The following is a 72,089-nucleotide window of genomic DNA, read 5'->3' on the forward strand; positions in this document are numbered from 1 at the left end:
TGCAGTGACATACTTAAGAATTTTGCAAAATAGGCGACTCTTGAAACGCAAATCTCACCACTGGGTATATAATTTCCAGGTTCGCATTTCGCGGCCAAAGTGGCTTCGTATGGCCATGTGATTTAAAAATAAAATGAAAATAGAATATTCTTCGATACTCCATTTGTAGCTGGCTAAGTTAGTCAGTCAACGTTTTGGAATTCAAAAAATTCGAAATACGAGCATGCGCCACAGGCGAATATGTGAGCTCTTCCCATTACGGCGCTATTCCCAAAGTAACAACTTTAGTCATTCAAATACTTACATATGTACTAATGTACATATATACCTTTGTGCTTTTGAACAAAAGTGGCAAATATGTTTTTGTTGGAGTCATCACGCTTGAGAAGCTTTGATTTCATCACCAACCAGGCGGTAGACGTAAACACCAAAAAAACATAATACACACCCCTCTTAACCGCTTGATGACGAAGTCTTCCGATATTTTTACGACGTAGCAAGTATGACGCATACAACAATCAATGACGATATATGGAACGAGTTCGTGTGCATGTCCGCTCGAGCTGTTAGCCTCTCATTAAATTTCAAAAATCGACTGACCAAACAAACAAAAACTACAAAAAATTTAAGAGTATGTAACTAGTAAATAATGCTTGCTGGATCAGGCATAAGCTTACGGTTTTAGAACTTAGCAACAGCAAATAAACTACCAGTATTGAATGGATGGAAGGCGTACCGAAGCTTCGGTTAAGGCAGGGGCAAGATGTGTACATCGTTTTTTGTGTACAATATGTTATAAACTATAGCACCCAAGTCGAAGCGTGTCCAATAGGCCGGGTCGATTTGTGGGGAGGCAAAAAAATCGCCCATTGCTCTATGAAAATCATATTCTATGGATCAAAATAAGAAACTTTGCCGAAGGAACCATACCTCTAAAATGAATTCTGATGTCCCCCCCTTTGGGTCGTAGGGGCAAATTTTGAAAAATCCCACTTTGAATGTCTATGTTTTTTTCTTTTTGGGGTTTATTTTTCTCTTTATAAATTTATTTAGTCAGAACATATGTAAATGATAAAATGAATTTAACTTAGTAATAGAAAAGAAATTAAAAAAAATTATTAGAAATTAGCGTTTTTACAACCCCCTTTTAAAACCATGGCATCACTGTGATGCATTTGCATGTCGTAAACATAGTTGTGTTGGTTTTTTATTCAACCGTTTTAAAAAATGAAGGTATCACTGTGACACAATTGCAGATCGTAAAATTGCTTGTGTTGTTTTTTAAGCCACCACAAGACACATCAGGTAGAATTGAAATTGCCCCTACCCAAAAGGGAGGACATCAGAATTCGTTTTAGAGGTATGGTTCCTTCGGCAAAGTTTCTTATTTTGATCCCCACAATGCGATTTTCATAGAGCAATGAGCGATTTTTAAATCGACCCGCCCTAGTGTCCAATCTTCAAGCTTATTCTACTAAGAGCACGGAAATCGATTCCGAGACTGCTCGTTGTTAGCTATGATGAGATATCGCATTAGAGCTAGACACAATTGAGCAGAAATTAACTAAAATATAAACAGCCTTAACGGTGGTGGGGGTGTTCACCGTTCTCCAAAGAGCACAGAATTGCTCTGATCGCCGGTTTAAAAAGCCCCTACTAAAGCGGACGACATAGTAGTAGCAGAAGAAAGTACTAAATAAGTCTAAGAAGTCGGGTAAGTAGTTACTAATAGGTTAGGCAAGGAAACCACGCCTGAAAACAGTGCCTACTCCTTTACTTCTGCCATGCGAAGTGGTGGTTCCTGTTTTGCGTATCATACCTTTTGTCTCCCAATTACTGCCGGGAAATGGCTTAAAGATTTTTTTAAACTTATTATTAAGAATTCATGAGCTTAACACCGGCTTATAATAATTGAATATTCAATTATTATGTTTTTCTAAGAGAAACTGAAAAGAAAGAAAGAAAGATTTACTGACATATTGCGATGGTACCATTTCGAAAACCGCCACGAATTCATCATCAGGCAATTTCGTAATGTTATCAAAGGTTTCACCGAGATCCGAACAGCGTATCACACGATGAAGGCAACTGCATATAAATTGAACACACCATTAAAACAAACAAACATAGATTTTTTTTTTAAGATTTTTTTGTGGTTATCACAGTTGTTTACTCCGGTAGCGACTGGAGATTAACAAAGGTAAAGCCCAGGAAGAGCTCTTTGTGGAAAACGGCGCCTTTCTTAACTGCTTGCTTTAATACATTCCTAAATTCATGCCTGCTCTCTATAATCTCTTACAAGTCCACCTCTCCGTGTTCCTACATAAAATATTCTGACAAAATAGTATCCATAGTAAACATAGCAATAAGGACGCTGGGACCATTTCGGTTGATCCATATCTAATTCTTTAATTTTCCTCATGAAATCGGTCAATGGCCATTTAATCAGCAAATTTTCACACTCCTTATTGCTGTGTTGAGGTTACCATACCGTTCGAAACTTCCATACCGTTTTAGATTAAATCCAAATCTGACCTAAAAACATCCATCCTAACATGCATTTTTGTAATTAGGTGCCTTAGTAACAAGCGATAAGTAACTCGATAGCCGATCGTCGGATATCTCTCACCAGCTATACCTTACGTCATGCAGTACTGAGACGAGCTTGAAGGTTGGAAAGTGTTATGGATATGGGTAGTGCTTTGCCGAATTTAATCCGATACGCTACGCTCCTACCGCTTTCCAGCTAGCCCGACTGCCACGCGAACCGTTTCTTTTACCCCTCTTATTTATAACAGCATATACGCCCATAGCCTTGTCTACTCCACGATTAGCAGAAATTCATAAAACGTAGACGGCACAAAAAAAAAAAATAACTACACAAGTCTAAAGCTAAAAAAACTTAACATTATCACCACCATTAAGGCGTGTGTTTGTAAGTAGAAAACTCGTGCGAACATATCAAATATTTTATTTACTTCCTAGTTTGTGCTTATTTTTTACCACCCTTTTTGTAGTTTTGTTATTTATTCACGACCAGCAAAAGTCCATGAGGCGGTGGATCACAGCAAAGTGAGCGTAATCGCACACAGGCTGAGCCGTTAAAGAGCGCCAATGGAGTATTATACGGTAGGGCGAGCGTTCCACCACCAACAATTGCCCATACACACACAAACATGTCAGGCGCTCACTATATGGATCTCACTCTGAAATTGTGCTTTTGATTTCTTCTTCGATCGTTGGAGCATGCAATCCCGCTCTTTTTTGCGCATTCTTTATAGCCCATGGAGTCATTTAAATTTAACGTCGTTTTTGCGAATTTAAAATTGTGAAAATCTTCGTTACAAATATACAAATTTAAATGCTCTCCACCTAAAGTAAATCAAGAAATTGTTGCTGAGGCAACGTTAAATCTTTGTTGTACGTACATTTGTGTGTGATGTTGTTGCTTGATCATTACGTCGCATGACTGTGAGTACGTACGTGTGTGTGTGTATATGTGCTGCTGATGTTATTCGAATTGTTTTTGCTGTTGTTGATTACGCGCCTTTTGTTGCTGAGGCTGTGGACGTTGGATTTAAAATTAAATTTTTGCGCGATGTACATATACATACACAAGCGGCAGTTATTTTTTAAATCGACTCATGTACATATTTTTTACCTAGATACATATGTATGTGCGTATATGGATATATTTGTTTATATAAACTAAAAGGTATACAAATGTTCATTGTTTCAGTAATGTTATAAAATTAATTTTATTACAGTAAATAATTTAATAATTATTGGTGTATTAAGGGAATTATGTAACCATGTTTCTAAAGGGCAGCTCGTCTTATTGACTTTGAATGATTCATTCAAATTTAGATCAAATTTTCTGAAGTTTATCAGAAATTTTCGATGAAGATCTCCTCCCAAGCTACCGCATTACTATCATGCATCCAGAAATCTAAGTCCTTTCGTCTGCAGTCCCGGACAGCGGCAAGGAAAGTTCTGCCATATTCTAAGCATGAAATTTTGTTGATGCGTTAGCACAATGGCCCGTGATTATGCCCATCCAAACATAGTAATAGGGACCTTAGAACAAAGTAATCACTCCGACTGATCCATAGCAAGTTCGTTACCACAGCAGTGTATACTTCGATTTCCGTCGTGAGATCACCCAATGGTGATCGTACAGAGCTATCCGCTCATTTATGTTCATTTTGGAGGAAAGTCCTTGTCTTCTCCTTCACAATTCCGGTATCTCTCGATGTTGTCGAACCTATGTAGGTATCTAATGTCATTAAGACTGGTACTCAATAAACATCGTTCTGTTGGTCGCTGGAGTAACACTATTCTGGAGCGCCGTACCTGCTCTTGTTGTAGCGAAAAAAGATATGCCCCCAAGGTTTTGTGGAGTTTTAGCGTTGCTGCTGATCCTTTACGTGATATTGATTCGGTACGTTCTGGAAAATAGCACCATGTACGAGTCTGAGCATCCCGGGAACCATTTGACATGACCACCTTGAACAACCAATTCTATTTTTCATTTTTCAGCCCAGCGCGTTTGCTGTTATTTACATACCACTGTCGATGCCCTCCAACCGTTCCTTCTTCGAAGCACAATCTATTTTCTGTACCTGAAAGGGAATAACTGCTGTTAGCTTAACGCGAAAAGTTATTTTCGCCTGACATAAATTAAAATAAATTTGTTGTGTGATATGTAACATTCAAGATTAACTCCTAAATGGCTACTTTGAATTTCCTAAAGGCTCCTTGAAAATATTTGAATCTTGTATAAATTGTGTGTTCAAAAAGCCAAAAACAAATATTTACTAAAATTAGAGAAGACGTTATAAAATTCGTCCAACTAAACATACCAGCAGTGGCGCAGCATACCATCGCATTCTCAATTATCATCCAAACAAAAATCACTTTACGAACAGCTGGCTTTTGGTTCGAGGGTTGGCTGTTACAGGATAATGATAGCATCTGTATAATAAATTAATAGTAGATATGTACATAGGTACAGGACATGTGTGAGGTGGTTTAACAACTACCTGTGCAACTAATGTACAGCTTGCAACCCTTAAATGTCTACTATTATAATTTATGTAAGACCATTTACAAAATATTATAAATTCAAAGATCTGTGTGATGGTATCCATGCTGATCCATATGCTGGTCCACACTCAAAGTAGAAATAGGTGGTTGTGGTAGCGATTTGCCTATCGAGGATGTTGATGAAATTTATTTGTCAATATTCGTTAAGAACTTAGTTATGTACAGAAGGTAGAGGAAGCTAAAGTGCCAAATGTTGCTGCATCATGCATCACTCTATCGCCAGCAACATTGAATCTAATCACAAATGCATCCAACCCCAACAGCACACCATTGCACTTGGATATGATTATGTAGGTTAGGGTTGATCAAAATTGTAATGAATAGAGGAAACTTACTGACACATTGTCATTCAAAAAAAAAATTGAGGCAAATGGCTCTAAATAAGTTAACGCCTGCTTCAATGAAAAGTGCACTTTATCTTAATCGTAGTTGAGTTTTTTCTGTTCGAGCCAACTCTAAAGTTAGAGTGGCGAAAAGCTGTCACTAAAGCTATTGCTAACGAAAATCGTTCCAATACCCCGTCGGAAAATCAATGCAACAAAACGAATCTATAAATTTATGTTAAGAGTAGGAATTTTGCACTTCAGCTTTGATGTGGAAAATGTTAATAAAACTCGGTATTAAATCGCCACATTAGAGGTAAATTTCGAATTGTTTGCGAGCAGCGATACAAGGATGCTTGAAAGGCCAGCTATGTATTTGCCGAATTCCCAAAAAATCATATATTTGTGAAAATTTTAAAAACCGCAAAATATGTTCGAAAATTGAGTTGCTCAACTTGAATATTAAAAAAAAAGTATTGATTGTAACATATTTACGTCACCAAAGTTGATGTCATTTGTATATTTTCTAAGGATTTTTTTTTTCATAGAAATTCTAAGGAATTTTCGCTCATATAAATTGAACATAAACGGATGACACTTTGTTGGTACTTTTCGAGAATTATTTTGACACACTCGTGTTCTGCATTTGTCAAAAAAATTTAAGAGAGTATTTGAATATTCTTTAGAATTAATTGTTAATTTTTATCGAAAAAAATCTAGCTATACAAATTGTGATAGTGTTAAATGTAAAACAATTGTGATATCTGTTACTTTTTAGTTTTAATTATCATTTTTTATATTCAGCGTGCTTTGCACACAGAGTATATTAACTTTGATTGGATAATGGTTGGTTGTACAGGTATAAAAGAATCGAGATAGAAATAGACTTCCATATATCAAAATCATCAGTGTCGAAAAAAAATTTGATTGAGCCATGTCCGTCCGTCGGTCCGTCCGTCCGTATGTCCGTTAACACGATAACTTGAGTAAATATTGCGATATCTTCACCAAATTTGGTACACGGACTTATCTGGATGCAGAATAAATTGGCAGTGAAGATGAGCGAAATCGAACGATAACCACGCCCACTTTTTATATATATAACGTTTTGGAAAACACAAAAAACCAGATTATTTAGTAAATAATATACCTAGAATGTTGAAATTTGACGTGTGGACTGATATTGAGACTCTTGATAAAAATTTGAAAAAAAGTTTTTAAATGGGCGTGACACCGCCACTTGTGATAAAATCACTTTTACAAATATTTTTAATCATAAATCAAAAATCGTTAAATCTATCGTAACAAAATTCGGCAGAGAGGTTGCCTTTACTATAAAGAATGCTTTGAAGAAAAATTTACGAAATCGGTTAAGGACCACGCCCACTTGTATATTCAAGATTTTTAAATTGGTCGTGGACGAATAAAATAAGCTATATCTTTGCAAAAAAGAGCTTTATATCAATGGTATTTCATTTCCCCAATAGGTAAAACTTAAAACTAAAAAAAATGGGCGTGGCACCGCCCCTTTTATGACTAAGCAATTTTCTATGTTTCGGGAGCCATAACTCGAAGAAAAATAAACGGATCATAACAAAATTGGGTACACAGATTTTCCCTATAGCAGGAAATATTTCTGGAAAAAATGGACGAGATCGGTCAAAAACCCCGCCAACTTTTATATAAAAGATTTTCAAAAGGGTCGTAGACGAAAATAATAGGCTATATCTTAGCGAAAAAGAGTTGTGTATCAATAGAATTTTACTTTTTAAATTGAATAATAACATTAAATTGGAAAACACTAAATTTTTGAAAATGGGTGTGGCACTCGGTTAAAGACCGCGGCAACTTAGATATAAAACAAGTTTAAAATGTTCGTAGACTAGAATAATAAACTATTACTTAGCAAAAAATAAGTTTGAATCAATGATATTTCACTTATCAAGTTTTATTGTAAGAGGAAATGGGAAACCTTTCTTTTAAACGGGCGGTGCCACGTGTTATGTAGAGAAGTTATTTATGTATCTGAAATGAAATGTGCAATTGAAGCTCACGCTGAGTATATAATGTTCGGTTACACCCGAACTTAGACACCTTTATGTTTAAATTAATAACATACATACACATACATATCTAGTATAGATGAAAATGAAAGCAAAATGTTTAAAATGTCAAAAAGTTGACCCGATTCGAACCCGTGACCCTCCGTTGACTAGTCCAACATCATAAACACTCAGCTACTGCAACCATTGCTAAATGAGTGCAAAATGCTTTATTTGGCACATACACCTGGTCGCGCACTGCATTATTATCACTCTCTAGTTAATGATCGCCACTAAAATGACGTACATACTTAGAAATGAAGCATACTCTATTTTTAGTGCCACACTATGTGCAGCACGCTATAACGCAGGACTATTACGAACCACATAAGCTCTAAAGTTAGTTACAGCTTTTTTGACAGATCGCTCATCGAAAATTTTGTCAAAAAGCTGTAACTTACTTTAAAACCTATTTTAATTTGACTATGACTATATGGCACTATGTTCTTAAAATACCAGATTCGTATGTAAGACCACAAAATGTAACACCCTAATGTCCTTAAATTACTCATGAACATGTTCTTAACGTAAGTTTAAAATATTGGACATTTTGAATACGCAAATACCAGAAATTCATTTGAACATCGTATATTTCCATTTACAGAATAATTTCATCACTTTATGTTAATTAATATGACGATGCGCCTTTTCTTTATCATTTTTAAATTTGTTGACTTGAATCTATTTAGCTCATACCTTATCAGTTCTCGTTCTATGGGAGAGTGAGAGAGAAGTATGTACATATATACTATATATGTATGTGTGCAAAAGTTTGCAAATCGTGATTGCGGACAAGTGATGCCAATATGTTCGTGCAAAATATGAGATTTGGCATTTTTCTAGATAACAGAATAGTAAAAAATGTAGTAGATAAAAAAATTAAAATGATATTAAATATTTACTAAGAGTTTAGCTGAACTATTGAAGCATGAATCAACTTGTTTTTCTTGCAGTTAATGTATGTAAGAATTGCATGTTATGGATCAATTACAATGGAAAATAATAATAAAAGGAATTTGTTTGCTTTTTACGTTGATTTACAAGTGAAAATTTCTGCTGTGTACTTTCGTTCCAGAAAAGATTTTCTCTGAAGAGCTAGCTACGAGCTAACTCTAAGTTTGTTAGCAATAAACCAACGTGAACTATTAACTGTTTATTTTCTTTGAAAAAAACTAACTACTTTTGGGTGGCAATATCCGAAATATAGCCAGACATGATTTCATAACTATTTGCCAATAACTAATGTCAAATAATTTTAGTCAAAATATATGTTATCCTTTTTATTCTGGATGGAATCAGATCTGGACAAAGAGGAGGATAAAATATCTATTTTCATATATACTATTTTTTATTAAAATTTTTAAGTAAAAATAAATAAATTTCGCTGCGGAACGACAAAGACAGTAAAACATTTATTTACATTTTTCGCAAATTTTTATTAAAATTTTAATTTACAAAAAATAATATAATATTTATAATATATTTTAACATTTGTTCACTAATTATTCTTTGGCTTACTAATACTTTGATGTGTTTTTTTTATATTTACTCAGTTTAAAAAAAATTTATATTTTGGGCACATGTTTGGAATGGCTAATATTATAATTGAGTAATGGAGCACGTAAACTTTTGTAAAATACTTATTCCAAAATAGATTTCGCGTTTCACGGTGTCTCACACTTTATTCGCGAGATATATATATGGACATAGTTAACTGAAATCATGGTGAAACTATTTCGTACATACGTAAGCGGCTGTCTCTTTCTCTCAAACGTTCTTTGGTAGGGCTGAATTGTTTTACAGCTGTTACTGCCGCTCTCCGAAAAGGATTTCTCTTTCTTTTGCTCAGTTTTTAAAATTTCATCATATTTTGAAAATATTTTAGAATTTCATTACAATTCGTTCACTTGAACATGCATCATCATGTGTTTATAAGAGTGCTTTTCACACAGCTTTTAATATTAATATTACTATGGAATACTTTTCATACATATGTGATAAGCTAAAAACTTAAAAAAAAAATTTTTGATAAAATTTCTTATGAAATGTGCAACAAATAGCATAAAAAATAAATGAAATTGGAAAGGAAGACGACATAATATTTTCTAATTGATAGATATATTAACGTATTTCTAAGGTCAAATATGACAAACTTGGCAGTTAAAAATACTCTAAAAATATATCTTCAAAACAGCAACACTGATTATATAGCAAAATAATAGAAATGACTATACCGATTTGCCTCAGTTACAATGTTGTCAAAGGAATTTCTACAAGCTCATAACACATACCTGCACAATTCATCGACAACACCAAATAAAGCAATGGTGTGTTTATCCCTGTTGCTGTGTGCTACAAAAATTGTAGTAGGCATAGCGTCAACTGTACTCACACACAGGATTTAAATGAAGAGAAAAAATTCAATTTGAGAGTTGCATGTAAGAAAAGTAATAAAGAGAGTATGCACTTAATTTTGTGCAGAAGTACTTTGAAATACATGGTTGGACTATGAAGGCAAAACGTATTTTAAGAGTTTTGGTATTAAAGAAATAGCTTATGAGCCGATTTTCATGTTAATAAAATTTATACTATTTTATATATATATATTATATATTTATATATATATATTTTTTTTTTTTTTTTTAAAAGATTATTTTTCTACAATAAAATTTTGATCTGCTGCACTGAATTTAAATTTTGGCAAAAAGTAAAGAAGTGACTACATACTTTGACTCATATTAAATTCTTAAAGGGAATTTCATTCAGTAGCTATATCAGATACTTTGATCGGTTTGATACCGTTTCAAACAGCTGGATTTGGTTAATTTTCGCTTTAAGTCAAAAAGTAGCAGAATAGTCGTCACAAATAAAGTACAATTCCTTCAAACAGCAGCTCTGAACATTGAGAACAATTAGGCAAGTTCTCAATTGCGAGAAAGTGAGATATGAGAAAGGAAATTAGAAATAGTGAAATTCAAATTGAGAGCAATGATAGAGATAAAAAGAGTTCATAAATAGCTGAAAAGCAAAAACGACTACAAACAAACGCAAAAAAGGGAAGAAGAATAGAAACTTAAGGTAAGGGCAGAATGCATACTATGTTGAGCAACTTATAGTAGAAAGATTTATCGTAAGGCAGGTTTAGAAAAATCTGTATTGCCTGCCCCTGGAATTGGTAGATGCTAGCTTTGAAAATTAATAATAAATTTTGTTTTAAAAATATGTAATAAGTTGTAACGGAAGTAAAAGATGAGGAAGATTCAACATTATAATAAAAGGTGTAAAATTTTAAGCAGAAGCATATGCTTTGATTTTATTAATACGATCCACTAGTTCCCACGAAAAATCTGCTTGAAGTGGTAAAAGTATTTTAATTTACGGAATGCAATTTTTCCGCTTAATGTATTGGCTTGCCAGGAATATTTTTACTTAACAGGGAACCCTTGGTGGTAAGTGGATATTCTGCTCAAAATAATGTCGAAGAACCCTAGCTATAGCTTAAATAAAATGTTAATTTTTTTTGCAAAATTGGCCTGCAAATTCCTACTCCAGATCAGCTTTGTAGTAATCTAAAGTTATTTTATGCTTTTTTGACATCTGACCTCTAGAAATTATATCATAAAGCTGTAACTATCTTTAGGTACATACTTAATATCGACTGTGAATGTGTCCTTTTGCTTTTGAGAATGGTACAGATTAGCTTTGGAGGCTGCTGTGGTACGAGAGACTCACGGGACAACGTCAAAAATTTTAGAAAACGGATTTGGATCGGCAATAATGTATGGGAAAGTATGTTCAGTTTTATGCAGGGACTCAAAAAGTAAAGATTAAGTTTGCAATAAAATGAACGGATTGGCGGGCAGACAGACCAACGTTGCTAAATCAAACCACTTCGAGGTGCTGGTAAACTGATTTCTTACGTTTCCTTTCGTACTCCCAGAAGACTATTTCATGTTACCAATATAAATGGGCTTACTTTCGTTTTGTAGCTACCGAAATATCCTCATGAGCTTTGTTTCCTATTTCTTTCTTAATAACCAAAAAAATAAAGTAAAACAAATATGATTTCCACAAAAAAATTACGGGTAAGAAAATGGTTGAGTTAACAAGGAATTACCCGCACTTACTGCATCACCAACTAAAACAACTCAGAAAGTTGCCCATCATATGGGTACATGCGATAGCACCTTTATATGAGAGAATTCGAAAAGAGCGAACATCTAGCAAAACTCATTCAACAAAACTAAAGAGCCAAGCAAAACAAATAAATGAAAAATTACAACAACATTGAGTAGCAGAAAATGTTGAATTTAATAGTTTAAAAAATTTTCAGATATGCGTTGCTTGCAGTGAAATACACTGATGACGCTTAAGCTGGAGACATTGGTGCTTTATCGGTAACCTTATAACCAGTGTTGCCAGGTGATGAAAAAAAAAGAAGCTAGATTGGCAAAAAAAAAGGTTAGAAAAAGCTAAATTTAAAAAAAAAAAAGAAGCTAAAAAAGGCCAGAAATTTTTTTGGTAAATTCATAAATTTTTTTTTTTTATATTTTAGTTTACACATTTGTAAATATAAACATAACTTAAACATAACTTCTTGTTTCAAAACATATCAGGCACATTTTCCTTGACTAGCACATGGAATTACTTTAAATGATTGCATATGTGTATATACACAAAAAAAAATATTACAAACTAATTATTTATATAAAATATTCCCCGTCTGAAAAATCAGAAGAGCTTAAGTCTGCGTATAAAGTTTGGCTGTTTACCATAGATATGAGATCATCGGTAATTTCAAAATCATTACAACATTTAGATAAGCGTTTTAACGAGCATCTAATATTAAGCAGCGCATTAAGCATTTTAATTTTTAGTTTGTTCCTTAATTTACTTTTCAGAATTTTCATGCCACTAAAAATTCTTTCAACCTCCGCGTTACTGAGTGGTAATACTAAAAAACTAAATATGAATTCGACAAGTTCTAAAAAAGGTGGTTCGTTTAATGCATTTTTATGTTCTCGGACTTCCGACCAAAATTCTACGGTGGAGTGTACATTTTTCCATTGTATAGTATAAGTTTTCGCAACTGCAGCTCTATTAATGCTATTTGACTTGAAGAATAACTATACTTCTCTTTTTCAAAGTAAGAAAATACATCTGGCTTTGAAACTTTCAACGAATTTTCAGCAGAAGAAGAATTAATCTTTTGTAGAGAACTCATATTATTAGGTATAAGGTGTTCACAGGAACTATTGAAATTATTTTATTTTAGAAATTATTAAAAATACATTCGGATTAAAAAAAGGCTAGAAAAAAGTCACGAAGCTAAACCCAAAATTTCTAGGCTAAAGGCAAAAATAAAAGGCTAAATCTAGCCTCGAAAAGGCTAATCTGGCAACACTGCTTATAACAGCTGATTCGACCAACCTTATGGGAATCAATGCAATCGATTATTGGTGCCGCTAAAGGGCGAATTAATGGTGACTTATAACCATAAAGCCATAACCAGATAAAACAGCTGATGGAACCTACCTTATGGAAATCAATGTAATCGATTAATGATGCCATACCATAACGCTAACTCGATTACATTGATTTCCATAAGGTATGTGTAATCAGCTGTTTTATCTGGTTATGGCTTTATGGTTATAAGTCACCATTAAGGTCGTAGCCGTATCGTAGCCAACCAATTGGTTTTTGGTTTACCGTCGTTACGATAAACAGCTGATTACGTTAGGGATACGACTACAGTGATACGACATACGGCACCAATGACTCCCGCTTTATGAAAGAGCAAGGGAAAAACTTCACCACAAAACGTAACACCCCAATGCCTCAAAATGATCATGAACGTGTTTTTGACGTAATTTCAATATAGGTATTGGTTTTTTTTTAATACAAACACACCACAGTTCATGTAAATACCGTATATTTCCATTAACGGAATAATTTCATCACTTTATGTTAATTAATATGACGATACGCCGTATGTTTATCATTTTTGATTTGTTGACTTGGCTCTATTTAGCTTACCCCTTATCAGTTCTAGTTCTATGTGAGAGTGAGAGAGAAGTATGTACATATGTGTGCAAAAGTTAGCAAATCGTGAGTGCGGACAAGTGATGCCAATATATTAATGCAAATTATGGGTTTTGGAATTCTTCTAGATAACATAGGATAATAATAAATGTAATAGAATAAAAAATTAAAATGATATTAAATATTTATTTACTAAGAGTTTAGCTGAACTACTGAAGCATGAATCAACTTGTTTTTCTTGCAGTTAATGTATGTAAGAATTTCATTTTGTGGATCAATTACAATGGAAAATAATAACAAAAGGAATTTGTTTGCTTTTTTCGTTGATTTACAAGTGAAAATTTCAGCTGTGTACTTTCGTTCTAGAAAAGATTTTCTCTGAAGAGCTAGCTACGAGCTAACTATAAGTTGGTTAGCATTAACCAACGTGCACTATTAACTGTTTATTTTCATTGACAAAAACTGACTGTGTGGCAACTCATAGTCAGAGGTGATTTCATAATTAATTGCCAATAACTACTGTTAAATAATTTTAGTCAAAATATAAGTTATCCTTTTATAACAAGAACTGATGGATTTTATTCTGGATGGAATCAGATCTGGACGAAGAGGATAAAATATCTATTTTCATATACGCTATTTTTTATTAAAAATTTTAAGTAAAAATAGATAAATTTCGCCGCGAAACGACAAAGAAAGAAAACAATTTATTTACATTTTTCGCCGTTTTTTTTTTAATTTTAATTAACAAAAAAGAATAATATAATATATATTTTATATGTTAACTTTTGTTGACTAATTATTCTTTGGCTTAGTAATATTTTGGTGTGGTTTTTTTTATCTACTCAGTTTAAACAAAAATTGATATTTTTGGCACAAGTTTTAATAAATAGGAATGGCTGATATTATAAATGAGCACGTGAACTTTTGGGAAATACTTATTCTAAAGTAGATTTCACATTTCACGGTGTCTCACACTTTATTCGCAAGATATATATATGTACATAGTTAACTTAAAGCATGGTGAAACTATTTCGTACATAAGTAAGCAGCTGTCTCTTTCTCTCAAACGTTCTTTGGTAGGGCTGAATTGTTTTACAGCTATTACTGCTGCTCTCCGAAAAGGATTTCTCTTTCGTTTGCTCAATTTTAAAAATTTCATCATATTTTGAAAATATTTTAGAATTTCATTACAATTCGTACACTTGAACATGCATCATCATGTGTTTATAAGAGCGCATTTCGCACAGCTTTTAATATTACTATGAAATACTTTTCATACATATGTGATAAGCTAAAAAGTTAAAAAAAAATTTTGATAAATTTCTTATGAAATGTGCAACAAATAGCATAAAAAATAAATGAAATTAGAAAAGAAGGACGACATAATATTTTCTAATGGATAGATATATTAACGATTTCTAAGCTGACTGTCAAATATAACAAACTTGGCAGTTAAAAATACTCTAAAAATATATCTTCAAACCGGCAACACTGATAATAAAGCAAAATAATAATGACTATACCGATTTGCCTCAGCTACAATGTTGACAAAGGAATTTCTACAAGCTCATAACACATACCTGCACAATTCATCGACAACACCAAATAAAGCGAGTCGTGTTTATCACTCTGTGTGCTGCTGTGCTGCTACAAAAATTGTAGTAGGCTAGCGTCAACTGTACTCACACACAGAATTTAAATGAAGAGAAAAAATTCAATTTGAGAGTTGCATGTAAGAAAAGCAGTAAAGAGCGTATCACTTAATAATGTGTAGAAGTTACATAGTTGGAATATGAAGGCAAAACGTATTTTAGGAGTTTTGGTATTAAAGAAATAGCACATGAGCCGTTTTTCATGTTAATAAAATTTATACTATTCAATCGTATATTTGTTGTTCTAAAAAGATTATTTTTCTACAATAAAATGTTGATCATAAAAGTAAGTCAGCTGCACTGAATTTAAATTTTGGCAAAAAGTAAAGAACTGGCTTAATACTTTGACTCATAGTAAATTCTCAAAGGGAATTTCATTCTGTAGTTATCTCAGATGCTTTGATGCATGACGGAACGATGCAAGGTGGCAGCATGGTGACATACCTACAAACATAAAGAGAAATTCCATGAACTTTTTTTTGTAAATTTGATGGACAAATGTCAAAATCGTCGTGCGCCAGAAGTTGATGTATCAAATCAAATGAAAGAAGTTCATAATCAGTTGTCCCATACTGCCACCTTGTATCGTTCCGCCATGCTTTGATGGGTTTGATACTGTTTCAAACAGCTGATTTGGTTAATTTTCGCTGTCAAAAAGGAGCAGAAAAGTAGTCGCAAAATAAAAAGTATAATTTCTTCAAACAGCAGCTCTGAACATTTAGAACAATTATCCAAGTTCTCAGTTGAGAGAAAGTGAGATTTGAGAAACGAAATTAGAAATAATGAAATTCAAATTGAGAGCAGTGATAGAGAGAAAAAGAGATGATAAATAGCGGAAAATCAAAAACGACTACAAACAAACGCAAATAAGGGTTGGAGAACAGAAACTTAAGGGAAGGGTAGGAAGCATACTATGTGGAGCAACTTATAGTAGAAAGATTTATCGTAAGACAAGTTTAGAAAAATCTGTATTGTCTGCCTCTGAAATTGCTAGATGCTAGCTTTGAAAATTAATAATAAATTTTGTATTTAAAAATATTACAGTTGTTAAAGAAGTAAAAGAGGAGGAAGGTTTAACATTTTAATAAAAGTTCTAAAATTTGTAGCAGAAACAAATGCTTTGATCTTATTAATACGATCCACTAGTTCCCACGAAAAATCTGCTTGAAGTGCTAAAAGTATTTTAACTTAAAAACGCAATTTTCTTGCTTAATGTATTGGCTCTCCAGGAATATTTTTACTTAACAGGGAACCCTTGGTGGTAAGTGGATATTCTGCTCACAATGATATCGACGAACTCTAGCTATAGCTTAAATAAAAAGGTAAAATTTTTTCAAAATTGACCTGCAAATTCCTACTCCAGATCAGCTTTGTAGTTACTTAAAGTTATTTTATGCTTTTTTGGCATCCGACCAATGGAAATTATATCATAAAGCTTTAATTATCTTTAGGTACATACTTAATATCGACTGTGAATGTGTCCTTTTGATTTTGAGAATGGTGCAGATTAGCTTTGGAGGCTGCTGTGGTATGAACTACGAGAGATTCACGGGACAGGTGACGTCAAAAATGCTAGAAAACGGCACAAGGTATGAGAACGAATGTTTCGTTTCATGCAGTGACTCAAAACGTAAAGATTAAGTTTGCAGTAAAATGGACGGATTGGCAGGCAGACCGACCAACTGATTTCTTAGTTTTCCTTTCGTACTTCTAGAAGACTATTTCATGTTACCAATATAAATGGACTTACTTTCGTTAACACGGAATTACCCGCACTTGCTGCAGCACTAAAGCAACTCAAAAAGTTGCCCGTGATAGCGGCACATGCGCTAGCACCTTTATATGAGAGATTTCGAAAAGAGCGAACAGCTAGCAAATCTCGTTCAACAAAGCTAAAGAGCAAAGCAAAACAAATAAATGAAAAATTACAACACAGCGTTGAGTAGCAGAAAATGTTGATTTTAGTCGTTTAAAAAATTTTGAAATACGCGTTGCTTGCATTGAAACATTTCAGTTGATTTCCAGCGAATGAGCGCGCCAGTTGTGAATTCGTGAAAGAAGCGCAGTCAAACGAGAAGGAGCACAGAAAATATTTGTTGTAGCGCGGTTCGTTATTTCCTAAGTGAATGAAATAAGATTTGTATGAATTCATGCCTGATTGCAAAAAAGTTTGTAACGTATTATTGCTAATAAAAAAGTGCAGGCAAAAACCAATTCCGCGTTTTTATAACAGTAAACAGTGAAAAAAAAGGTTGCCAAAGTGAACATAAAAAAGAAAAGCAACAATGCAACAATGGTCTTTTTCTGATTAAAAAAAAGTTATGGCTGAAAGAAGAGAAGCAAAAAGAAAGCTGAGAACAGAAACAAGTGATAAATAAAATACAAAAAATTGGACTGTGATAACAAGTCGGTAAATTAAAAAAAAAACACTAATTTGAATTATAAAAACATTTAAAACTTAAAATGGATACCACCAGCAGTAGTGTTAGAATGCAGCAGCTGCCGCCAACGTTGCCTTCAACGCCCAGCACCAACAACAGCCTGAGTCACATCAAAATGCTGAATTATTCGCCTGCATCGCCTGCGTCCTCCATCAGCTCGGAATCTATGGATATTACCCTAACTCCGTCAAGCACTTGCTATCCTGCATCGGCGACAACGTCCCGTCTGCTTAGCAGCCAGGAGAGCGATGAACATTTTTGTACGCCTAAAAAATCGCTAGCCGATTCTGGTGTGCTGGAGCGCATACGTGGTAAATTGGGTACACCAGGCAGTTTTTGTGGTGATATGCCAACACTGCGTCCAGAGCAATGTGGTGGCGAAGAAGAAAGCGTAAAAATGTTAAAAAATCGCTTTCTGATAAGCACGCAAGTCTATCCCATACCACCAGAAGTAGCAGCGAAAACGCCATCCTCTTATCGTCATCTCATCGATCGAAATGCATCCAATCTACGCTGTACCGATGTATTCACGGAGAAGGAATATATTTGTAAGATTATAAATGAACCCTTTGATAAAGTGCAGCGCGCATATTTTGATATCAAACACGCTGGTGATCGTGCCAAAAGTTCAATTTATGGTCATACGCTTATAAGGAATATTCATGATATTGTGCCAAAGGAGAAAAATCGTTCTTATTTAATATTTGCGTTACCACAAGCGAGTGAGGGTGCGGAGGGTATCTATGAGGATTTGCATACGTATATAAGAAATAAGAGACGTTTGGGTGAGGATGAAGCGCGTGCGTTATTTCATCAAATTAGCGAAACGGTGTTGTTGTGCCATCAAAACGGCATCATATTGAGGGATTTGAAGCTAAAGCGGTTTTACTTCATTGATGAAGCGAGGTATGTTAATAAAAAAATCCGTATTTTATTTGTGGCTAATATGTTATGTTTGGGAACCCAATAATATGCCTGATTATCTGCAAGGTACTATCCCAGCTGAGTAATTTTATAGAAAATATTTTGTTTCCTCAGCCATTCAGTTTAGTAAATTTTTGTAATTATTCAAATAAATATCTGTAAATTAAAAATATTGGCGCATAATCGTAGTCAAAATAAAATAGGTTTTAAATTTAGTTTCAGCTTTTTTGACAGATAGCTCATAGAAAATTATGCCAAAAAGCTGCAACTAAATTTAATATCTATTTTAATTTGACTATGATTATGCGACATTAACTTTAAATGTTCTGGCTCCAATAGGAAACACTGGGAAGTTCCGGTTCTGAGCACAGCTCTTGTATTACTGCTAGGTCGGGTAAAATGCCTACTATTAGTGGTCTAACGCATCTAAGATAGGCCAAAAAATTTCCAAGTTTTCACAGTACTGGACATTTTAGAGAATGGAGTCTCGCATGCTTGTAGTACCAGCAAAGGTTTCTTTGCGTCTAATTTCCGGCTCACTTTTGAACTTTAATAGGACTCTTTAACATGTTCAACTGTGCTGGGGAAAAGCCATTTGAAATTTAAAAATCTATAGGGCATAATTAATGCTTTCATTTAGGCTACCTGCTGTTAGAACACAGTTCTTATGAAAGCGATTGTGGATTTTAGTCTTCTCTTCCCACAGCTTTGCAATATCCCAAATATGTTCTTAGCGTCCATCTGAAATGTTCGCGTAGTGTACTTAGATTAGTCACCATTTTCATAACAATCAAGTTTTCCTACTCTTGGAACCTTTTTTCCTGACGACGTGTATCTTTAGTAGCCTTACTGGTTCCATTAGGGACCAACTCAAAATGTTATTTATGTAGGTATGTATTTGTATTTTGAAATTTTAAGGGAAATTTTGTAGAAAATTATAAGATAAATGTTTTTATTCATAAAATCTTGAAAAAATAAAATATTTTCTTTTTTAATTTGTTAAAAGTTCTTTTACCAATTTATGACAGAGTTTTTTTGAACATGTTTGTTTTCGAAGATATTTTCTTAATTTATTTAATAATTTGGGAAAAATTTAAACAACTTGCCATCAGGACGGACAAGGCGACGCTGTTTCAATTATACCTTGTAAATCTCTTCAAAGCCTTTTCTCCTGGGAGTGGGAGTCGAACCCGCACTCCTACGATAGTTGAAATGGTTACAGACGCATTCAGCTACGTCATGCCTTAGTTGTTCTTTATTTAAAATTTATAAAATGCCAAACCCAAAATTTTTAAAAAACTTTGGTTTTCAAAAATATTTTTTTAACAACTTTATACCTTGTAAATCTCTTCAAAGCCTTTTCTCCTGGGAGTGGGAGTCGAACCCGCACTCCTACGATAGTTGAAATGGTTACAGACGCATTCAGCTACGTCATGCCTTAGTTGTTCTTTATTTAAAATTTATAAAATACCAAACCCAAAAATTTTAAAAAACTGGTTTTCAAAAATATTTTTTTAACAACTTTATACCTTGTAAATCTCTTCAAAGCCTTTTCTCCTGGGAGTGGGAGTCGAACCCGCACTCCTACGATAGTTGAAATGGTTACAGACGCATTCAGCTACGTCATGCCTTAGTTGTTCTTTATTTAAAATTTATAAAATGCCAAACCCAAAAATTTTAAAAAACTTTGGTTTTCAAAAATATTTTTTTAACAACTTTATCTTTTTAGAAAATTACAATTAATCTTATAGAATTTTTTTATTTAAAAATTTAGAAAATTAGTTTATAGACCTTCAGTCATGTATACTTATAACAATTGCTTGTTCTACAAAATTTAAATTAATACAATTACCTAGCAAGTAAAGAATTTTTTGGAATAAAAAATTAATAAAAAAATCTAAATTACAATAAATTGTTGCGCATAAATCAATTGGCTCATTTAAACTAAAATGTCAACATTGGCGTTGAAAAAACGGCTTAAAAAAAATTAAATTTGCATATTTATGTATGTATACAAGCAAAATCAGCGGCATATCATGCATTAAAAAAAGATAAAAATACTATAAAAACCGCCAAAGTCACCACAGTCTTGAGTTTGCACCAAAAAAGGCATGATTAGCAAACGCATAAGCTGCGATTGTGTACATAGCTACCAATTGACACCACCTTCCCCTTGTGAGTCCAAAATAGAGGCCTGATAACTTTGTTTACTTCACAATAATAATTCATTTAATTGTATATTTCGAGTTTGTTATTGAAAGTGAGAATCCCTAAACAGCGCTATGTTAGCGACTCGACTGTACATGTTGAGTTAACAGAATGAGAACCGATATACAGAGGCCCCAGTGTGCAGTACAGCTGTTGTGTGAGTTTTGGAGCTATTACTCTCATCACATAGCAATAATCTTTGGAGCTTAGTACTTTGATTTTGTTTCTCTTACTGGTTTTGTAAAAACCTTCGGACTTACAAAAACATATGTATGTGTGCATAGTTTTGCAACACGCATTTGTATACATACATATACATATGTGTGTAAGGCGTATGAATGCACATAAATAAATCAATTTAGCTCCATAAGCTAGATAGAGCCACAATGAAAACTATTTTTTTTTGTAAACTCGTCATTACCATATACCCCGAGCAAACTTGACTCGATGGTCATACAGAGGGTACGAACGTCTCCTAAACGTTGAGCTACTCATAAACACGATTGCCATTGCATTTGCATTTGCTCCAACAAAAACACAACGTACACGCATTCGCAATAACATTGAACAAGTACCCATACCGGGTAGCCCGTACTGGTGATGGTGACGGTGGGTGCAGCAGCTCAATACAAGCAAGCATTGAGCGGCATTGCATTTGTATGTGGTGCAATGAGCTGTCATTTGTGTAGCAAAGAAAAACGACTTGAGGCGTTGTACTGCTATGCTTGGTGTTGTATGGATGCAATTTATTAGATTGTTTTGCCCATTCCAAGTGGCAGCTGATAATCAATGTTGGCGATTTATTGTGCCGAAATAATATTTTTTACAGATATGGTGCTAGTTTGGGGCGCGCACGTGTGTTATATGCGTTTACGCAGCCAGAACATAGAAAATAAAACAAAAAAAATACTCTGCCGAGAGCGCATAATATTGTGCAAGCAGTAATATTTTTGGCATGAAATATTAAAAAAATTTTTTTTAATATCCCATTCATTATGACAACAAACAGCTTACGAGACATGACCAATAAATAGTCTTATATTGTTGGGAATATTCATTTCTATGTAGGTATGTTTGCACACCATTAAAATTTGAGAGGTGTGCCCTAAGCAATGCTAAGAGCGGCAAATCATGTGCTACGCAATTTTTGAATTGCATACATTGCTTAATGTTACACTCAGCAATGAAAGTATGCATACAAACAGCTTTCAAAAATCTATGATTTTGAGAATAAAAAAAAAAAAATAAAATAAAATAAATTAACTAATTTCTAAGTAGTAATTTTTATTATACTTTTTTATTTAATATTTTAGGAGCTTTAGTTGATTTAAAAATTTTTTCTAAAATGTATGAATTTAATCCTGTTCCGTTTCAGTTATTTGTAATTGTTTAAATATATTTTAAATTATATTCTGTAATTTTAAATATTTATTTTAATTTTTTGATTATTTTTTTTCTACATTTTGTGTTACGTTGAAATATTTTTAACTAAATATCATATAAGTTTAAGTTTTCTACTTTATTGTTTTTGTAAATATTTATTTTGTAAACAAATCAATAAAGTTTGTTCATAAATATTAGAACTTTTGTTTTCCGAAGTTAATTTAAATTTTTTTTTATTTATTTTATTATTTTTAATTTTATAATTATAGTATAATATGTAAATTTGACATAAGCATGCTTTTTTTTAATTAATATAATAAATTTATTTTTTTAGGTTTATTATCTTGTTGTTGTTGTTTGTTTATTATCTTCCTTTTTATGTACTCATTTTTGTTATCTCTTTTTGTAAATTTTCATTAAAACAAGTAAGGAAGGCTAAGTTCGGGTGTAACCGAACATTACATACTCAGTTGAGAGCTATGGAGACAAAATAAGGAAAATCACCATGTAGGAAAATGAACCTAGGGTAACCCTGGAATGTGGTTGTATGACATGTGTATCAAATGGAAGGTATTAAAGAGTATTTTAAGAGAGAGTAGGCCATAGTTCTATGGATGGACGCCATTTAGGGATATCGCCATAAAGGTGGACCAGGGCTGACTCTAGAATGTGTTTGTACGATATGGGTATCAAATGAAAGGTGATAATGAGTATTTTAAAAGGGAATGGGCTTTAGTTCTATAAGTGAACGCCTTTTCGAGAAATCGCCATAAAGGTGGACCAGGGGTGACTCTAGAATATGTTTGTACGATATGGGTATCAAATGAAAGCTGTTAATGAATATTTTGAAAAGCAGTGATCCTTAGTTCCATAGGTGGACGCCGTTTCGAGATATCGCCATAAAGGTGGACCAGGGGTGTCTCTAGTTGTACGATATGGGAATCAAATGAAAGGTGTTACTGAGCATTTTAAGAGGGAGTGGGCATTAGGTCTATAGGTGCACGCCTTTTCGAAATGTCGCCATTAGGGTGGGCCAGGGGTGACTCTAGAATGTGTTTGTATGATATGGGTATCAAATGAAAGATGGTAATGAGTATTTTAAAAGGGAGTAATCCTTAGTTCTATAGGTGGACGCCTTTTCGAGATATCGCCATAAAGGTGGACCAATGGTGACTCTAGAATGTTTGTACGATATGGGTATCAAACGAAAGGTGCTACTAAGCATTTTAAGAGGAAGTGGGCATGAGGTCTATAGGTGGACGCCTTTTCGAAGTATCGTCATTAGGGTGGGCCAGGGGTGACTCTAGAATGTGTTTGTACGATATGGGTACCAAACGAAAGGTGTTACTGATCATTTTAAGATGGAGTGGGTATTAGATCTATAGGTGGACGCCTTTTCGAGATATCGCCATTAGGGTGAGCCAGGGGTGACTCTAGAATGTTTGTACGATATGGGTATCAAACGAAAGGTGTTACTGAGCATTTTAAGAGGGAGTGGGCATTAGGTCTATAGGTGGACGCCTTTTCGAGATATCGCCATTAGGGTGGGAAAGGGGTGACTCTAGAATGTTTTTGTACGATATGGGTATCAAATGAAAGGTGGTAATGAGTATTTTAAAAGGGAGTAATCCTTAGTTCTATAGGTGGACGCCTTTTCGAGATATCGCCATAAACGTGGACCAAGGGTGACTCTAGAATGTTTGTACGGATATCAAACGAAAGGTGTTACTGAGCATTTTAAGAGGGAGTGGGCATTAGGTCTATAGGTGGACGCCTTTTCGAGATATCGCCATTAGGGTGTGCCAGGGGTGACTCTAGAATGTTTGTACGATATGGGTATCAAACGAAAGGTGTTACTGAGCATTTTAAGAGGGAGTGGGCATTAGGTCTATAGGTGGACGCCTTTTCGAGATATCGCCATTAGGGTGGGCCAGGGTGACTCTAGAATGTGTTTGTACGATATGGGTATCAAATGAAAGGTGGTAATGGGTATTTTAAAAGGGAGTAATCCTTAGTTCTATAGGTGGACGCCTTTTCGAGATATCGCCATAAAGGTGGACCAAGGGTGACTCTACAATGTTTGTACGATATGGGTATCAAACGAAAGGTGTTACTGAGCATTTTAAGAGGGAGTGGGCATTAGGTCTATATGTGGACGCCTTTTCGAGATATCGCCATTAGGGTGGGCCAGGGGTGACTCTAGAATGTTTGTACGATATGGGTATCAAACGAAAGGTGTTACTGAGCATTTTAAGAGGGAGTGGGCATTAGGTCTATAGGTGGACGCCTTTTCGAGATATCGCCATTAGGGTGGGCCAGGGGTGACTCTAGATTGTTTGTACTATATGGGTATCAAACGAAAGGTGTTACTGAGCATTTTAAGAGGGAGTGGACATTAGGTATATAGGTGGTCGCCTTTTCGAGATATCGCCATTAGGGTGGGCCAGGGGTGACTCTAGAATGTTTGTACGATATGGGTATCAAACGAAAGGTGTTACTGAGCATTTTAAGAGGGAGTGGGCATTAGGTCTATAGGTGGACGCCTTTTCGAGATATCGCCATTAGGGTGGGCCAGGGTGATTCTAGAATATGTTTGTACGATATGGATATCAAATTAAAAGTATTAATGAGGGTTTTAAAAGCGAGTGGCCCTTAGATGTATATGTGAAGGCGTTCTCGCGATATCGACCAAAATGTGGACCAGGTGATCCAGAAAATCATCTGTCGGGTACTGCTAATTTATTTATATATGCAATACCACTAACAGTATTCCTGCCAAGATTCCAAGGGCTGTTGATTTCGCCTTGTAGAACTTTTTCATTTTCTTCTACTTAATATGGTAGGTGTCACACCCATTTTACAAAGCTTTTTCCAAAGATATATTATGCGTCAATAAACCAATCCAGTTACCATGTTCCATCCCTTTTTTCGTAGTTGGTATAAAATTATGGCATTTTTTTCATTTTTCGTAATTTTCGATATCGATAAAGTGGGCGTGGTTATGGTCGGATTTCGGCCATTTTTTATACCAAGATAAAGTGAGTTCAGATAAGTACGTGGGCTAAGTTTAGTAAAGATATATCGGTTTTTGCTCAAGTTATTGTGTTAACGGCCGAGCGGAAGGACAGACGGTGGACTGTGTATAAAAACTGGGCGTGGCTTCCACCGATTTCGCCCATTTTCACAGAGAACAGTTACCGTCACAGAGTCTATGCTCCTACCAAATTTCAGAAGGATTGGTAAATTTTTGTTCGACTTATGGCATTAAAAGTATTCTAGACAAACTAAATGAAAATGGGCGGAGCCACGCCCATTTTGAAATTTTCTTTTATTTTTGGATTTTGTTGCATCATATCATTACTGGAGTTGAATTTTGACTTAATTTACTTATATACAGTAAAGATATTAACTTTTTTGTTAAAATTTGAATTAAAAAAAAAAATTTTTTAAAAAGTGGGCGTGTTCTTCATCCAATTTTGCTAATTTTTATTTAGCACATATATAGTAATAGTAGTAACGTTCCTGCCAAATTTCATCATGATATCTTCAACGACTGCCAAATTACAGCTTGCAAAACTTTTAAATTACCTTCTTGTAAAAGTGGGCGGTGCCACGCCCATTGTCCAAAATCTTACTAGTTTTCTATTCTGCGTCATAACGTCAACCCATCTACCAAGTTTCATCGCTTTAACCGCCTTTGGCAATGAATTATCGCATTTTTTCGGTTTTTCGAAATTTTCGATATCGAAAAAGTGGGCGTGGTTATAGTCCGATATCGTTCATTTTAAATAGCGATCTGAGATGAGTGCTCAGGAACCTACATACCAAATTTCATCAAGATACCTCAAAATTTACTCAAGTTATCGTGTTAACGGACGGACGGACGGACGGACGGACGGACGGACGGACATGGCTCAATCAAATTTTTTTTCGATCCTGATTATTTTGATATATGGAAGTCTATATCTATCTTGATTCCTTTATATATGTACAACCAACCGTTATCCAATCAAACTTAATATACTCTGTGAGCTCTGCTCAACTGAGTATAAAAATCAATAAATATTTTTTTTTAATATAAATTTATATTTTCCTTGAACACCACAATATTTTTTAATTTTTCGTTTGTCGTCTGTTTACTTTTGACACTAAGTGTACATTTTCTTGTGCGCTAGTCGTAGACATTAAAAATTCCGTAATCGCTAAAAGATGAGATATATGTACACTCTGGCTGTGGAAATCATTTACAAGCAAAACTACTTACAATTTCATTAAGATAAAAAAGTGAAGGCGAGATGGATTTTGTTTTACATTTGAAATGATGTGCATTAAAATTAATCTTTTTTATTCTATTTTAATAAATAGAAATGGAAAATAAAACCAAAAAAGTCTCCCAGACATATTCGTCTAAGCAAAAAAAAAAAAACAACTAAATCAATCTTCAAAGAAAAAAATAGAGATTAAAAACCTGCAAAAAATATAAGAAGCGAAATAAAAAACGTGAGCATAATAATAAAAGAATTAAGAAAAGAAACATAAATTAAAAAAAAAAAAAAAAATACAAAAGTTAAAAGAATACATAAAAAATTTAATAAAATAATTTAGAAAATAAAAATTGTAAATACAAAATTATCAAACAGTTTTAATTGCCAAAAATGCAAGTTTATCTCAAAATTTTTAATTTCGTATTTATATATATATATTTTTTTTTTGTAATTAAAGAATTCAACAAAAACTTCGGGACTAATACAAAAACAGCCATATAATAAATACAGAAATAAAGAAAATAAAAAGTCAAAAGAAAAACAAAATAAAATTATATAAAGTCCTCCTACTAACACACATAAAATACGAATTTGCAGGCACAAAAAGCCGAAATTGCTGCAATCGCACATTGATGATTTCCCAGCAAATGTTTTGTGTAATGTTTATTCGCTGTAATGCAATACAAACACATTACCACAGCTTATCCGGTAATTAATATAAGCACCCACCCATTCACGTACACGCACACATGAAAATAGACATGATAAACGCAGCAAACTGGTCAAATAAACAAAAAAAAAAAAAAAAAAAAAATGCCCAGAAATTGCTTTAGGCCGATAGACACTTTTAACACTCAACCACAGCGGGCTGCCGTTGACTCAGCGAAACGGTTCGCCTTTTTTGGGGACTACTTGGTTGGTATTGTCGCAACATTGACTACATTGTTTTGTTTTTTTTTGCTTGCGCTCTGTTGTAAATTTTGTTTGTTTAAATATAATGCAATAATAAAATAGCAAAACCAAAAAAGAGTTGATGCGCTCTCAACAAATTTCTGTGTGACCATTTCATTTTGTAATTGATTTGAGTTTTAGCTTTGTATTGGAAATTCAAAAAAGAGAGGACAAAATTTCAACACGACAACAGAGGTACATATTAGTAATTAAAAAAATGTATTTATTTTTTTTTTTTCGTTTTTAATAAGAATTTTTTTACTAAATTTTACAGTTATGTACTTATTTTATTCTTTTATTCTTGAAACTCTTTCAAATTTGAAATTTTTTATACTTAATTTCTAACACTGTAATTAAAAGTTTGTTTTCGAAAAATGGGCAGCAAAATCAGTTTTATAGAAGTTTTTATAAGTAGATGAAATTTTGAGTTTTTTTTTTACAAAATTTTAAGCTTTTTAATTTTTTAAACTTGCATTTTTAAAATTTTTATTTTCATATAATAATTTTTGTATATTTTTTTAGTTATTACTATACACATATTTTAACCAATTTATTTTCATAAAAATGTATAATGAAACTCGTTTTTTTAAGATATTTAACATATATTATGGAAGCTGGTTTTTAGTTTAAATTTTTAGTAACGTGCTTTAAATATTTTGCAAATGGAAACTATTTTTAATTTCAAAATATTTTTTTATAAATGATTTTCAGTGTAGAATTTCTCTCTTTATAATTAAATTTTTGTGTTCACGAATTCCATTTTTTTTTTAATTTAAAATTTTTTACTTCCTAAACTTGGCTCTATTAAATCATAAAATGAAATTCATGTTGAAAAATATTTTTTGTTAAAATATCGGCTATGTATTTTTTTAATTTTGACATTTTTTACGAATTTACACTTTTATGTAATCTCATTTTAATATTTTTATTTTGATGAATTGTGTGCCAAATTTCTTTTAATTTAAATTAAAATTTTTGTTTAATACCAAAAAACGGCCGAAGCAGCTGTATTTTTATTTTGTTTCTTAAATATTGTAATAAATATTTTTTTTTACATTTTTTTTGGATTTAATATATTTATTTATAAACTTCTATTATTCTGTTATTAAAATTTCAATTTAGTTTTAATATTTGTATTTTGTTTCTTAAATATTGTAATAAATAAATTTTTTTTTATTAAAAATTTATTTTTTTTGTTAAAAGTTTATTTTGCACGTTATACTTTTATTTAAAAACTGGATTTTCTTATAAACTTTTATTGCATAATTTTTACATGCTTAATTTTTTCTGAATACAAGTTTTACTAAAAGTTTTTTTTATAAAATTGGTTTTGCTTAAGATTTTGTTTTAATGGTTTTTAATTTTAATTTTAAATTTTTTGTTCTTCAATATTAAAAAAAAACGAACATATATATTTGTCATGTATGCACATATGTGTATGCGTTGTTGCTATGTCATGTTTAAGCAACATTGCTGCCACAGCTGCTGTTATTGCGTCAAGAATTTTTGCGATTGCGAATGCTGCAATTCTTGTTCTAGTTATTAACGTTGGCTGTGCATAATGACTGTTGTTGTTATTGTTGTCTAGCACCAATAACGCAATCGCTTGACTTGTTGCCAACAATTCTAGATTTTGTTTATGTAGTTTTTTTGTTGCCTTGCGCTTGTCTTTCATCATTACTTTTCTGATATTTTGTATTTTATTTTGACTTTTTTTGTATTTTCCCGTACTTTGTAATTTTGGTGCCATTGCCATTGCAATTTGTAAATTGCTAGCGTTTTCCGCTCTTCTTGCTGCTGTTGCTACATACAACTTTTGTTGTTGTTTTTGTAAGTCTTTCTTGTTTAAGTTTTTGTTGTAGCTTTTGGCGTTTCGTATGTTTGCCACTGTCAGTGCTGGCAGCTGCCAATGATGACCATCACTGTTGCCATTGCGCATTTGATTGCTGTTGCCGATGTTGCTGTTGTTGCTTTAGTTATAGTTGTTGTTGTTATTGTCTACTAACGTGTTTTGGCATGTGGCAATAAGCGCAAACGTAACTGTTGCTGACTGTAATTTCTTATTGTTATTCTCCTTTATTTCATTGCTTATTCGCTTCGCTTTGCGATTGTGTGTTGTCTGTTGAATGCGATTTATTATATTTCATGTGGTTTTTGTTCTGCTGTTGCTGGCAATGACGTAGGCGTTATTGAGGTCATTAAAAGCTATAAAAAATAACAACACTGATAAATGTGAATAGCTTTTGATTGGCGAAAATTAAGGCAAGAACTAGTAGCAATTTTTATTACGAAAAAAAAAACAAAATGAAATATGCACAAAAAAAACCAAAGAACAAAATAAACAAAAAGATTTTAAGAAATATAAAGAAACCTTTTTTCATGCAATAAATGTTTACTTTAATTAAGTAGAGCAAATTGCAAAAGACTTTTTTGCAATCGTTCTGATTATTGCAGCAGCCAATTCGCTGTTTTTGCTTGCCAATCAAATATTTGATAATTTACATATTACGGTAGCAATTGCTGATAAGGGCCAACCACCAAAGTAGTAACGGATTGTGTAAAGTGCTTATTTGCGGAAATATAAAAGAAATTAAATAACGTTTCATAAACAGAATTTTTGTTGCCGAAAGAAATTTACGAAAATTGGTAGTGGGTGAATGCATATGATTCCTTAATGATCTGGGAGCCAAAAACAAGGTTTTGTTAGGTTTGGTTCCCGCGCATCAGCGAGATGAAGTGAATGAGCAGTCAGACTACCTAGCAAAACAGGTTGCGTTAGCAACATCATTTGATCCAGAGCCCTTCTGTGGATTTGGTCCAGAGCCCTTCTGTGGGCACATGTAGACACTGGAGGATGGAACGTCGGTTCACATTCTCTGCGAATGCTTCGCTCAGGCAAGGCAGAGATTCTGCCATCTAGGTGGCGTGACTCCTCATCCATTCGTGATATGAAGTAAAAACCTGAAGAGGTAATTAAACGCTTTAAAGCCCACACATACAGCAAAAGGCTCTAGCGCAGTAAATATATACAAAGGGCGCACTGTATCAAAGTCTAATAATAATCATAAGTACATATTGGCGTACTTCTTTTGTAGCTGGAAATAACCCTTCAGTATGATCTTTTTGGCTTTAATGTTGACCCATTACAGTTGTTTTCAATCCATGAATTAAATCGTCTTCTAAGTACTTTGCATATTTTCAGGCGCTCTTAAGCTTCTCGCCAAATATTTCGCTAATAATCCTTAATAAATACTGTTTAAAGCTCATTTCAAAATCCTAAGTACACCCTTCAGTTCGCTTTATCCATTATTACTTTTTTCAAATGCAAATTTATTACGCTGCACCAAATTTTTATGCTTCATTGATTGCCTAATCCTTTTGCCACTACAAAAAGAAAAAAAAAAAATAACGACAACAGCCCTAAAATTCACCACTTATGCATATTTATTACCTGCTGCATATATTTAAACTGTTCGCTGTCATTGTCACTTGTCAGAACAATTGTTGCTTGTCACGCAATTTGCAAAAAAAAAAACAAATTTGCGCCACAATCCGTTTTCTTGTTTTTGGTGCATCTACACCACATGTCAATTGTTTTATATACAGTACTTTTTGACATTCAACACGTTGCAAGAATATCGAACTCGTTTACCTTAATCCTTACAAAAAGAAGAAGAAAAAACGCAGATATTTTTTTTTTTACAATTTATCCTTTACCGCCTTTTGTTTAGTTGTTACATTAGAAGTCACGCAAGGCTAAAAGAAGTCATAATCATCGTCATCATCATCGTCGTCGCTCTTGTCGTTAAAGGACGACGCAGCAAGGGTTGTTTTATTATTATTTTTTTTTACGCTTTCTGTTGTTTCATATGCGCAAATCATTTGTTGTCCTTTCTCAAACGCTCTAATTTACATATCTGCGCAATTTCGTTAGCATAACTATACAATTTTCTTTGCTACTCTCTCTTATTTTTGTATAAGTATTTGCATGTTTCTTTTATTTGTCGCTTAAGCATACAACTTAGTTTTTTCCTTTTGTTCGTTGTTATTCCTTCGTTTGCTTTTTCTGCAACTACTATTGTTTGGTGCTTGTTAGCTTTAGATTTTCCACTTTCACTTTTTCAACTTGCTTTTGATATGTAAATTATGGGTTTTTCTAAATCGGCACTTTTTCTCTCCTGTTCAGCTTTTGTTTTTATATTTTACAATCAAACCGGCTACTGCGTGTTTGTGTTATCCAAATTTTGCGGGCTTTACTTTTTTAGTAATAGAATTTCAGGCTTGTACGGTGATAGCGTTTGGTTTTCGCTGATTGTTAACGATATACATAGATTGTATCTCTTTTTTGTAGATAATTGAACAACCAAACCGGACAGTTCAAAACCGGCTTTCGAAATTGTATATTTATGATATTTTTTTGAAAGCTTCCATTACGTAAATTGCCTTAAGAATGTTAAGTTCTTATTAACATTTAATAATTTGCTATTTTTACCACCTGCTTTTATCTATCACCTTAATACTTCATGTTTTTCAAGTTTGTGTGAAATTTCGTTCAACGTTTCTAATTTCAAGTTCATTTTTATTAGCGCGTACGCTATTGTCGGCATTGTTTCACTGCCAATTTTGAGTTCCCCATTCATATTCATTATAAAAATTGCGTGTCTTATGTTGTTTTCATTCAAGGTTCATTCTAAAATTATGCAGGTTGTGTGTGAGTTATTGCAAAGCCATATTATTAGTTTTTTATTTCTTTATTCTATACTTTGAATTTCTTACAACGTTACTAAGTAAACTTAATTGTGCTTCATCATTTTGCAATGCAAGAGCTGAGTCATCAACCAACTTGGTTTGTAGAGCTTTTATTATTGTAGTTATAAGCAAGTTCTGATTTATTGAGAGGTGTCTGGCTCCCTGTACAAGAGTCAGATTTACGTTTCTGGAACGATACTAAAGTTATAATCAATCAAGAATTAATGTCAGAAAAGCCTTTGCATTTGTAGGATTGCTTCTTTGATCTACCTCTAAAAATACTTACATATGGCACTATCTCGGCTGCCAGTTCGAAATCAATCTATCTGAGGACATTTTTCAAACACATCCTATTTCACAATTTGCTTCAAGAATGCCTTATCGCAGAATTTTTTTCATAAAGGCCCCAGCTAATGTGAGAATTTATTGAATATAAGCTCAGATAAAGCGTTTTTGAAACAAACTCTGAAATGGGGCGTTTTTCAACTGAGTTCTAAGATAGGGCGTTTTCGAAACGGCTGAAGAGGCCGTGTGTTATTTTACCTGGCAGTCGATATTTTGTCGAACTATTCGAGTCTGTATAATGTTAGCAAATTGCACATGCAATAAACTTCCGAATAATTATAAATCGAATACAAATACAATTCACATCTAATGGTATAGAGTGACGCTTTTTGTGGGTGATTGGACAACTCTAATTGGCTCGATTTCAGATTTATGCCCCATTTTGTTTCAGAAGGTTTCTTACGGCATTCTCGTACCGTTAACTCTGAACTGCCACACAGCAGTTGGTTTTTTATTAAAAAGCTAAAGAGTTTAAGTACAACTGAAAAATAAAAAAAAAACCTTTATAAACACGATAGCTTTGAATTAACAAACAAAACAACATAAAACGCAGTCCGTTGTTTCCTAACCTTGACACTGATCTACAACTTGTAACTATTAACATTTAACTAAATTTCAACGCTGCATTTCATATCATTCAAATTAATAAAAATTAACGCTTTGTTTACTTTAAGTTTATAACTTGTTTCACGCACAAAAGTGATCAAGCAAATTTAAGTGTGTGAAAATCGATCATGATGATCAAAGCACCAAATCCAAAGCCTCGTCTTTCTTTGAAATCACGCAGCTCTTTCATCAAAATAACAATAAAAAAAGATATAAAAAATAAAGATTACAAAATAATCCAAAATATGTTTTTACACTTTTTTTTGCGCTCAGCACGTGTCGCCTACGCCATACAATTTGCCGCCAAACGCTAAAAATTACAACATCAATTCTTAAAAACTCAAAATATTTGCCCACATATTTACATTCGTCGTGCCTCCTCATGGCTGCTCATAAAATATATTAATAATATATTTTTATAACATTTAATATTGCTTCATATAATGCGCTGTCTATTACCTACTGAGTATAATTTGTTCGCCACGATCTCGCTCTCTTTCGCTAGCACGCTCTTTTTCAATGCACATTACAAGGAGGTCAGATGGTGATGAAGATCACTTCGATAGACTAACAGCGCTCTTTTTTATGAGCGTAATTTTTACATGATCTTTTAGCTTTTCAATGTCTGTTATAAACTTATGTACCTGTGTTAATTTTATATTCTGCATATTAGCCGCTTTTTAAATTTGGCTATTACAGTGCGTAGTTAGGTATTGTAGAGTGGTTTGTATCAGGGTCAACACGAGGTTTCTCGTTGTTAATCGATTTCAAAGTTTCGTTTCTGATATTGTTTTTATTTATTTTGGCTTTTGTAAGATACCACTAATTTTGTTGTTGTGTTTCTTAGCGTCCCTTGGTTTGCCAATCTTGTATGGTGTAGTATTTGTGCGCATGCAAGGTGCTCACTAGTCTCTGAGCAAATGTTTCGTGTTTGGTGCGCTCTTCTTGCTCTTTCGTTTGCCCATGAAGCTGTTGAATTATGGATTTTCAACATTTAGACCTGTTTCATACTTCATCACCTTAGGGCATTAGGTTAACGTTGTAGTTTAACTTTGCATTTGCGTGCTGCACTACACCCCACCGTCGCTTTTTGCTCACGCCCACTTTTCACAATTATGCATATATTGTTCGTCTTGACAAGATTTTAAAATTTGTTGAGCTTCTTGTCGCTGTTACGCCCCATTTTTTTTTCGTCACCAACAACAACGATCGTGTTGATCTTGGTCAACCACCACACATTGTCTGCTTACCTCATAATCTTTGTTGTGTACGCGGTTTGCACATACCTCATCTATTGGCTCATTTCAAATCAAGATTGATAGCTTTAACTCATTTGTTTATTGCTTAATTCATTGTCAGCCCTTTATGCATTGCTCACACACATGATCGCATGTAGATCAATGCGATAGCTATCGCAGGCGTTGCTAAAACATTTATTGCTCCCTCATTACTTTGACGTTTTTGACTTAATCAATCGTCATCGTCGTGTTTGTTGCAATTATTAATTCACAGTCACAAATATTAAAATAAACACTCTTATGTATGGTTTATGTTCGTTGTGGTTGTTCGGCAATGACGCCGTTTGAAGGCTGTCGTCATCAGTTGAATAGTACGTTGTCCGTCGCCACCAATACCACTCCCTTCCACTTTTGTTGTTTCATGACCAAGTAAAGTCAAAAGTAAAACCTTAATTTAAGAAAGAAAAAAATGCTTGCTTCATTGATTATTTGACTTTTGACGATCAGTTGAAAGATCAGTGAACGCAATAAATGCTGATCTGTTGCTCCATTTCTGCTATAAATCATATCTATTGAGAAACAACAAAAACAATGTGTAAAGGTCTTATGGAGTTTGGAGCTTTTGCGGTGGTGCGCGCTCTAATTTTTTTATTGAATAATTGATTTTAATTTGTAATATTTTTAATTCGTTTCTTCTTTTTGGTTTTTGCTACTCTGCGTAATTGATTGTGCTGTTTTGTGGATTACTCAATTACACACACACGATGAATGCCGACATTGAAATGTGTATTTCAGCGCTCTAAAAAGTGAAAAAAATTGCATAAAAATCATTTATTTTATTGTTGAGTCAGAAAAATTTAATTTTTTGATATTCGCCATTGGCATTAAAAAGGGAGTTTTCGTAATGATCTGAATGTGTGATTGTATTGAGCAATCGTTAATTTTAAATTAAGTACACTGCTTAACATAATTATAGGATAAGGAGTTATTAATACATTTTTTAAATGTTTTCTGTTTATATAATTTTTATATTCTGCAGAAATCCCAAATAAAGTGTAGTTTTAGTTAGAATCTAAAAAAAATTTTAAAGAATCACAAAAAATATAAATACTAAACTCCAAAAACTTCTGATAGTTGTAAAAAAAAAATTTGATTTAAAAAAATTGTAAATGTAATAAAGAATAGCAAATACTTTCAGTAAAAGTTTAGAATTTGATTAGATTTGAAAAATATCCAATAGTTTTGTAAGACATAAAAAAGAAAATTTTCTGAAATTTGTGAAAAAAATTTTTGAGATTTTTTAACAAATTTCTTTAAAATTTAGCAAAACTTTTTTATTTTTTAACATTTTTTATTTGTAAATTGCCCTATAAATGCCTCCTGCAGTGTTATAAAATTAATAAAAATAAATTAAATAAATAAACCTTTAAAACACTTTATTAATTAAATTTTTCTGTTTCTTTTCATTGCAGAACGAAAATCCAGTACGAATCATTGGAGGGTTCCATGATTCTCAACGATCCCGCGGACGATACGTTAAGCGACAAGATCGGTTGTCCGCTCTACACTGCGCCCGAACTGCTCTGCCCGCAGCCCACCTATCATGGCAAACCAGCAGATATGTGGTCGCTCGGTGTTATACTTTACACAATGCTTGTCGGCCAATATCCATTCTACGAACGCGGAAATTGCAATCTTATCACAATAATACGGCACTGCCAGGTGCAAATACCAAATAATCTCACCAGATCAGTGCGTTGTCTGTTGTTACTTTTACTTTGTAAAAACTACAAAGATCGTCTACACGCTCAAGATGTATTCCTAACGCCGTGGGTGAAAGAGCAAAAACCCTTTGGTAATTTGTTCCTGCATGTCGATACCAATGTAGATGATTGGTTAATGGACGATGAAGATGATGCGGCTAATAATGACAACAAAAAACAAGGTATAGAGGAGCTGTCTGCGCAGCAAAGACATTACGAAAAATATTGCAAAAATCATGACGTGCGCGCTATGATACTGCAACAACAAACTTTCGAAGATGGCGCAAGTGATGAAGAATATGAGGAGGAGGAAAGCTGTGAGGACGATGACGCCTACTGCGACTACGATGACGCCGACTGTGATATAAGCATTTGCCAGACAGCGCGTGATACCGAATCTGAAGAGAATGATTTTGATGCGCTGAATGTGCCACTATTGTAGCTGCGCATAGCTAAAGTGACCTTTGTGTTGATAATCGTGGCGTTCGGAAGTAGCAGCGGGATATCAAACAAAGCGCAGGCGCTGTACGATATTTTTCTCCTCCAAACGCCTTCATAGCAGTTGCACAAACACAACATGCCTTGTTCAACATTTTTCCAATACATGAAGGTACTGCGAAATGCAGAATTTTATAACATTTTTGGCCGTTGTAGCGCCAATAAAGCAGTAAAAGGAATTCATTGGATGATGGTTAAGTGCATCATTGAGTTTCGTATCAAAATGTGCTCATACACGATATGAAACGTGTAGCAAAGCACACACAAGTTCATTGTCAGCGGCAGCTGGTGGCATTGAAATCTTAAGACGGTTGAATTTCTTAATTTATGTATTTAGTAACGTATTGTTCCTGACATCGCCCACCGCCTTTCGTTTGTTTACAAAACAAATACTTAGTATTTTTTTTTCTTCATTTTTAAAGTATACTGCAAATGTAAAAAATTCTAAACTGCTTGTACGGCGAATTTTCTTAAGGACTTGAATTCTTGTAATATGTTGTTTAGCACTTATTCTTCCAAAACTGAAATGTACAATTAAAATATAAGAATTAAAAAATTGAATTTGCAAAAAAATGCAATAATTTTCCTACATAATATAAAATATGTATAGTAATTTTTTAGCGCTTGTGTTAAGATATGTTAATATGTTTAGAATTTAAAGAAAATAATGCTTAATTTTTTTGTTTTGATTTTTAACAAATAATGTTTTAAAAAAGGAAATTTTTATATATAAAAATGTACAACTAAAAATAGAAAAAAAATTTTTAAACAATACAAAAAGAAAAAAAGCCATAAAATGAAATTGAAAACTAGAAAAGAAATATATAAAAATAATTGAAATTTGATCTCAATCCAATATGAAATTACAGCGTTTTTATTTGCACTGTGGATTTATCGAATATTAATAGAAATTTCTATATTCTCTTTGGTAAATATCACATTTTTCCAAGAGAGATTTATAGTCTTAAAGAAAGCCAGGTTTTCAAATCTACTCTCCCTTTCTCCCGGAAACATTTTGATATTGTATCGAATCGCTGTCTATATTAGAAGTTTGAACTAGCCTGATATCAGCGCCAACTATCGGCTAAAAATATGTTTTATCAGCAGACAAAATTCAATTGAAAATATAAATTTCTTAATGAATATTTTTTAGATACCACTGTTTTGCTTATTCAACTCCATAGTTTGGTTAAAATCTCGATTTCAATTACAGGATTATATCAGTATAAGTTCGGAATTGTTACACCGTTGGGCCTAAACGCGAGAGGAATGTGAGAGTCGTCTTCAATAATATGTGTAGGAGCGATGACTAAGGAAAGTGTCACCCGCTACCTCTGCTTGTCTGAATAGCCCTAGAGAATATCAGGTATAGGAAACTGGGTAGATTTGTGCTGCCTAATGTCAGGGAGGTATCAAAATGCTCATTATTAATATATTCGCTTACCGTTTGGTTTGAATAAGGGTACTACATTTTATTGAATATTTGTATGAACCATATCAGGGAACAACAAAAAGAATAACAGATGTCTTCACTTTCGAATGTGCCCATCCTGCACATTGGTTTTGTTCAATTCCGAGGAAAAAAATTATTTTGTCGTATAGTGTAATTGCGATATGTTAAATGCTAAATGCGATAGATGGCGTTCGTGCTTATTGGCACATAGTTCATAAACGCTTTTCCGTCGAACTGGAGTGCGGAAAATGTATGCAGTTTGCTAGTGATGGGAGAGTACAGTGTTAAGTCATACATTTTTTTCAGGTGATTTACTAGAATTCGAAAACGTCAATGACAAGTGTGAATATTATACTCGCAGATAACAAATGCCCCTATTGCCGTTTACAACTCAACTTAGTTGACAAGTCAACTCCTGTTTGGTATTACGAATTACAACTTATTTCAGTTGAAGTTGAATTGATGTTGCCAACCTAAGAAAGTGATGATTTGACAGATAAATGAACAGCTGATCAATTTGTGGCGGAAATTTAAGCATTTGCAAAAGTGATTTTGTTATTAAAAGCAAAACGGATATTATATGAAATTTATTTTATAATGGCGAAAATGTTGGTGATTGACATGTCGCTAATACGGAAAACATTCGCTTAATCATTCCAATCCCTTGGAACTACCAAGCACCAAGTAAGAAAATGTTTAAGTGACAAATGATTAGCTTCTAATGAAGTTATTTTGCAGATTTGAAAGGAAGCATTTTCCTCATTACTAAACAAAATTAAGGACCCTTTCCGCCTACGCGTTCGTATTTTAAAATTTTGTGACACACTCCGATTCCTTGCTGACGGCAGCTATCAAAAATGCTCTGGAAATGATTTTGGTGTTGGACTGGTTTTAGATATTAATGAGGAGCATATTTGTGCGAAGTGGATTAAAACCCAAACAGCAAAAATTGTATTTTACTCTAAAACAGGATTCCCAGGAGTAGTGATTAGTATCAATGGGACTCACGTTCGCATAATTTCACCTATTTTGGCTGCATCCGAACTGCGGCAAGCCTCGTCCAACTTCGGAATGTCGCTCCATAAAGTCCAAAAGTTATTCAATGTAATCCTTAGTTTAAACGTTGTTTTTTCTATAAATGTGTACAAAATTGTTGATTATTGTTTGATTAAAAAAGGTTTAACTACCGGCTTTAAATTGTTGGTATTGTTTGTTTTTTTTTTTTGTAACGTTTTATGAGGTGGTATCAAAAGCGGAAATTAAAACTTTTATTTCTTTCGAAAGATATTTACAAAAACCCACAAAATGGCCCGAGAGGGTTCGAAATATGAGGCCCGTTCCACAGTTTTTTTGCACAGAACATCTTTCTGCGTTGGCGGTCTTTGGCCGCGATTTGTAAAAATAACCCTGGGTGGGTCCAACGCCTTTCTGCATTAGTGTGTACAAAAAATCTGGCAAAATACAACAACCACATGAAATTAGAATTTATTAGAAATTAAATTTTTAACTTTTGTTTTCGGATTCTTAAATCGGAGGTTGAAACGTGTCTTTTGATACCAACTTTGTTAAAAATTAGGTGGTGAACCGTCTTGTAAAACGTTAAATTTTTCAAAACAACTGCAATATTGTTTGAGACAACTGCTAGTAATCAGCTGTAAGATATTGATGTCTTTGACAACTACACTAACACAAGTTTGTAAACGGTAATGCCACAAACAGTTGTTAGACTAGACAACTCAACCGACCGAGGTTGAGTTGTAATCTGTAATACCAAATTGCGAAATTTCAACCCAACCAGAGTTGAGTTGTAAACGGTAATAGGGGCAAAAATTAGAACCAACTTACAGCTGGGTATTTTCCACGGTGAATATTTAAAGGACCAAGACTCAAATAGCGGAAATTTTTCGCTTTGTTTGGAATAACAGAAAGTTTCTTAGAAGGCCAGTGAGTGTGAATCACCCACGAAATTCCTGTATGGTAGTTTTTCCTGTTAAGCATGTGGTTGGGAATTTTTGCAAGAAAATGTATTACAAAAACTTAAAAATTCTGATTTGTTCCAGTAGATAGTACAGAGTGAAACCAAAACTTTTTTGAAATTGCCACTTTAGATGTTAGATTTGATTGAAAGGTTTTTTAAGGGAGCTTTCTGAACATGTTATTTAAATGCATATCGCTCATTTACTTCAATATTGTCATAACTCAAAAAACACGACTTTCCAGTTAATAACATATAAACGTACCCAATATCATGATCTATGTTGTATAAAAAAGTCTTTGTGATCAGTTAGAAATTTACCACGTGCTATAAAAATGAAAATATGCCTTTATATGCGCAACATATGGCAATTAAAATCTTTGAATGGCTCTCCTGGAAAATTGTGTTTTTTGAATTATGACACTATTGAAGTAAATGAGCGATATATGTACATGAATATGTACACATCAATGTTTTTAAAAATACTACTTGATTTCCGTATATTTAGTCACGTTCACATTAATTTGTCGTCTAATCAAGTGCTTTGATGTCACTGTGAACGCTGGAATTTCTGAGTAAACTTGCGGTGTGAGATAATAAGCTCGTGAGCGTATAAGCTAATTTTTGTTTCCAGCAAGCACTGGTAAAAATTGTATACTAAAAGCAAGTAAATTCAAATATGTATATGTCTATACCTAACAAAGGGTGTATCGAGTTGAGAGCATATAAAAATACTTAAAATCCGCTATTTAAACATGAACATGAATTTTTTTTTTTGATAAGGTACTAGAACAGATCCTGTATCGTGTTATACGATCCGTGATCGAAATAAATTTTTTAAATCGCAATAGCTTTGAAATGGTTAATACTCATAAGATCGATAACTTATTATTATTTTAACGAATCTTTTGAAAGTTTCTTATTTAACGTTTGAATGAAATTGCTTTTCGTTACGTGATCGTATCACACGATACGGGCCCATATCAAACAAAGCAGTTCAGAAAACATTGAATTGAATGCTCCGGTCAAAGGCGGGCCAAATTGTTCACACTCCCAACAACTTATTAACCTAAGCATAGAGTACCTACAAACTAGCACTAGGTACTATACGGGGAACTGTAGTCTGCGATGTCACCTAGATAATGCACAAATCTTTCGCTTTTGTAAGCTGGAGGATAAAATACCGGATCACATTTACTGCGAATGCATCGCTCTGGCAAGGTAGAGACTTTTCCATATAGGTGGCGTGGCTCTTAATCACTTCGCGATATGGTGTAAAAAACCTGAAGAGGTACCTACTTAAATACATGACAAGCCTCTATATATAGTAATCGGCTGAAATATCAAGCACATCTAAATTAAGGTCGCAGTGCATCGAGGTCTAATAATAATAATAATACTGACGTTCTCCACGTTTATAAAAAAAAAAAGATGTGAGAACCAAGTAATCGTGAAGCTCGATGTGTAAACATACAGGAGTACGCCTAGAAAACTTATTTTTTAAGTAAAATATAGCTCACCAGGGATTGAAGTAGCGAATTGTTATCGTAGACTTATTGGCTTGTTATCGACGAGTTGAAGTTGTGCCATCGATTTTATTTTTTATAGGTATCTGTTTCATAACAAAAATAAAGATGTGAGAACCAAGTAATCGTGAAGCTCGATGTGTAAACATACAGGAGTACGCCTAGAAAACTTATTTTTTAAGTAAAATATAGCTCACCAGGGATTGAAGTAGCGAATTGTTATCGTAGACTTATTGGCTTGTTATCGACGAGTTGAAGTTGTGCCATCGATTTTATTTTTTATAGGTATCTGTTTCATAACAAAAATTTAGCACTCCAGTAATATATTGATAACTTTTCGATATCAAATTGATAATTTTTTAATAAAAATGGATAACTTTTTGATAACCCATCAATAAACTTTCTGAAAAATCGATAACTATTCGCTAAAAAAGCAATGTCTTTTCGATAAAATATCGATATATTTTTGATATCAAACCGATACTTTTTTGAAGGCTTACGGAAAAATAATCGATAACTTTTCTATATCGTACCGATCACTCGTTGATAAAGATTGGTAAGTGATTGATAAGCTTTGTTATCGATAGCTAATTTATAACACTTCGATAGCAAATAGTTGCCTCGTTTAAGCCCATAATCCTATTTTAATCCATAATCCTTTGATAAAGAAACAGCTAACACTTCGACAACAAATTGATAACATAATAAAATATCTATAAAGTGCTTTATTGGGACACTCTTTACTATTTGTTCATTGTATTTAAACGTGTTCTCTACACGTAATTGTTGATGCCGATTTCGCAATTTGACTTTGAAAACGTATAATAAAGAGAATAGACATATGAGGGCCAAAGTACATACATATATACGTTTGTATGTATGTGTGAATGTACACATTCTTATTTACATACATATAAAAATCATGACATTTTTATTAAAATAAAAATTTATAAAAAGTAAAGACAATAAAATTAAAATAATGAAATGAAGTAGGTGCTATGAAGTATAATAATTAAGAATGTAGAAGAAATGTGTAATAAAATACACCTACTATAATAAACTAAAATACGGCGAACAAAAATAAAAAAAAATTATAAAAAAACTAAAAAAAATGAAACCAAACCTGCTCTTCTAACTTGATAAGAGCATTTCCAAACTGTTTTTATACTCAGCTGAGCAGAGCTCACAGAGTATATTAATTTTGTTCGCATAACGGTACCCCGTAACGGCATAAACTAATCGAGATAGATATAGACTTTTATATATCAAAATGATCTGGGCGAAAAACGAAATTCATTTAGCCATGTTCGTCCGTCCGTAAACACGATAACTTGAGTAAATTTTGAGGTATCTTAACCCATATAATCCCAACTTTTTAAACTAAAATTTGAAGTGTATTATGCAACATTCGTGTGCTAAGGGACCCCAATATCTGAGTTCTTTGGAATTTCATTCATATCTGTTGCTGATTTTGAGAAAATTACCGCCCCAAAATTGGGGCGCTGGTCATGCCAGAGAGCAATAAAAATCTATTAAGTAGCTGAGTTTAAAAAAAATATTACTTTTGTTTTATTAGGGAAAGTTAACAATTCAGCACAGATTTCACTTTTAAAAATTTGAGTTAGTTAAATATGAAAGAAGTTAAGAATGAAAAGACTCAAAACAGTTGGTGTGACAGCCAACATCACATTTTCTACACTTTTTGGTGGTATTTTTATGGCATTCCGCACATCTTACTTGGCTTGCACTAGATATATTTATGTGGGTTTTGCCATCAAGTCGAACACCATCTGGAACTCTTCGTTTTCTATAAATGGGTTTCAAGGGACGGCCCAATGTGCGTGGATTGGAGTATTTTCCTAAACAAACAAGAATATATCGAGAATACAAACATAAAATAAGTACATGAAAATAATTACCAAGATAGGTGGTAGTTATAACTCTTATGAATGCCAGGTAATCTAATGGACGATTCTGTTCACCATCCGGAGATAATTTATAAAGCTGAAAAGCGTTGTTCATGGTAACGTTCAAAGGCCACATCAATAGCTGCCAGTACCACTTTTTACGATTTATGCTAATTCGATAACATCTCACACTCTGATCTAATCGGTCAGTCCCGCCCATATATCTGTTGTACTGCTGAATACATAGTGGTTGTGAAATAACAATCTTGTTTTTTTTTGACGGCTTGACCATCGTTGTGCCGATCCAATAGGTTGTACTCCTTCGCAAGAGGAGGCTATAGCAACAAGGTTGTTATCGTTATAACGGACCAGCGTTATACCTGACTTATTATCAATAATTTGGTGATAGCTGCCCCTGGGTTTCGATTTCATGTTTTGAGGAGACTCCAGAGGAGCTTTTTCAATACCATTTGCTCGAATTGTTCCAGTCTCCTGATTCCCAGATTCCCTCAATACCGTTAGCAAACGGTGAGACGTAAAACAGTTATCGATATAAACGTGAACTTTGAATCCGTCTGGTAGCTTGGAAATTAAATTTGCAACGACGGACCCACCAACTCCTAAGTCGGGATTAGTATTGCCAGTGGAGGCTCCTTGATAAGGTTTAGCTTGAATCAGATATCCAAGTCGAGTTACCATACACCAAATCTTGTAACCAAATCGAATCGGTTTTCCATGGATATGCTGTTTAGTACTATGGTGCCCGTAATATGGTATCATAGATTCATCAATACTTACATCCGCATAACGCGGAAAGTCGAAGTGGCATTTAGTTTATCCCACAATGGCCGAATCTTTGTAAACTTATCACTCGGATCTAATGAAGTATTGTCGCTTACGTGCATATATCTTAGAATTTGGTCGAACCGTACTCTAGGCATAGAATTAGCAACGCCAGGATGATAGGTATCAGCACCGGTATCCCAAAACATTCGATATCTTGAATAACAACAATACCTACTCAATAAGAATGTAGCCAGTACAAGGCATATTTCCTCGCGAGTTACATAAAACTTATCGTTTCCTTCGTAAACAGCAACATTTTTTGAGTTCAGCACTATTAGATCTATCAGCTCATCATTGTAAAATAGTTCAAACCCTTCTACGGGGCTCCTAGAATCGTTGAGAAAGTCAGGCTTTCTCCAAACTTGCTTTTCATGCTTTGGAAGGTCTTTGTTTTGCCATTCCCTCTCTAGAGGTGGTTTTTTCTTTAACTTTTTTACTTGGTCTTGATAGCAAAGCTTTAGTTGTGATAGAGGAACGTTGTCATCACTGTCATCCGAATCTGATTCATCTTGCCACCCAAAATATTCTCTTTTCAATTCACTACCGTATTTTCTAATTATCTGTAGCTGTCCTTCAGCTCGCAATTGATTTCCTGACATATGGTTCAAATCTCCTTCAACAGCGTCGTCTTCGGCACTATCTCCATCACTTAACAAGTGATTTTCGGGAGGGCAAATGTAGACAGCAGCATCCAAAATATCATCATGATTGTCTAATATGACGATTATATCAGCAACAGTTAGTCTGAATTATGGATTACGGAATCCCATAAAATTATGAAAAATTCAAACGAGAGAAAGCGCAAATGAGTGGATATATCCACTAAATCTAAACAAATTTTCTTAAAAAGTTTGTGCAAAATCGTGTGAGCAGCTGTGATCAGAGCCCCAAAAATGGGGCGTCGCAAAACATCGCTCACAAAACTTCACAGAAACAATATACACATTTGTTTATTTTAGTTTAGCATTTAAAATTGATAAAACTATTAGCATAAACCAAAAATATCCCATTTGTTAAAAAAGAACCACACAAACTTACTTATTACTTCGCGACATCGTAAATTGTAAAAAACACCAATCACTCTTGACTATTTTGATAAATAAACTAAGGTTATGTTGAAAACGGAGCTCGTGCTGGTGTTGCCGCTTATTACAAAAATACCAAACTGAACAATATACTGATATATCTTCGCTAGCTTTTTAATTAACCTATAAATACAAGTCGTTTTAAAAATTGGGCGCTGGGCATATATGGGTTAATGAAATTTGGTATGTAAGTTCCTGGGCATTCATCTCAGATCGCTATTTAAAATGAACGAAATTGGACTATAAACACGTCCACTTTTTCGATATCGAAAATTTCGAAAAACCGAAAAAGTGCGATAATTCATTACCAAAGACGGATAAAGCGATGAAACTTGGTAGGTGGGTTAACCTTATGACGCAGAATAGAAAATTAGTAAAATTTTGGACAACGGGCGTGGCACCGCCCCCTTTTAAAAGAAGGTAATTTAAAAGATTTGCAAGCTGTAATTTGGCAGTCGTTGAAGATATCATGATGAAATTTGGCAGGAACGTTACTCCTATTACTGTATGTATTCTAAAAAAAATTAGCAAAATTGGATGACGAACACGCCCACTTAAAAAAAAATTTGCAAAGTCCAATTTTAACAAAAAATTTAATATCTTTACAGTATATAAGTAAATTATGTCAAAATTCAACTCCAGTAATGATATGGTGCAACAAAATACAAAAATAAAAGAAAATTTCATTTAATTTGTCTAGAATACTTTTAATGCCATAAATCGAACAAAAATTTACCAATCCTTGTGAAATTTGGTAAGGGTATCGTTTCAATGACGATAACTGTACTGTGAAAATGGGCGAAGTCGGTTAAACCCACGTCCAGTTTTTATACACAGTCGACCGTCTGTCCTTCCACTCGGCCGTTATCACGATAATCGATATACATATCTTTACTAAGCTTAGTTCACGTACTTATCTGCACTCACTTTATCTTGGTATTAAAAATGGGCGAAATCCGACTACGACCACGCCCAATTTTTCGATGTTGAAAATTACGAAAAATGAAAAAATGCCATAATTCTATACCAAATACGAAAAAAGGGATGAAACATGATGATTGGATTGGTTTTTGGACGCAAAATATAACTTTAGAAACAACTTTGTAAAATGGATGTGACACTTACCATATTAAGTAGAAGAAAATGAAAAAGTTCTGCAGGGCGAAACCAAAAGCCCTTGGAATCTTGGCAGGAATACTGTTCGTGGTATGACATATATAAATAAATTAGCGATACCCGACATATGATGTTCCTGGGTCACCCTGGTCCACAGTTTGGTCGATATATCGAAAACACCCTCACATATAGAATAAGGGTCACTCCCTTTTAAAACTATCATTAATGCCTCTAATTTGATACCCATATCGTACAAACACATTCTAGAGTCACCTCTGGTCGACTATTATGGCGATATCTCGAAAAAGGCGTCCACCTATAGAACTAATGCCCACTCCCTTTTAAAATACTCTTTAATACCTTTCATTTGATAATACCCATGTCATACAAACACATTCCAGGGTTACCTTAGGTTAATTTTCCTAAATTTTCGTTATTTGACAAAGGATGAAGGAAAATCGGTCAAAAAACGTCACCCTTGGTCTACAATTTGGTCGATATTTCCCAAACGTATGTGATATGGAATTAAAAACCACCTATAAACCATCTACGAAATTTTACGAAACCAACACAGCTAAGCTCTCAGCTGAGTATGTAATGTTCGATTACACCCGAACTTAGCCTTCCTTACTTGTTTTGTTTGTTTTTGTTTTTTTTTTTTTTGATACGCTCACCTCCGTCACCTGCATTTCGACCGCATGATAACAAAACATATGTATTTACTAAGTACTTATTTGAACATGGCATATTAACTTACATACATATATATGGACATAAACAACATTCAAACGTTAAATTTTCAAGTTCATTGAACAATAAAAAACATTTTTTTAATGTCCTTGATTAACCTACAAGTTATATCTAATAACTCTTAGCAATTTTGGAGTACATATTGCAACACCGTGCACAGTGGGTGTAAATAATAGCTGATTGTGTTTCATGCGCAAGGTTAATAACTGAATTGGTAAAATTAAATTTTTAATTAAAAAATTGTGTGGTGTATGTAAATCAATGCAATCAGATTCTGAAACAATGTATCAATGTTTGGCAGCAATTAAATAAATAAAAAAAATATAAAATTTGGAAACTTAGATGTAACCTGATGGAAATGCATACATACATACACCCTGTGTATAAACACACGTATTTACATACATACAAACGAATTTCTTAGCTTTTCGTCATACTGATTTGTATGTATATATCATTTGTCTAAGAAAAACCTCTGATTATTTGCACAAATTTACACATCCAGAGTTATTAGGCAATTTTTTTATGCATAGGTACATAGAAAAACGTATACATATAAATTAAATTTTTTCAAAAAACAATTCATGAAATAAAGGTTTTAATTTTTTCACAAAAACTGAAGACTTAAAAAACTAGAATTAACAAATTTTCTTACCCGTATTCATTTTTAATTTGCTTCGCAAACATAACAGCTTTAGCCATTTCTACATTATACTTATTTTTATACCTTTCATGAAAATGAAATGGTATATTAATTTCGTCACGAAACCGAAAATTGTAAGTCCTTAAAGGAAAATAGATAGACCCACCATTAAGTATACCGAAATAATCAGGTTGAAGAGCTGAGTTGATTTAGCCATGTCCGTCTGTCCGTCTGTCTGTTTGTATGCAAACTAGTCCCTCAATTTTTGAGATATCTTGATAAAATTTGGTGAGCGGGTGTATTTGGGTGTCCGATTAGACATTTGTCGGAACCGACCGGATCGGACCACTATAGCATATATCCTCCATACAACCGATTTTTCAGAAAAAGAGGATTTTTGTAATATCTTACCCAATTTAACGGATTGAAGCTTCAAACTGCACCATATACTTTCGTATATTGCACATATTTTTGCCTGAAAAAATTGATGAGATCGGTCGTATATATAGTATATATCCCCCACAACCGATTGTTCAGATAAGGAACTTTTCGTAGTTACTGCCCTATTTTAAGAGCTAGAGGCTTCAAATTTCAACGAATGCTTACGTATATAGCATATATTGTTGTCTGAAAAAATCATAAAGATCGGTGGTATATATAGTATATATATGGTGGTATATATAGTATATATATATATAGTATATATATATATATATATATATATTTTCGCAAATTTTAGCCCCATTTTAACAGCTAGAAGCTTCAAGTTTCACCGAATACTTACGTATATAGCATATATTGTTGTCTGAAAAAATCATAGAGATCGGTTGTATATATAGTATATATCTCATACAACCGATTGTTCAGATAAGAAACTTTTCGCAATTTCTACCCCATTTTAACAGCTATAAGCTTCAAATTTCACCAATTGCTTACGTATATAGCATATATTGTTGTCTGAAAAAATCATAGAGATCGGTTGTATATAGTGTATATATCTCATACAACCGATTATTCAGATAAGAAACTTTTCGCAATTTCTACCCCATTTTAACAGCTATAAGCTTCAAATTTCACCGATTGCTTACGTATATAGCATATATTGTTGTCTGAAAAAATCATAGAGATCGGTTGTATATATAGTATATATCTCATACAACCGATTGTTCAGATAAGAAACTTTTCGCAATTTCTACCCCATTTTAACAGCTATAAGCTTCAAATTTCACCGATTGCTTACGTATATAGTATGTATTCTTGTGTCAAAAAATCATAGAGATCGGTGATATATATAATATATATATGATGGTATATATAGTATATATATATAGTATATATATATTTTTTTACGATTTCGGCCCCATTTTAACAGCTAGAAGCTTCAAATTTCACCAAATGCTTACGTGTATAGCATATACTGATGTCTGAAAAAATCATTGAGATCGGTGGTATATATATTATATACTTCATATAAACTGTCATTTTTGCCCCTTTTTTACGGCTAGAAGCTTCAAAATTCATCAAATTTCATCAAATAGTTACGTCTACGTCATATATTTTTGAAATACGTGATTCGTAGTCATATTTTTAACATACAGACCACAAAAAACGTGAAGCTTTGCATCCTCACACAGATTACCTACCTATTTTTTATTTTATATTTATCTTAAAAATCGTTTAGATATGTTCAAATTTCACTAAATGCTTACGTGTATAGCATATATTGTTGTCTGAGAAAATCATAGATACCGGTGGTATATATAGTATATATCTCATACAACCGATTGTTCAGATAAGAAACTTTGCGCAATTTCTTCCCCATTTTAACAGCTAGACGCTTCAAATTTCACCATATCCTTACGTATATAGCATATATTATTGTCTGAAAAAATCATAGAGATCGGTGGTATATATATTATATACCCCATATAAACTCTAATTTTTGCCCCTTTTTTACGGCTACAAGCTTCAAAATTCATCAAGATTCACCAAATAGTTACGTTTACGTCATATATTATTGAAATACGTGATTCGTAGTCATAGTTTTTACACGCAGACCACAAAAAACCTGAAACTTTGCATCCTCACACAAAGTACCTACCTGTTTTTTATTTTATATTTATCTTAAAAATCGTTAAGGTATGTAGATCTGTTCACTATATATTTCTTATCTTATACATCCGATTATTCGGAGATTACGAACGGGATAAGATTATTGTTCAGCCCCATTCATGAAAGGTATGAAGTCTTCGGCACAGCCGAAGACAGTCCCGTTCTTACTTGTTTATATTTATTTTTATCAAATTAAATTGTGAAAAAATACGTTCAGCCGCTGCTGAGCTATGAGGTAAACTCAATACTTTCGATGCAAATTTAAAAATGTCTTTATACAATGAACATTTTTCTGCATTTTTTATATTACCTACATTTCCCCAAAATTTTTTATATATTGAACATACTTTTCCTGCAGTATACACAAAATGCATTACCATTTTGTTCATCCAGCCAATTACTTTAAACTGAAACGCCGTTCATATGCTTTGGGCGTTGAAGATCTAAATGAGTGGAGTTGCAAATTAAATGAAAGCATCTATGCATGGATGTGTATATTTTACAATTAACTTTCTTTTTCTACGTTTTTTGTTTCTTTCCCTGTGGAATCCACCTTATTTTCAGTGTTACTGATATTTTTTGTTGGTTTTATTTTTAATTGTCCCTATGCAAATTTTAAATTCATTTAGAGAAATAAGCAAAATGTATTAAAAAGAGGGCATTTCGTAATAAAAAAAGGATCTATGTATCAAATCACTAAATTTAAAAAAAAAAAATGTATCAAGAATGATACAATTGTAGCAAAACGGCAACACTCGACACAATTCTAATATTTATACTCAGTTGAGCAGAGCTCACAGAGTATATTAAGTTTGATTGGATAACGGTTGGTTGTACATATATAAAGGAATCGAGATAGATATAGACTTCCATATATCAAAATAATCAGGATCGAAAAAAAATTTGATTGAGCCATGTCCGTCCGTCCGTCCGTCCGTCCGTCCGTCCGTCCGTTAACACGATAACTTGAGTAAATTTTGAGGTATCTTGATGAAATTTGGTATGTAGGTTCCTGAGCACTCATCTCAGGTCGCTATTTAAAATGAACGATATCGGACTATAACCACGCCCACTTTTTCGATATCGAAAAATTCGAAAAACGGAAAAAGTGCGATAACTCATTACAAAAGACAGATAAAGCGACGAAACTTGGTAGATGGGTTGACGTTATGACGCAGAATAGAAAATTAGTAAGATTTTGGACAATGGGCGTGGCACCGCCCACTTTTACAAGAAGGTAATTTAAAAGTTTTGCAAGCTGTAATTTGGCAGTCGTTGAAGATATCATGATGAAATTTGGCAGGAACGTTACTACTATTACTCTATATGTGCTAAATAAAAATTAGCAAAATTGGATGAAGAACACGCCCACTTTTAAAAAAAAAAAAATTTTTAATTCAAATTTTAACAAAAAATTTAATATCTTTACTGTATATAAGTAAATTAAGTCAAAATTCAACTCCAGTAATGATATGATGCAACAAAATACAAAAATAAAAGAAAATTTCAAAATGGGCGTGGCTCCGCCCATTTTCATTTAGTTTGTCTAGAATACTTTTATTGCCATAAGTCGAACAAAAATTTACCAATCCTTCTCAAATTTGGTAAGAGCATAGATTCTATGACGCTAACTGTTCTCTGTGAAAATGGGCGAAATCGGTGGAAGCCACGCCCAGTTTTTATACACAGTCCACCGTCTGTCCTTCCGCTCGGCCATTAACACAATAACTTGAGCAAAATCCGATATATCTTTACTAAACTTAGCCCACGTACTTACCTGAGCTCACTTTTTCTTGGTATAAAAAATGGGCGAAATCTGACCATAACCACGCCCACTTTATCGATATCGAAAATTACGAAAAATGAAAAAAATGCCATAATTCTATACCAAATACGAAAAAAGTGATGAAACATGGTAACTGGATTGGTTTATTGACGCAAAATATAGCTTTGGAAAAAACTTTGTAAAATGGGTGTGACACCTACCATATTAAGTAGAAGAAAATGAAAAAGTTCTACAAGGCGAAATCAACAGCCCTTGGAATCTTGGCAGGAATACTATTAGTGGTATTGCATATATAAATAAATTAGCAGTACCCGACAGATGATTTTCTGGATCACCTGGTCCACATTTTGGTCGATATCGCGAGAACGCCTTCACATATACATCTAAGGGCCACTCGCTTTTAAAACCCTCATTAATACCTTTAATTTGATATCCATATCGTACAAAAACATACCAGAGTCACCCCTGTCCCACCCTAATGGCGATATCTCGAAAAGGCGTCCACCTATAGACCTAATGCCCCCTCCCTCTTAAAATGCTCAGTAACACCTTTCGTTTGATACCCATATCGTACAAACATTCTAGAGTCACCCCTGGCCCACCCTAATGGCGATATCTCGAAAAGGCGTCCACCTATAGACCTAGTGTCCACTCCCTCTTAAAATGCTCAGTAACACCTTTCGTTTGATACCCATATCGTACAAACATTCTAGAGTCACCCCTGGCCCACCCTAATGGCGATATCTCGAAAAGGCGTCCACCTATAGACCTAATGCCCACTCCCTCTTAAAATGCTCAGTAACAGCTTTCGTTTGATACCCATATCGTACAAACATTCTAGAGTCACACCTGGCCCACCCTAATGGCGATATTTCGAAAAGGCGTCCACCTATAGAACTAAGGATTACTCCCTTTTAAAATACTCATTACCACCTTTCATTTGATACCCATATCGTACAAACACATTCTAGAGTCACCCTGGCCCACCCTAATGGCGATATCTCGAAAAGGCGTCCACCTATAGACCTAATGTCCACTCCCTCTTAAAATGCTCAGTAACACCTTTCGTTTGATACCCATATCGTACAAACATTCTAGAGTCACCCCTGGCCCACCCTAATGGCGATATCTCGAAAAGGCGTCCACCTATAGACCTAATGTCCACTCCCTCTTAAAATGCTCAGTATCACCTTTCGTTTGATACCCATATCGTACAAACATTCTAGAGTCACCCCTGTCCCACCCTAATGGCGATATCTCGAAAAGGCGTCCACCTATAGACCTAATGCCCACTCCCTCTTAAAATGCTCAGTAACACCTTTCGTTTGATACCCATATCGTACAAACATTCTAGAGTCACACCTGGCCCACCCTAATGGCGATATCTCGAAAAGGCGTCCACCTATAGAACTAAGGATTACTCCCTTTTAAAATACTCATTACCACCTTTCATTTGATACCCATATCGTACAAACACATTCTAGAGTCACCCTGGCCCACCCTAATGGCGATATCTCGAAAAGGCGTTCACCTATAGACCTAATGCCCACTCCCTCTTAAAATGCTCAGTAAAACCTTTCGTTTGATACCCATACCGTACAAACATTCTAGAGTCACCCTTGGTCCAGCTTTATGGCGATATCTCGAAAAGGCGTCCACCTATAGAACTAAGGATTACTCCCTTTTAAAATAGTCTTTACCACCTTTCATTTGATACCCATATCGTACAAACACATTCTAGAGTCACCCTGGCCCACCCTAATGGCGATATCTCGAAAAGGCGTCCACCTATAGACCTAATGTCCACTCCCTCTTAAAATGCTCAGTAACACCTTTCGTTTGATACCCATATCGTACAAACATTCTAGAGTCACCCTTGGTCCACCTTTATGGCGATATCTCGAAAAGGCGTCCACCTATAGAACTAAGGATTACTCCCTTTTAAAATACTCCTTACCACCTTTCATTTGATACCCATATCGTACAAACACATTCTAGAGTCACCCCTGGCCCACCCTAATGGCGATATCTCGAAAAGGCGTCCACCTATAGACCTAATGCCCACTCCCTCTTAAAATGCTCAGTAACACCTTTCGTTTGATACCCATATCGTACAAACATTCTAGAGTCACCCCTGGCCCACCCTAATGGCGATATCTCGAAAGGGCGTCCACCTATAGACCTAATGCCCACTCCCTCTTAAAATGCTCAGTAACACCTTTCGTTTGATGCACATATCGTACAAACACATTCTAGAGTCACCCCTGGCCCACCCTAATGACGATATCTTGAAAAGGCGTCCACCTATAGACCTCATGCCCACTCCCTCTTAAAATGCTCAGTAACACCTTTCGTTTGATACCCATACCGTACAAACATTCTAGAGTCACCCCTGGCCCACCCTAATGGCTATATCTCGAAAAGGCGTCCACCTATAGACCTAATGCCCACTCCCTCTTAAAATGGTCAGTAACACCTTTCATTTGATTCCCATATCGTACAAACACATTCTAGAGACACCCCTGGTCCACCTTTATGGCGATATCTCGAAACGGCGTCCACCTATGGAACTAAGGATCACTCCTTTTCAAAATACTCATTAACAGCTTTCATTTGATACCCATATCGTACAAACACATTATAGAATCACCCCTGGTCCACCTTAATGGGGACATCTCGAAAAGGCGTCCACCGATAGACCTAAGGCCCACTCCCTCTTAAAATGCTCAGTAACACCTTTCATTTGATACCCATATCGTACAAACAAATTCTAGAGTCAGCCCTGGTCTACCTTTATGGCGATATCCCTAAATGGCGTTCATCCATAGAACTATGGCCTACTCTCTCTTAAAATACTCTTTAATACCTTTCATTTGATACACATGTTATACAACCACATTCCAGGGTTACCCCAGATTGATTTTCCTTATTTTGTCTCCATAGCTCTCAACTGAGTATGTTATGTTCGGTTACACCCGAACTTAGCCTTCCTTACTTGTTTTTATTTTGTTTTAAAAATTTGAGTGTAATATTTCGTAAACACGCTCAAATGATTCTCATTTCTTAGTTCAACGTTTTTGTGACGAAATTGATGCGTACGTATGTACATATATGCAAGTCTGTATAATTATATGTAAATACATACATTGGGGTCGGCTGGTTTTTTTTTATTAAAAAACTTCTTGAAGGTCTGCAAAAAGTCGCCGTATTAACAGGTCGCAGCGACATGGCTTGTAGCGATAGCCGATAGCGTTTAGTTGAAAAAATAAAAATAAACGAAAAAATGTATATCAGGGAAGGCACCAAAGCCAACAGCTTTTAAAATCGAAATTGTAACCGTTATTTTGATTTGTAAACCAACAAAAGTCGTACTGGTTCACAAACGGGTTTGTGAAAACTAAAATAATCAGCTGCCAGCACAACGCGAAAGCCGATAATTTCTTGAATTTTTCTGAATAGAATGCGGTGCCACGCCTATTAAAAAAAAAAAAAAACAATCGACTCCCGAAAAAGTTAACCAAAATGTCCCAAGTGTATTTAATTTTGTTGAAATATTAACTTTTCCATGCGGCTCTCAAATTTGAGAATATACAGTAGTAAACATAAGTTAGGGGATATTATACAATTAATTCGTGTTTTCGAAGATTTCTTCGGCTTTGTTGCCATATTTATGAGGCACTAACTAAACAAAACTCAAAAGCTGATGACTCACTAAATTTGTGCAATACTTAGCGCTGAAAATAATTTTTCACACCGTAATTCGGGAAATATACAGAGATAAGGGGAATACCCTCTCCTTTTTTCGTTACCAAACAAATAGTTGGATTCGAAACAAAGCTCAGCTCGACCATCACAAACATCGACTTATTTTGATAATTTTTAACCAGTCTATAGTTTTGTGTCAATCACTTAAAATGCTTTACTCGAGTTAAGATAAAGCTGAGTCGAATTGCCATTCAAAATACTAAATACATAAAAAAATTTAATTTGAAAATTTGTTATTATATTTTCACGAACAGATTTTGAGAAAATTATCACCTTTTTGAAATTATCACAAGATTTTGAGAAGACGGAGGGCAATTCCGCCTTAAAATTCTGAATAAGTGCATACCAAGGTCAGGTTAAATGTACAGATTTTTTTTTCTGGGCGGGTCCCAGCATACTTTTCAAATCTCAAGTTTTGTTTCTTAACATTGGCTCAACTTGAGAATCAACAAAAAGGACTTGTGTGATTCTCTAATTGGACTCAAATGTATGTTTCCTATACTGCATCGTGATGCATGAAAGTAATATTAAACATGTGCAAATTATTTTTAATAAACAATTAACAGCTGTTGAGTTTGAAGAACATTTTTATTTTCAACTTCGCCTCAACTCGATATCCAATGTGGGATATCAACTGGAGAAACGTGCTGAATATTGATTTAAGAACTATAAATCTGTCAAAATTTCTATAACTTTGTATAATTATAGTGTTATACGATCAGTGATCGAAATAAATTTTTTAAATCGCAATAGCTCTGAAATGGTGAATCGGATTAAGGAAATGTGTGAAATAGTGGCTAAGAGGAATCTTTAGATCCATATCTTATTATCATTTTTACGAATATTTTGGCAGATTCGTTAATATCGTTTGGGTGAAATGGCTTTTCGATACATGATCGTATTAATATCAACTGGAGAAATGTGCTGGATGATTTCAGAGCTATTAATCTCTCAAAATCTCTGTAAGCTTGGAAAATTATAGGATAATGCTGTTGGTTATCTCTAAAGCTGGATTTGTTCAAAAAGCATACAAAAAAATTCCCCTATTTGAGTGTCTCACTTTAATGTACATATTTATATATGTATACATATATGTACTTGTAAGTGTCTATAAAGGTGTGTTGAAAATTTAAAAATGTGAGAAATTTTATAAAATTCAATGTCAACCGACAGTAACCTTAAGATAATTGAAGCACGAAATATACTAATGATGCAATCAACGTCAGCAATCAGCGGAGACAACAAAACGTAAAAATAACGAAAGAGTGCGCAAGTTGTAACATATTTTTGGGCTTTTTAAGAAGGAACAGTTTTAGAATTTTTGAAGGGACCTTCGTTATTTATAAAAAATGAAGACTTTCGTATGCATCGACGAGATTTATAGATCTGAAGCGAGTGTTATTAATAACTTTTTTCGAAACAAACTTTAATTTGATTAGTTTGACAATCTTAAGTTCTAGATATCACTTTTTGAAGTGATAAAGAGGGATGGAGCTCCTGTGTGATCTTAAACTCTTAAAGCTGTCTAAAAAATTAAATTGGAAGTTATATGCTGACAGCTTTTCTGACTTTGGGCTAGACAATTCCCCATAATAACCTTTATAAACACGGAGGAGTATTCCAAATTTTTTTGGACCGATGCAATATTTTTTTAAAAGCCACTTACTCTATCACTGAGGCTTGCACTCTAATATTTACTCCAGCTTACAGTACTTGCTTCGCAAACTTGAATAGAGTGCAATACAAACATTTTTCATGTAGATCTCATATACAAGACCCACTAAGACGTGCGATTTTGCTGCTAAGGGCTATTATGCATTTCCTCCACTAAGCAATGGTCTGATCAATACTACCTAATGAGACGTTTTTCTAGGAAAGCTCACTTAAGCAGAGTAGAACTTCGAAGAAACAGTGCTACACTTAAACTTTCATCGACCTAAATGGAATGGTAAAATGAAACCTTGAGACTTACTTTTTTAGGGAATGGAATGGAACCTGCCGCTGCTAAATCTTTCCCGTTTAACTGTAATAATTGTAGAAAAGCCAAGGGGGAGAATTTGAATTGCAACTGGGGTTAGTATATACCATGGTTATGGTCAAAGTGACAGAAACTAAGGTATATATGTCCACCATACAAAAAAAAAAAAAAACAGAGTGAGAGCGTGGGTAGTGTTTCGTCAAGAGCAAACAGTTATTGGAATTTTTTCATGGATTGCTGATTTCAGCATTTGTAAGCAGAGTCAAGTGGCTGGTTGATGCTAATTAGGGATTGCGTGCTTTCGATCTCCATGAAAGCGACTACCTCAGAATAACCTACGACTTAACCAGCAAATCGCTCAAATTTAATTCTGTTTCATTTAAAACCCTTCTGTAATTTTAAACTTGTATGTATGTATATTAGGGTGGTTACAAGGTATATGGTGAATTTTAATTTTTGTTCTATCTTTCGGGTCACCCTCCTAAAATATGCCAATAGATCAGAAAATGATTATTGCAAAGTTTCAGGCCAATCCGATAATGTTAACACGTGCCTCATTGAGGAACTTCACTCGTATATCATTCGATAGGTAATTTTATTTGTATTAATTTATCCGATCATCTTAATCTTAACCGATGATTATATAACTTTCCCCTCAGGTGAACTGCCAGTCTGAGAATGAGGCTTACATTTTTCCGCTGCGAGCTTAAGTTGGAGGAAGCAATCAACAACGTGGAGATTAGACTACTTAAGATGTGGTATCGAAACGAATTCGAGTTGCTGCCTCTAAAGAACTAATCTACCTAAACTAATAGTCTATGAAGGGAAAGCATAGAGGTGAGCTCAACATTCCAACAACAAATATAAATTGTCTTAATGTGTAAATGTATTCATAAATAAGCAAACGAATTTATTAAAGCACGAGTCGATCTTAAAAAAAATGAAAATAAAAATCACCCACATTTGAATGACCTAAATATAAAATATTCCACATTTCAACACCCACAAATCGCTAAAGAAAAACTAAAAAATTGCATTGCAGTAACAACATAAATTTATAGCACATTTGGCATCAATTCACTAGAACGCAACATAAAAGTACCTGCAAACACACAAATATTCACACATAAATACTAGAACTTGCATTGTTTTTCAGAATATAGAACACAAAATGCACCGCTAGAATTTTACAAAGCGAAAAGAATTTTATCTAATATATGTATATGCATAAAGCTCTGCGATATTTAGCAACTTCCACTTCTTTTTATTTTTAAAAATTTATGGCGCAATCCTGCGTTGTAGTGCAAAACTGACAGAGCAATGCCAATTCCTATTTGCAAGCAACAGTTGCAGTGACGGCATGCGTGCAACATGTGGCTCTGATTGCCATTAGCGAGTGAGTGAGTGAGTGAATATGCGCAACGAATCAAATTTTATTTATTTATGCACAAAAAATGCATTGAAAATTGAATTTAAGATATTTTGTTTGTGCAATTCTAGTGTAACGAACGACCGCGTTATCATCATGAAGGGCAAACAAGTGAGCGGTGCTTGGTAGGAGAATCATACGAGCTGTCGAGCGAGAAAAGCTGTTCAGTGCAATATGCAGAAATATACAAAGACAAGCAGGCAGGCACATATGTATCTCTAAATTTGCATAGTTGACTAAATGCACAGTGCATGCATGCGTTACAAATGCAACAACTGCAACAAGTTTAAAAATACCGTTTTAGAATAGGTAATTGCAATTGTAATGGAAATTAAGGTGGGCGGATATATGGTGACATACCTACGTGTGTGTGTGTGTGTGTATGAACGCAGCTGCCAACTTTTTGTTAGTGCGTATAGTTGGGGGTGGGGCAGGTATAAAATTGATTGCTTTTGGGCTTTCGCACCCGTTAGCAAGGCATTTGACAGCTGCTACGTTGCATACGCCCTGGTGTGCTGATTGAGTTTTTAATCATTTAAAATGGCACGTGTATGCAAGCAATTATTTGATTCGCATGAACATATGTACATATGTATAAGTGTACATTCCAAGAAAAATATGGAAATAAACGTGCTAAATACTTTCCAACAACACTTTGAATTGCGCATTTTGAATCGTCAAGAATAAAGCCGCTAACAGTTAATAATAACTAATCACATACATACATACATAATAATTCAAGACTTTCTAACTAAATTTTTTATTAAATAGGTACTCCCACCAATTACCTATATACCCACCAAAAAATTAGTAAACGATAAGAACGAATAAAGAATGCAACCGTATCCATGCTTGCTTTGATCGTAGACAGACTTGATATAATCTATGGTACCTGGGTGGAGGCCGATTAATTTATTCAATAGACTATCTAGTGGCAATATAAAAAAAATCTGGTATAACGATTTAATAACAGAAGGCGTCACAAATCAGTTTTCCAAAAGGTCTTTTTTGCAAAGATATAGCTTATTTTATTCGTCCACGACCCTTTTAAAAATCTGTTATATAAAAGTGGGCGTGGTCCTTAACCGATTTCGTTAATTTTTCTTCAAAGCATTCCTTATAGGCAACCCCTCTGCCGAATTTTGTTACGATAGGTTTAACGATTTTTGATTTATGATTAGTAATATTTGTAAAATTGATTTTATCACAAGTAGGCGGTGCTACGCCCATTAAAAAAAATGTTTTTTAATTTTATCAAGAGTCTCAATATCAGTCCACACGTCAAATTTCAACATTCTAGGTGTATTATCGTGTTAACGGACAGACGGACGGACGGACATGGCTCAAAGAATTTTTTTTCGATACTGATGATTTTGATATTTGGAAGTCTATATCTATCTCGATTCCTTTATACCTGTACAACCAACCTTTATCGAATCAAAGTTATAATACCCTGTGTAGAAATAAAGCTGGGTATAAAAAGAAAGACGAAGACAAAAATCGCAAAGCAACAAGATGGGCCAATGTCATGAAGCGGTATCCACTTACATTGAAATTCAGCCAGCAATATTCGAAGCCTTTGAAGAGATAGCAGAAGGGAAAAACGACAAAACTTCAGCACAAGCTTCTCAGTTTCAAGCTGCTATTTCTTGCGTGAAATTCCAAACGTTGCTGTTGTTGTTGTAGCGATAAGGACACTCCCGAAGGCCTTGGGGAGTGTTAGCGAAGTTGATGGTCCTTTGCCGGATACAGATCCGGTACGTTCCGATAACAAGCACAATATATGTACCAGCCCGACCATCTCGGGAAACTATTTGTTATGACCACATGAAACCTTCTAGGCCATACCGCCCACCCACCCCCTTGATCCATCAGGATTTCGGGTTTGCCAGAGCCTCGGCTGTTAATGAAACGGGATTCGCCACGGGTAGGTGAGGTTGACAATTGGGTTGGATAAGCTATATAATGCGCTGGCAACCCCTTGAGAGAGTTGCGCTACACAAAAAACCAAGCATCAGTAAACATCAATTAAATAGATACAACGTTGATACTGAGAGCGTCGAAGAGTGTTATAGAATCGCATTCTATATCCCATTCCTTGATGCATTCAAAACACATATCAAGAGCCGTTAAAGTGGGTACAATTTTGATGATTACCTACAAAATTTGTATGCTATATTTCTTATTTATCTTATTTTTTCATATGGTGAATCCAAATGCTTTCGAACATGTCAAATAAGATATTGCGAATATTAGCCGTTCTACCAGTTTCGACAGCAACACCAGAACGCACATTTTCTGCCCTCAAAAGGTTAGAATCATATTTGCGGAGTACAATCAGTCAAGAACGTTTGAATGGACTCACTTCATTGAATATCCATATTGATATACCACTTTCTGTAAACGAAGTACTAGAAGAGTTTTTCAAATAACCTAGGCGATTGTTGGGAAATAGTTATGGGAAAAATTTGTTTCTTTATGCTGTATGTGTTTAAAGCTTGAATATACAGCCATATTTTACTGACCGATTTTGGCTACGAACCAGTTTTTATGTCATAAAAAAAGTACGAAAAATACCTTACTTCTGCACCATCTTTTTCAATTTTGTAATTATCAAGCTTGAGATGCCCAAGCTGAAGCAAATTTAAAGTATTTTTCGTACCTTTTTTACGGCATAAAAATTGGTTAGTAGCCAAAATCGTTCAGTGCTGATATTCTTAATAAAAGTGCATATGTTAATTTATTTAAGTTTTACCGGTAACACCGTCATTTTAACTTTGGTACTTTCTATCAACATCTCCACGGCGGAAGCAAGCATGGATACGGTTGCATTCTTTATTTGTTTTTATCGTTTACTAATTTTTTGGTGGGTATGTAGATACTTGGTGGGAGTAGCTATTTAATAAAAAATTTAGTTAGAAAGTCTTGAATTATTATGTATGTATGTGCTTAGTTATTATTAACTGTTAGCGGCTTTATTATTGACAATTCAAAATGCGCAATTCAAAGTGTTGTTGGAATGTATTTAGCACTTTTATTCAAATATTTTTTTTGGAATGTACACTTATAATTTTTTATTAATTTAAGTTTTAAACAATAAAGAACATTTCAAACTTTCTACATACATCTCTACTTTCATCTATGTACTGTACGTAGGTTTTCGTTAGACAGTTACTCTTTACAAGAATATTATTCGCCGCTCTGATCTGAGAAGATCGGATGCGGTTAAATTTATGAGGGCGTGGGTATTATCAGATTTTGCTGATTTTTAATAGCGATGAAAGATGAGTGGCAACGAACCTTCTTACCGAATTTCATTAAGATACCTTAAAGTTTACTCAAGTTATCGTGTTTACGGACATATGGACGGAAATGGCTTAATGAGTTTCTCTTCTCATCCTGATCATATTAATATATGTACGAAAGTGTATATTTATCTCGATTAGTTTAAGCCGTTACGGATAACCGCTATGCGAAGAAAATGAATATATCCTGTGAACTTTGCGCAGCTGAGTCAAAAAACCTCGTCAACCAAGTAAGGAGCAACCGAAATAGGAACGAAAAGAGACTTCCAATACACCCCCGTAGGAGCGCTCTGAACACGGAATGAAGAAGCAGTCCTATAACGCTCAACATTTTTTTGGCCAAAAAAAAAAAGATACAAAATCATCAACTTTGTAAGGTGCTAAGAGGCTTTTATTATTTTGTATATAGGGGAGCCCGTATAGATTCCTCACTCACTTGAAGAGCCCTAAAAGAGCGGGGTGATCTCACCACGCAATAAGTACTAACGAAGCTCTCTGCAGTTCTCTGGTTGGCTGGAAACTTTTTGTTAATGATTTTTGAAAACATTATTTCTATAAAACAATCTTCCAACCCTCATAAGCAAGTTGGCAGCCAAATTTATGAAAATATTAACTGTAAATTATCGCACCTAATTGGAATTGTCATAATACATGCCTCGCTGATTTTTTAAAATGACCGCGCGTTTGCATGGATTGCATCATTCGCAAACGCTAAAGTTCTCACATTCGATTACTTAAATAACAACTAAATTGTTCGTTTATACGATTAAATCAGCGCTGACACTTGTGTTAATATTACATTAGACTGAGCTAGAATACATAAGAGAATTAATCTGAGAGCTACCCTACACAGGTTGACTCACAAATATTTTTCGAAATGTTAGGCCCTTATCGAGTTCGTCATTTTGAAAGCTGGTTTTGTTAATATTTATACAATGTCTATAGAATTATTTAAGTAGGCCCTAAAAGGCAAACCATAAGCCGAATATTACGTTATTTAAACGCTGAGCCAATAATTCCTTAACATGAAAGGGACAGGAGGTCATTTAAAGTCGCGTATGAATGAAAAACTTGAATGTGAACTTGAACTCGCATAACTAGAATGTTGAAGTTTCTCCATTCGTTCAGCTGCAATTACAGAAAAGTAACAATTTGCCTACAGTGGAACTGCAAGCGGAAAGCCATTATTAAGTTAATATGTAAGTGGGTTACAAATTAAGTCCAATTTAAAGTAGAACAGAAGTAGCAAAAGCATGTGACAGAGAGCCAGATGAATGACATGGATGGTAAATACAAAAATTAGCTCCATTCTAAAACGGGCTTAAACTACCGCAGCGCACTGAGCATGACAACATGTCAGAGCGACTTTCTACGCTGTCAAAATATGAAACGGTTAATTATTACACACAGCAAGCAGCAAGTGAGCGAAAGTAAAACTATGATTAAATTTGACATGATAACTAACATAGCCGTTTAATGTAGATCAAACGCGAAAAACAAGAATTTCATTGCGCATTTAGCAAAATGCAAAGCTAATTATTAAATATTTGGAAAGTGAAGTATTCAAACTTTCTAAAAAGAGATAAGTAAATTTTTACTTTCTAATATGAAAAAGGTAAAAGAAGGAGTTAAAAGTTGTTTAGAGAGTAAGTTCATGGAATTATCTCAACGCTATTTTTCAAAAAAAAAAAAAAAAAAAAAAAATTTAAAAGGTTGTAGAAGCAGTTAAAAGATATTAAGTGTTTGTTCAAATATAACTCCCTGGCAAGTTTTTATTCAAAATGCTTTTTTCTATTTCGCTTCTTGCTTTAAAAATGCGAAGCGTAAGACCCCACATAATGCACCACTTCATAGCGACTACCGACGCCAAATGAACTCACCAAGCCAGTCTCCAGCGTTTTTTTTTCAACTCAGTAAACCTCCATTTTCTTTGCTGTCAAATATTGGTATCGATGACAATAGGATCGCTACTATATGTTAATATTTGCTTTGCGACAAGCTCACACACCTTGTTAATATATTTCGTTCGCCTTTTGCCTCATTTGAGGAAGGATCATAAATCTTCCGGAGAACCATCCTCTCTAATACTTCAAGAGCTGTAAACATCACCTTTCGTCACCATCCGTGGTCCATACGTTAAGACAGGCATGATAAGGGACTTTTAAAGGACTCTACTAGCAATTGTTGGCAAGAGATAACTCTTTCGGATATTTATAATATTAACCTTGGGATAGTATGCATTCTCTGGTTCACAACCTATGCCATCTAAAACGAAGCTTTTCACGTAAAGTGTTCCCACTCTGTAAAATCCAATAAAGTTAGCTTTCCTTGTGCTACCATATCTCTACTTTTTTTGTAGTTTTGCACTATAAATATATTGCAAATTTTGTTAAGATTAAACTTTCAAGCAACTTTTTTTTTAAGTAGGCGCAATCATCATCCAATTTTGCTTAGATCTGTCTATAAAACGATGAACCTCACTTAAGCCAAATTGATATCAACGGCTTTTGATTCATGGCTTGCAAAACTTAAATTTTCTTCTACTAAACGTGGAAGTTACAAAATTCTACTAAATTTCTATTTGGCGCCATAAAGGTTAATATATCGTCGGCAATGTTGTAAAAGTTGCTGACTTCATCAAAAAAAAAAAAAAAATCTCAATAGATCTAAAGGGACCTAACCCAAATATCTCTAGGCTCAAGTTCGGATTACTCTATGAAGGTTCAATATATTAAAACAGGATCTATAAACTGTGCGGTACCCTTAAACGATTCCAATCAGCACTAATTATTATCGATTTTGGGTAAAAAAATAGTTTTTAGTTTTTGAGCCTCATCGGAGATATTTTAACTTAATCTTCTCCATTCGGGACTAAAATTTAGGTTTACTATTTTTGTCCTGGATACTACCGTTTGAATGTGTGAGACTAAAAAGAATCAGTAATCTTATTTATAAGAACCACCCCAAGAAAGCCAAATTTTGACTCTGAACAAAAAACAACAAAATTTAAAATTACAAATTTTGTATGCGTACACATTTTCCATTTGATATTTCACTAACAAAACCAAGAAGCATAACGATCAGAGGCAGATATACATATTAACATTAAATTAGTGCGTAAATTTGGTGGCATGCAAGTATTTTCAACGTGCAACATGCCAACCAGCATTGACGTTTGTTGCATTCGACCAAGTTTTATGCGTGACAAATGGACTTAAGCAAAAACGCATTACAAATGGGGCAAGAAGTGGCTTAAATAATAATAAATAAATTTTCAGGTAGAAAAATAGGAAAATGAGAAATAAAAAATATAATAAAATCAAACTAAAATTGAGTAGCGTAAAAATTTTATTCATACTATAAAAAGGTATGTAAGTACGTACGTGCACAACGTACAAACAGTACCTATAAATAGGTTTATGTTATTCACATTTCGCTGACGAAATAAAGATTTAAACAGTTCTAATCGCAATTTCGTATACGTAAATGAGCTTTTTAGGTTACGTGTACGTTTTTAATACGTGCTGCTGAGAATGGCACTTGAGCCTACCACACCATTTGAGTTGATAGTAAAACAAATACATAATGAGAGCTTGTGTGCTAAAGCTAATAACTGCAGAACGATCAAACAACGACTTTTCGTCGATTTCGGTCATATTCGACGAAAAATAATTCGATTCAAAAATAACTGTGTAATAATACTTCGATGTGCACAAATGAACTACGGCTAAGCTATCAGTGTAGTTCGTTTGCTACTGATCTGATTTAAAAACGAAATTTGTGATATGATATTTTTGTATGTTTGATCATGCCTGACCATTACCCGATAGCCCGAAAGTGATCAAAAACTTTTAGGTAATGTGCTTATGTAGCAATAGTAAAACGAGACCGATAGCTGATAAACAAATTGCGTAAAATATTGTTCTCCTATGCTGCAAAAAGTTTATAAATAAATAGAGAAATTTTAAGCAAGATTTATCTTGTTGACATTTCCACGAGTGTCTTTTATATACTCTATTGGATAATATGCAGATATCACATGAATTTTTGATATTTATAATTTATTGCTGAGAGCTCTTTAATAAGATAAAAAGATGACGCAACTCTTCAAAAGTAAGGATAGATACATACTTGTTTATATTTAAATCTAACAGTATCTTCATATACAGTTATTCTTTTTTATTTCGAAAAGACAGTGCAGTATTACACTTTTTGGTGTGATATTAAAAGCAATTTTGGAGTCAACGCTGTTGCTCTTTGTATTGAGCAGATATAAAAGAATTAAAAAAAAATTTTAAGTTAAACGGTTTTATTGAAAACAATACCTACATGAAGTAATAATAATACGAAAAGCTAGAAAATAATAAGGTAGGTCCTAGGTACTAGTCATCACACTCCTTATCAATCTATGGCGTTGATCAGACAATTAAATAAAAGCGTTGGGCACGTGAAATTTCTAAAAATGTTAGGCGTAGCATAACCTGATTAAGGTTCAGTTGATTTTACTTATGACTATCAATAGAAATATGACGCGTCCAACGGATTTATTTAATTGTCTGATCAACGCCATAGATTGATAAGGAGTGTGATGACTAGTACCTAGGACCCACCTAATTATTTTCTAGCTTTTCGTATTATTATTACTTCATGTAAGTATTGTTTTCAATAAAACCGCTTAACTTAAAAAATTTTTTAAATTATTTTCAAGTTTTTAGTCTTTATTTAATTGCATATTATTTCTCATTCTATTTAGTTCATTTAGTGACTCATTATTACAAGGACTCTTTCCTTACAATTTGTTACAATCTAAGTCCTCAATACATAATCCTTCCACAGACTTTACTCGACTCTGCGCCACGTATGCTTGTCCCTCCTCCAACTCCAAAATATTTTGATGTCTCTTCTACCGGACTGTATGTAATATGTGTTCCGAATATGAGCCAAATCGGGCATCATAGGTCGCTTTCTATTCATGTATGTATTATGTGTTCCAAATATGGACCAAATCAAATCGGACCACAAATACGATTTTTGTGAATATCTCGATCCATACGCCACCTAGCGGCAATTTTTTTTCACAGGTCGATTTCTATTCTTGCATGTATTATGTGTTACAAATATGAGCCAAATCGGACCACAAATGCGGGTTCTGAACTATATTCCAAGTTTCAAGCTTGTAGCTTATCGGGAAGTTACTTAAATTTCAATTACAAAATTCGTTCACAACGGCCGTGCGCCTGGCTGTCAACTCAAGCTAAATAAAACTGTTTAATAAACAGCAAGCCGCTGTGGTGTGGTAGTAACGTGATCCGCTTTTCACACCTAGCGTCCTGGATTCAAGTCCCTGCCGAAGCAAATTTTTTCACATTTTTTTTATTATTATAATTGAAATTCTATTTTTAGAATAGTTTTTCTCAGCACTTAGTGGGAATGAAATCCACACCTGTTTGGTTTTTATATAGAACAACACCTCAAAGTGCGGCTTTGACACTTCAATTTATTTGTGTCTGTCTACCTAAACTTCGGCTTTTGATGCTTCAAACCTTACAAATTCAATACCGAGTAACGGTTTTGTTAAAGTTACTTCAGCGCATATGGTAGAGGCAATCTTTTGTTTTTTTAGTTGATCGATTTATTCATGTCAGTTGCTGTTATTTGACATCTCTTTTCCTATTAAATGGCAACCTTTATAAAACAGTTTTGAAAATTTTGGACCTATTCTTTTATTTTTATTTTAATAACACAACTTATGATAAACGAAAAAAACAACAAACACACAAAAAAGTCAAACAACTAAAATTACGGACTTCTACCTATCTCAGCTGGCCACGCAAATTGATCGCACAAACAGCCATTATTACAATACCTGCTCATGTACCCTAAAAACTATAAAAACGAGACAAACGAAAACAACAGGTTAGAACGAAAAATGAAATTTAAGGTGGCACAGCACTGAAACCGGCTTATCTTCAAACCAAATTTGACAGGGGATGACGAAAAAGCGTTCCAATATACATTAACTTGCAAGTTTATATTGAAGAGTGTGTCGTATAGACCCATATCCACATTACTACAGTAATCGTGATATTCGATAACCCGTCACATAAAAACACGGTTTGCGAATTATGTTATACGAAAATTTAAGATCTGCCAGTTTGTCAGAAGTGTTAATTCTTTAATATAAAAAGGTGGTCCAATGATCCAAAAAGAAGATTTGAATAAAATGGCAGGATTATCAGTTTTGACAGTAAAGTGGTTATAAAATCAATTCCAATGCTAGAATCCTACTATAATAAAATTTAATATACTTCGCCTATTGTAAGTAGAAAGCAACTGGAATAAGGTATGTCAACTGCTGAACTCGCAGTAGCTGGAGCCTTGACCTCGCAAGGGCAGGGCTAGATGATTAACGTTAATCTCATTAAATCCCTCGGAAGTTTTCCCGTATACCATCGAAGTTGGAATTTTTTCAACCGCAAATTGGGAAAATTTTTTATTCAAAAGCTAAAAACCCCACAACCACACAAAAAAAAGCCCATTAAATGAACATAAGGTAAGTAAACAAAATAAAAAATTCCAAAGTCATGGAATTTATTATTACGACCCTGCCCTTGAAATGTAGTAATGGCATATGCCGCAAGTATTACAAAGCGGTAAGGAAAAATAATCAATACTAACACGAAATAATTAAGATAAGCGCTGTGTGGTAATATTCAGGTGTTTTCGACGATGAAAATTCTCTCAAATGCCTTTATTTCGAAATCAAAACATCATTGTATATTTGGAGAAATTCCAAAAACGCTGTATGTTAATGTGTACAGGAATGTGAATAATATTTAATGTTCGGGGACCTTGATTTACATACATAAGTACTGTGTATATTTAGTTTGTTTATGCATCAGTAAGAGACCCAATACCAGGACCGGATTAACCCTCAACGGGACCCTAGGAAACCGTCAATTTGGGGGCCTTCTTTTTCACGTCCGTGCCCTCCTTTTTCGGTTAAAAAATACAAACTTATATCTTTCATTAAAATTTTATTGTCACAATGTAATAATATCTAAAAAATTACTATCTACATTTTAAACATGTCGCTTTCTACATTTGTTTTCGGCAAATTCATCAATTATATCATCAATATCGATTTTGTTCAATAAATCTGACTCAATTGAAAGTATACCTAACATTCGAGTCGCTCTTGTCGCTTTGTAGCTCTCTCAGCAGCGCTGATTCTTTGTAATTGCGAGAAGGATCGTTCGGTAGAACAATTTGTGATGATCATTAATGCTAAAAAAATCCGAAGAGCTATTTCTGTGTTAGGAAATACATAGACTAATTGATATTCCATTAGAATCTTATACAAATGACTATGAGTTTTTTGTGCATCAGTGTATCTGGAGTTCACGTAACTTTGGAATTGTTTCATTTCAATGAACAATTTTTCCAAATCTCTAGAATAAAAAATAACTAAGTTATTTATAGTTTCGTGGAGGTCTCCATCACTTAGAGAAAAGTTGATGAGAAATGCAAATCTCTCTGAAACTTCCATAAACTTTCACTGTGAAGATTGTCGATGATTTCGAGGAAACCTTTTGTCCTAAAATCATCGTCAGGCGAAAATTCTACTTCTGGAGCATTTCCGCCAATATGTTGTTTTTTCTACGACGAGTACGTTTTACGATTTCTATATAACCTACACCAAGTAATAATTGTTTTGTTTTCTCATGTCTTATCTGAACCCAGAATAGGTTGGTATTGAAAATGACCGAAATCGGATGATAACCACGCCCACTTATATAACATTGTCTAAAACACAAAAAACCTGATTATTTAGTAAATAATACACCTAGAATGTTGAAATTTTAAGTGTGGACTGATATTGAGATTCTAGATAAAAATTTCAAAACAAATTTTTAAAATGGGCGTGGCACCGCACACTTGTGTTAAATCAATTTTACAAATATTACTAATCATAAATCAAAAATCGTTAAACCTATCGTAACAAAATTCGGCAAAGATATTGCCTTTACTATAGGGAATGCTTTGAAGAAAAATTAACGAAATCGGTTAAGGACCACGTCCACTTTTATATATAAGATTTATAAAATGTGGCGTGGACGAATAAAATAAGCTATATCTTTGCAAAAAAGAGCTTTATATCAATGGTATTTCATTTCCCAAGTGGATTTATAACAATAAATAGGAAAAAATTCAAATTTAAAAAGTGGGCGGGACACCGCCCCTTTTATGACTAAGCAATTTTCCATGTTTCGGGAACCATGTTTTCCCCATAACAGGAAATATTTCTAGAAAAAATGGACGAGATCGGTTAAAGACGACGCCCACTTTTATATAAACGATTTTTGAAAGGGTCGCAGACGAAAATAATAAGCTATATCTTAGCAAAAAAGAGCTTTGTATCAATAGAATTTTACTTTCTAAATTGAATTATAACATCAAATTGGAAAACTCTAAAAATTTTTAAAATGTGTGTGGCACAGCCCCTTTTATGACTAAGCAATTTTCTATGTTTCGGGAGCCATAACTCGAAGAAAAATTAACATATTGTAATGAGATTGTGTACACATATTTTCCATATAGCAGAAAATATTTCTAGTAAAATTGGACGGGATCGGTTAAAGATCACGCCCACTTTTATATAAAAGATTTTTAAAAGGGCCGTAGACTAGAATAATAAGCTATATCTTAGCAAAAAATAGGTTTGATTTAATGATTCTTCACTTATCAAGTTTAACTCTAAGAGGAAATGGGGAGACACATTTCTTTAAACGAGCGGTGCCACGTGTTATGTAGAAAAGTAATTTAAAAAATAAATTTAGAAATTAAATGTACAATTGAAGCTCACGCTGAGTATATAATGTTCGGTTACACCCGAACTTAGACACCTTTACTTGTTTAAATTAAAGTATTTGCCTTTTTAATTTGAACCTGGTTGAAAATCAAAATTGTTTAAGTTTAATTTCTAGATCTATTTTCTTAATACATATAAATCTTCTCATATTGAAATGGTAGTTTAACTAAAACGAAAGTGTCTATGCAGCTCGAGCCGTCCTTCGTAGGAAGACGAAAATAGATACCCTGAAATTTAGTTAGGTCTCTAGTGTGACATGTCGCCAAAAATTCAATTAGAAATGGTATTACAAATTCTCATCATTTTTTGATGGAATTTTTTCTTCTAGTTATAGCACATACAGTGGTGGCAAAATAATTGAAAATAGCATTATTGGCAAACTATATTTATGACATATTTTGTCTCTGCTCGAAATTCTGCAAAATTTTTAGAATAAATGTTGAAAGAAATTTTTTTTTAATTTTACTATCGTACAAAGTTTTTTATGGCTTGAACTGAATTTTTTGTTCGGAGAGCGTACTGCTATTCACAGCTTTATTGTTGACACACTATATCCTTCAAATTAATAAACTTTTTCGAGCATCTCACAATATATAGCAGAAATGTCAATTAAAAAGATTTCATTAAAACACTTATGCCCGGTTTTTCAGTGCGAGTTTAAACTCCAGTTAAAGTTAACTACAGTTTAACCCTGCCACTTCGGCCGCTTAAGCTGAAATGAGCAGCAAAATTTTATGTTATCGAACAAAGTGGCAAGTTTAAACTCTGGTCAACTCTAACTGGAGTTTAAACTCTCATTAAAAACCCAGGCATAAAACATAAAACTGGTAAAATTAAGAACTACGGGTTAACTCTAGTGACTTTTCTGTAAATTTTCCATCGCGAATAGTTGTTGAATCAACTTCGCACAAATTTTTGATTCTGCTCATAAAAAAACATTTC

The 72,089-nt window shown here is 33.9% G+C and overlaps 1 protein-coding gene across 1 annotated transcript; it reads left to right on the top strand.

Annotated features, from left to right (window-relative positions):
* Nucleotides 1-17,141: 17,141 nt before the first annotated feature.
* trbl (tribbles) lies at nt 17,142-37,462 on the top strand. Its single transcript, XM_067791001.1, has 2 exons — nt 17,142-18,575; nt 35,811-37,462. The coding sequence occupies exons 1-2, from the start codon at nt 17,692-17,694 to the stop codon at nt 36,541-36,543; spliced, it is 1,617 nt and encodes a 538-aa protein (XP_067647102.1). The 5' UTR covers nt 17,142-17,691; the 3' UTR covers nt 36,544-37,462.
* The last annotated feature ends 34,627 nt before the right edge of the window (nt 37,463-72,089 follow it).

This window comes from Eurosta solidaginis, chromosome 5, assembly GCF_040869045.1.
Source record: "Eurosta solidaginis isolate ZX-2024a chromosome 5, ASM4086904v1, whole genome shotgun sequence".
NCBI classification, from domain to species: Eukaryota; Metazoa; Arthropoda; class Insecta; order Diptera; family Tephritidae; genus Eurosta; species Eurosta solidaginis.

What these genes read in the sequence shown, in the direction of transcription:
- trbl (XM_067791001.1), top strand. Translation starts at nt 17,692, where the DNA reads ATGGATACCACCAGCAGTAGTGTTAGAATGCAGCAGCTGCCGCCAACG. An exon ending in TACTTCATTGATGAAGCGAG is followed by an intron (nt 18,576 to 35,810) that starts GTATGTTAATAA and finishes TTTTCATTGCAG; the next exon opens with AACGAAAATCCAGTACGAAT.